The 72,089-nt window shown below is 40.0% G+C and overlaps 2 protein-coding genes and 2 pseudogenes across 2 annotated transcripts in view; 2 read left to right on the top strand and 2 right to left on the bottom strand.

The window, feature by feature from the left end:
• ACTA2 (actin alpha 2, smooth muscle) overlaps positions 1-805 on the top strand; it is a 15,944-nt gene extending 15,139 nt beyond the window's left edge. The window contains exon 9 of the mRNA XM_063103366.1: positions 554-805. Within this exon, the coding sequence (XP_062959436.1) occupies positions 554-697 (144 nt within the window). The 3' untranslated portion in view covers positions 698-805. The remainder of the gene's footprint in view (positions 1-553) is intronic.
• A 16,215-nt stretch (positions 806-17,020) lies between these two features.
• STAMBPL1 (STAM binding protein like 1) lies at positions 17,021-63,874 on the bottom strand. The gene is made up of 11 exons (XM_063103311.1): positions 63,809-63,874; positions 39,262-39,344; positions 34,279-34,496; positions 32,593-32,668; positions 30,772-30,867; positions 28,327-28,684; positions 27,003-27,127; positions 24,832-24,969; positions 19,398-19,510; positions 18,004-18,103; positions 17,021-17,160 (listed from the first exon to the last, which is right to left on the bottom strand). The coding sequence occupies exons 2-11, from the start codon at positions 39,289-39,291 to the stop codon at positions 17,104-17,106; spliced, it is 1,311 nt and encodes a 436-aa protein (XP_062959381.1). The 5' UTR covers positions 39,292-39,344; positions 63,809-63,874; the 3' UTR covers positions 17,021-17,103.
• Positions 41,187-48,841, top strand: LOC134381727 (maleylacetoacetate isomerase-like; annotated as a pseudogene).
• A 4,253-nt stretch (positions 63,875-68,127) lies between the features above and the next one.
• On the bottom strand, positions 68,128-69,311 carry LOC134382712 (large ribosomal subunit protein uL3-like; annotated as a pseudogene).
• Between the last annotated feature and the right edge of the window lie 2,778 nt (positions 69,312-72,089).

Below are 72,089 nucleotides of genomic sequence, written 5' to 3'. Positions count from 1 at the left end.
GGGGAACGTTCATCCCTACAGGGACCCTGTGTCTCTGGATGTTAAGCAGTGCATCTGGGTGGCCTTTCAAAGAGTGACAGTTGACTTAAGCTGGTGGAAAAATACTCATATAGAAATTTCTGGCACAATTAAAACTTCTCCTTTGAAGAATGCTGGTGTTTGTTTCTATAGAGGGTGTGTGTGGTGCTCAGTTCCGAGGCAGAGCTTACGGAAATCAGAGGCATTGTCAGAGCTCCTAAATGGAGGCCATGGTAGGATTCAGGGCCAACTTTCAGTTTGCTCAGTAATGTGGTAGAGGAGTTAGGGATGGTCGGGAATAGACTGCATGAGGGAAGGCAGAAAAACAAAGGTATTCACTGCAGAATCTCTGAATCGGCGGCCTCTCCACACCTCCTTGTCCTGTAACAGCCCAGAGTGTCCCTGCTGCTGCTCAAGAAACCACAGCGGAAATGTGGCCCATGGCAGAACACCCAGGAGCTGTCCTGTGCTACTGCCACTGCACTAATGACCTTTCTTTCTCTACCCCCCCCCCCCCCCCCCCCCCCCCCGGCAGATCATCGCCCCTCCAGAGCGCAAGTACTCGGTGTGGATCGGAGGCTCCATCCTGGCCTCGCTGTCCACCTTCCAGCAGATGTGGATCAGCAAGCAGGAGTACGACGAGGCCGGGCCCTCCATCGTGCACCGCAAGTGCTTCTGAGACGCTCGCCCGCTCTGTTGTCTCCTGCACACGACTGTGAATGTTTTGTGGAGTAATGCCTTCAGTTTCTTTCCAAATCATTCCTGGCCAAAGCTCTGATCGTTACCTATGTGTGTTTTAATAAATCTTAAATGTGCTCCCGGTAACGTCTGGCATTGGCTGATCGTTTCTGCAAGGTTGACCTCACTCCTTGCTCGGTGGCTCCTTCTAGTGGTCCAGCCGAGAACGCGACGCACTTGGCACCGATGTTTCCCAGGCAAAGAAAGGGTAGAATCCCAGCAGGAACACGGGAAGCTCCACTTACGTTCTGTAAATGGAAGGAATTGAGACTACACGGGAGAATAAAAGAACGAACACAGATTAAAGTGTATCAGTGGGATATCTACAATGACTCCCCAACGTGTGGAGTGATTATATTACTTTACATTCATAACTCCAGTACTGGTAGCCTGATTGATGAAAACAAAAATAACAATTATCATATATATACACACACGTACATATATATACATATATATATACTCATTATATATATTAAAATTCATACCTTGTACATTAAGTCTCACACATTTCCCACATGTATATATGTATATATGTGTGACTGTTCATATACAATTTATGACTTTTAATATATATGTACTATATATTTAACTCTATATATCTATATAAAGTATAACTTTTAAGTTTATTGGGGGAAACATAGATTTTTTTAAAAAACACTGAGAAACACTGCTTTAAAACCTCACTACACACTTGGACCATCCGTCTCCTTTCTGATCAATACCTGTGTTAGAAAAGGATACTATGGATATATTCACACCAGAAGGGATGAGACAATAACAATACTTTCCAAGGACCACTAGCATCCATACAAAGGATTTTACACATACCGTCTCTCATTTATTCTTCGAAACTATGTGGGGAAAGTAGTATTATCAGCCCATTTCACGGATGAGACAGAGGTTGCTCCAGAAGCAGAGTTACTTAGGGGAGCTACCAACTTCAACTGTTCCTTTGCCCATTTGACCTGGGAGGTACAAAATGTTAAAAACAAACAAACAAACAACAACAACAAAAAAAAACCCACCAAAACCCTCCCTTGCCCTTCGGGGTCTTAGTCTCGAAGTGTTTTTCTGCCCAGGCTGTTTAGCATTCTCAGCAGCTCCCTAGCTGGGAGCTGCTGGTCTTTGGTGTATCAACATACCAGAGTGTTCTGCAGTCACTAATCATTCTGAGGAGTGAGGGCTGCTCTGTCTGCCGCAGCACCTCATTGCAGAGACCCCAGGACCCAGGATTTAGGGACTTTATGGTCCAGAAAACTCAAGCTTCCCTAGTCTTCTCTGCCCTGTAACTTACAGATAATTAGGATTAATGCTACAAATAGTGAGAGCTAGGTGCCTATAATATAATAATAATAAAATATACTCATAATAATATAATATATAATATAATAATTTAATACTAATTACTGGCTGCCTGTCTTGACCGGACCCTGTACCAAGCTTTTTATATTAGAACCTCATTTTATCCTTCAACGGACGTATGTATTTGGTGTTGTTACTGCCTCTTTACAGAGGGTAACTGAGGCTAAGAGTGGTTAAGGAACATCATCAGTGCCACATGATTGGCAAAGGTGGTATCAGCTTGCTACTGCACTAGACCAGCATTTCTCAGAGAATAGGCCATGCATGTCAAACTCATCTGGGGCTCATTTTAAATGGACAGATTTCTGGGTCACATCCAATGACTGCTGAAATGGAACATCTGGAACTGAGGCTGGAAACTTGAGATTTATCAGATTTCCTTGGTGATTCTTTCACCCATCAAAATTTGACAACCACTGTAATGTGAGTGAGGGAAATTTTCTAGCTGAAAATTCATACTTACCAGTCAAGGACACTCCATACCCACTAGACTTAAACTTAAGGGTTAGTGTACAGGTACTTGCCACCAGATCACTTTCATAATTTAGAAAAAAATCACCAACCATTGCCATCATCTCTACGGGGTTTACTCGGAATAAGACAGGTCTGTTGTACTGTTGTATTTCATACTTACCACCAGAGGGCGTAAGCTCTCTGGTAAAGGAATGGGTGTTTGGAACGGCCTCAAAAAAAAAAAAAAATCCCGGGCCGAGCCCGTGGCGCACTTGGTAGGGTGCTGCGCTGGGAGCGCGGCGATCCTCCCGCCGCGGGTTCGGATCCTATATAGGACTGACCGGTGCACTCACTGGCTGAGTGCCGGTCACGAAAAAACGACAAAAAAAAAAAAAAAAAAAAAAAAAAAAAAATCCCAAACTGGCATGCCCAGAGGGCAAAAATCAGGAAAACCAGAACCACCCACGAGTGTGCATTAGTGAAATGTTCGTTCTTTGTGAGCAGCTCAGCTGCGTGCCTAAGCACCCTCCTCTCAGTCACAGATATTAATTCCTCCTGTGATTCCACAAGAAGCCCGGTGACTTGAAGGGCTGAGCTTTTCCACAGGTGGCAGAATCCCCTCGAGGAGCTACACGTGGATTTCCAGAGCAGCTAAAACCATCAACACAAAGATTTGACTGTCATCTGAATCCTCTTCTCTCTTCTAATAGCAAACCAGACTCTAAAAGGGGAACACCCTTTTCCTATGACCACCAATTTTCCCATGACAGGCTTTCGCAACTCCCCAGGAAGACATGGGTTTCTAATAACATTAATTCACATCATGCAGCCTTTGAGGTATGCAGATGCATGGGAGGTGACAGTATTTATTTTTTAAAAATCTCTCTATTGTCAGTGTGGTTTCATTTGTGCAACCAGCAATTTCTCTTTGGTACAATTTCCAACACAGAAGGATCTCTGATTGTAGTTAGACAGGAGGCTGTCTGGGACAACACACACTCACAAGCCAACCAGAAGCCATTGCTGCAGCTAAGCTTATTCAAAAAGACACAACAAAAGAAGGGAATGAGACAGCCCAAGACGTGGTTCTTCCATATCAGAATAAGACAACCAGATGTTTAAGTAATGATTATCCCTGGGAGAGCCAAGTCAATTCAAGCAATGTTTGAGGAGCACTTATTAAGAGCTAGGACAGGGCCGAGCCCGTGGCGCACTCGGGAGAGTGCAGCGCTGGGAGCGCGGCGACGCTCCCGCCGCGGGTTCGGATCCTATATGGGAATGGCCGGTGCACTCACTGGTTGAGTGCAGGTCACGAAAAAGACAAAAAAAAAAAAAAAAAAAGAGCTAGGACAGAGAGAAGTGTGAAGGAAACAGAGAATGAAGCGAGGTTCTGCCTGGGTGGAAGATGGACATCAAACCAGTAGCTAGAGCACACGGTAAGGATTACAAAAGAAGGAATATAGCCAAGGACTCTAACCTGAGCCAGGGGCTCAGCAGAGACCTTCCTGAGGATATAGTGCTCAAAGAGTAAGAGTTGAGTGGGCAAAAAAAAAAAAAAATCAAGGGGGTTGAGGTTGGGGATGAGGAAGTAGACCATGCATGGGATGTGTTCCAGGCAGAGGCGCAGACATGGGAGAGTGTGCTGTTGCATCTATGCAAATGGGAAAAGAACCCCAAAGAATTGCACCACACAGCCTTTAGGAGTGTGACTATGACTTTACAGTTTTCCAAAGTAAGATTCATAACATGTTCTCAGTGAAACGTCTGTCTTGAAATCTTACACCTGTTACAAGCAATGAAGCAATTTTGAGTGAGAAATTTGGTATCACTGATTCATTTGCACTTCTTAAGTGTTTTATCTTGCTCGTTAATTAAATTCTTCATCTCACATCTGGGAAATGAACATCTAAACATTCCCACCTCTCACTCAGATTTATTCATGGAGCCTATCGCTATTCTGGAATGTTCCCCTTATAAGCAACTTCATGCCCCTAAAGGGTTGAAGGGAATATAAATGATTACTGTTTGTCTGACCGGGTCTGTAACTCATGCTGTCTTCAAGAAAAACTGATAACAAGGGCCAGCCCCATGGCGCACTCGGGAGAGTGCAGCGCTGGGAGCGCGGCGACGCTCCTGCCGCGGGTTCCTATCCTATATAGGGATGGCCTGTGCGCTCACTGGCTGAGCGCGGTGCGGACCACACCGTGCGGAGGGTTGCGATCCCCTTACCGGTCAGAAAAAAAGAAAAACTGATAACAGAACAGGCTCTTACATAGTGTGGTTTAAATTTTTTTTTTTTTTTTTGTCTTTTTCGTGACCGGCACTCAGCCAGTGAGTGCACCGGCCATTCCTATATAGGATCCGAACCCGCGGCGGGAGCGTCGCAGTGCTCCTAGCGCCGCACTCTACCAAGTGCGCCACGGGCTCGGCCCCATAGTGTGGTTAATGACAGTTTTTCAGAGGCCTAAATCTCAGGTGTCCTTAAGCAGATTTCCTGTTCTTGGAGAAAAATATGTGGTTCTGAAGACACACCTGTATTAGTCCGTTTATGTTGCTTATAACAAAATACCTGAAACTGGGTGATTTATAAAGAAAAATGACATTTATTGCTTACAGTTTCTGAGACTGGGAAGTCCAAAGTCCATCTGGTGGTCACAACAGTGACCCAGGGGTCTCACATTGCAAAGAAGGTGGAAGCAGAGACAGCAAGAGACAAACAGACCCTCCTCTTCTTTTAAAGCCCTCAGAGCCACGCCCCCGACCACCATTCTTAACCCATTCACTACTGCACGGTCCTACAACCCACTCACCTCTTCAAGGCTCCACCTTTCAATTACCATAATAGGATTTCCCACCCTCTTAACAGTCACAGTGGAGGCCAAGTTTCTAATACATAAATGTTGGGGGACACAATTCAAGCTTCAGGGGGTTTTGGGGGGATACAGTTCAATCCACTACAACACCAAATCAAAACATGCTCTTTTCATTCTTCTTAGATCTTGCCTTCTACTTATTCCCACCACATTTAGTTTTGAACTCTATTCTTCTGCCCTTGCATGGATCAATAATTTCCTCCCCGCTATGGATCTCCACACCTATACTACAATCCGAAATTCCCCAAGTAATGACCCAAAACCACTTAACTTCAGGTTTTCCTTTACAAAATGGCATCACCTACTCAGGCAAAAATATGCCAAACATGAGAATTCTATCCTTCAAATTTAAAACCAGCCTTGTTCTTAAAAAAAAAAAATGTGATTTCAGATGGATATTCCAATGTAGTCTGCTCTCTTATGAATACATAAACCATTGAGTTTAATGGAAAGCAAAAATAGTATTTCAAAGTGCTATTACCGGTGGCTCTTATCAGTTGTTCTCTCTTCTGTATTTCTAATCCTACCCAGCTAAAATTAGCTGACAGTCCTTGATAAAATCAAATTCTCTTCCCAAACATAGTGCTAATGAGGTTGACAAAGTCTTGGGACTAGTGTCCCACAACAGCAACAGTGTGATGAGAATGAGTGACTTCTGGAAGCTTCAGATGCTTCATCATCAGTTCTATTTTATTATTAAAATTTGACTTTGAAAGAATTAAGCTAATCATGAATTGCTCTGTCAAAACCACAACGAAATATTACTTCACATCTAATAGGGGGGCTATGATAGAATGTAAAGAAATTAGAACCCTGTGCGTTGCTGGTGGGAATGTGAAATGGTTTCACTGCTATGGAAAACAGTTTAGAGGTCCCTCAAAAAGTTAAACATGTAGTTAGCATATGACCTAGCAATTCCACTCCTATGTATATTCCCAAAAGAAATGAAAACAGGTACTCAAACAAATAAATGTACATGCATGATTATAACAGCACTATCCACAATACTCAGAAAGTAGAAACAGCTCAAATACCCATCAATGCATCCATTGATAAACAAAATGTGGTATATACATACAATGGAATATTAGTTGGCCACAAAAAGGAATGATGTACTTATACATGCTAAAATATGGATGAACCTTCAAAGTGTTATGCTAAGAAGCCAGACACAATAGTTCATATGTGGTGCGATTCTATTTATGTGAAACATCCAGAACACGTAAATCCAGAGATGGAATGCAGATTGGTGGTTGTCAGGGGCTGTGTGGAGGGGAAAGGGGAGAAACTGCTTAATGGGTAAGGTATTTTACTTTGGAGTAATGGAAATGTTTTGGAACTAGATAGATGTGGTGGTTGCACAACAATGTGAATGTACTAAACACCGCTGAACTGTTTACTTGAAAATGGCTAATTTTATGCTATGTAAATTTCACCTCAATAAATTTTTTTTTAATGAAAAAAAAAATAATGTACTGTACTGCTTTGGGAAAAACTTCAATAAGTACAAAATTTTATTGCTGAAAGGAACCTGCTAAATCAGTTAATTTACACACCTCATGTCTGTAGGTAAAGAAACTACATTTCAAAAAAGTATAAGGAACCAACAAACAAAGAAACCAAACAGTAAATCAGAAAGCAAGGAACAAAAGACACCTAAGACAACCAAACAACCAATAAAATGCTAGGAATAAATCAACACCTTTCAATAACAACTCTTAATGTTAAAGGCTTAAATTCCCCAATTAAAAGACACAGACTGGCTGACTGGATCAAAAAGCAGGACCCAACTATATGCTGCCTACAAGAGACCCACCTCACCCATAAAGATTCACACAGACTAAGAGTGAAAGGATGGAAAAAGATTTACCATGCAAACAGAAAAGAAAAACGAGCTGGAGTGGCTATTCTTATATCTGACAAAATAGACTTTAAACTAAAAACCATAAAAAGAGACAATGAGGGACACTACTTAATGATAAAAGGACTGATCCATCAAGAAGACATAACAATCATAAATATGTACGCACCCAATGTTGGAGCAGCCAGATTTATAAAACAAACTCTATTAGACCTAAAGAAGGAAATAGACACTAATACCATAATAGCAGGGGACCTGAACACTCCACTGTCAATATTAGACAGATCATCTAGGCAAAGAATCAGTAGAGAAACACAAGATCTAAACAAGACTCTAGACCAATTGGAATTGGCAGATATCTACAGAACATTCCACCCAACAACCTCAGAATATTCATTCTTCTCATCAGCACATGGATCATTCTCCAAGATAGATCACATATTAGGTCACAAATCAAGTCTCAATAAATTCAAAAAAATTGGAATTATCCCATGTATCTTCTCAGACCACAATGGATTAAAACTAGAAATTAATAACAAACAAAACTCTGGAAACTATACAAACACATGGAAATTAAACAGCATTCTACTTAATGACATATGGGTCCAAGAAGAAATCAAGCAGGAAATCAAAAAGTTTATTGAAACTAATGAAAACAATGATACATCATACCAAAACCTGTGGGATACTGCAAAAGCAGTATTGAGGGGAAAATTTATTGCATTAAATGCTCACTTCAGAAGAATGGAAAGATGGCAAGTGAACAACCTAACACTTCACCTTAAAGAACTAGAAAAACAAGAACAATCCAATCCTAAAGTTAGCAGACGGAAAGAAATCATTAAGATCAGAGCAGAACTGAATGAAATTGAAAACCAAAAAACAATTCAAAAGATCAACGAATCAAAAAGTTGGTTTTTTGAAAAGATAAATAAAATTGACAAACCATTAGCATGGCTAACAAAAAAACGAAGAGAGAAGACTCAAATAACAAAAATTAGAAATGAAAAAGGTGATATTACAACTGATTCATCTGAAATACAAGGAATCATTCGAGACTACTATAAACAACTATACGCCAACAAATTTGAAAATCTGGAGGAAATGGATAAATTTCTGGACACACACAAGCTCCCAAAACTGAACCGTGAAGACGTAGAAAATTTGAACAGACCAATAACAATAAAGGAGATTGAAGCTGTTATCAGAAGGCTCCCAACAAAAAAGCCCAGGACCAGATGGATTCACAGCAGAATTTTACCAAACATTCAAAGAGGAATTGACACCGATTCTTTACAAACTATTCCAAAAGATTGAAATGGACGCAAATCTCCCAAACTCATTCTATGAAGCAAACATCATCCTGATACCAAAACCAGGTAAAGATATAACCAAAAAAGAAAACTACAGGCCGATATCCTTGATGAATATAGATGCAAAAATCCTCACTAAAATACTAGCAAACAGAATACAGCAACACATACGAAAAATTATTCATCACGATCAAGTGGGATTCATCCCAGGGATGCAAGGTTGGTTCAACATACGCAAATCAATAAATGTGATACACCATATTAATAAACTCAAACACAAGGACCATATGATCATCTCTATAGATGCTGAAAAAGCATTTGATAAAGTTCAGCACTCATTCATGACAAAGACCCTCTATAAGTTAGGTATAGAGGGAAAGTATCTCAACATAATTAAAGCCATATATGACAAACCCACTGCCAATATCATCCTGAATGGGGAAAAGCTGAAAGCTTTTCCTTTAAGAACAGGCACCAGACAAGGATGCCCACTCTCACCACTCCTATTCAACATAGTGTTGGAAGTACTAGCCAGAGCAATCAGAGAAGAGAAGGAAATAAAGGGCATCCAGATTGGAAAAGATGAAGTCAAACTGTCCCTGTTTGCAGATGACATGATCCTATATATCGAACAGCCTAAAACCTCTACAAAAAAACTTTTGGAATTGATAAATGATTTCAGCACAGTAGCAGGATACAAAATCAACACACAAAGATCAGTAGCATTTCTTTTCTCCAATAGTGAACATGCAGAAGGAGAAATCAAGAAAGCCTGCCCATTTACAATAGCCACCAAAAAAATAAAATACTTAGGAATTGAGTTAACCAAGGAGGTGAAAAATCTCTATAATGAGAACTACAAACCACTGCTGAGAGAAATTAGAGAGGATACAAGAAGATGGAAAGATATTCCATGCTCTTGGATTGGAAGAATCAACATAGTGAAAATGTCCATACTACCCAAAGTGATATACAAATTCAATGCAATCCCCATCAAAATTCCAAAGACATTTTTCTCAGAAATGGAAAAAACTATTCAGACATTTATATGGAACAATAAAAGACCACGAATAGCCAAAGCAATGCTGAGCAAAAAAAATAAAGCTGGAGGCATAACACTACCTGACTTTAAGCTATACTACAAAGCTATAATAACCAAAACAGTATGGTACTGGCATAAAAACAGACACACTGACCAATGGAATAGAATAGAGAATCCAGAAATCAACCCACACACTTACTGCCATCTGATCTTTGACAAAGGCACCAAGCCTATTCACTGGGGAAGGGACTGCCTCTTCAGCAAGTGGTGCTGGGATAACTGGATATCGATATGCAGGAGAATGAAACTAGATCCATACCTCTCACCGTATACTAAAATCAACTCAAAATGGATTAAGGATTTAAATATACACCCTGAGACAATAAAACTTCTTAAAGAAAACATAGGGGAAACACTTCAGGAAATAGGACTGGGCACAGACTTCATGAATACGACCCCAAAAGCACGGGCAACCAAAGGAAAAATAAACAAATGGGATTATATCAAACTAAAAAGCTTCTGCACAGCAAAAGAAACAATTAAAAGAGTTAAAAGACAACCAACAGAGTGGGAGAAAATATTTGCAAAATATACATCTGACAAAGGATTAATATCCAGAATATATAAGGAACTCAAACAACTTTACAAGAAGAAAACAAGCAACCCAATTAAAAAATGGGCAAAAGAGCTAAGTAGGCATTTCTCTAAGGAAGATATACAAATGGCCAACAGACATATGAAAAAATGCTCAACATCACTCAGCATCCGGGAAATGCAAATCAAAACCACATTGAGATACCATCTAACCCCAGTTAGGATGGCTAAAATCCAAAAGACTCTGAACGATAAATGCTGGCGAGGCTGCGGAGAAAAAGGAACTCTCATACATTGTTGGTGGGACTGCAAAATGGTGCAGCCTCTATGGAAAATGGTATGGAGGTTCCTTAAACAATTGCAAATAGATCTACCATACGACCCAGCCATCCCAGTATTGGGAATATACCCAGAGGAATGGAAATCATCAAGTCGAAGGTATACCTGTTCCCCAATGTTCATCGCAGCACTCTTTACAATAGCCAAGAGTTGGAACCAGCCCAAATGCCCATCATCAGATGAGTGGATACGGAAAATGTGGTACATCTACACAATGGAATACTACTCAGCTATAAAAACGAATGAAATACTGCCATTTGCAACAACATGGATGGACCTCGAGAGAATTATATTAAGTGAAACAAGTCAGGCACAGAAAGAGAAATACCACATGTTCTCACTTATTGGTGGGAGCTAAAAATTAATATATAAATTCACACACACACATACACACATACACACACAAACCGGGGGGGGGGGGGGGAAGAAGATATAACAACCACAATTATTTGAAGTTGATACAACAAACAAACAGAAAGGACATGGTTGGGGGGGAGGGGGGGAGGGAGAAGGGAGGGAGGTTTTGGTGATGGGGAGCATTAATCAGCTACAATGTATATCGACAAAATAAAATTTAAAAAAAAAAAAAAAAAGTAATACAATTCACCCATGGCCTTTCCCAAAGTCAAGAATAAAGCAGATGTCTTCTAGTTGTTTGCTTTGCATTCCTTGTTCATTAGTTTCTGTATTAGAGGGAAACATAATTGAGCTTATTTTTTGAACAACCATAAGTACTTTTTCTCCTTGAAAAGGTACAGAAAGGAATTTTTAACATCCTCTTCAGAATCAAGAATGTGGATTTTAAACTCATTCCATTGGTACATCCAGGACCCACTTAGACAATGACTGATTTGGGTAAACAATTTTAAGTTTTCACCATCAATTCTTGCTTATCTGATACAGAAGTACAGACAATCCTCCCTAATAGAGGGGAAAAAAATCAATTTTTCTCCCATTTGGTTTTAGAATGTCTTGTGGTCTAGATAATGCCAAGGCATTTACTTGAAATAAACAAATTAAATAAAGCCAGCCTGCAATACTCTGATTCTACCTTCCTTCCCCCGGTGTCTATCTCTGGTTTTTTCTCTGTCATCCTCTGCATCTCCCACCCCGCCCTGAATTCTGGCAAAGCACCTTAAGAGTGTAATAAGCTTCCTTTCTAAATAATACTTCCTGCCCTAGATTTTCTTCATCTTTTCCATTTCTGTACCTCTTCTTTGGTTATTCGAGTATACACATGAATTTGGATTTATTAAGTTCTTTTAATTACAAAAACATTACAAAATTAAAAACAGTATAATTTCTAAACATTACCAATATAAAATATACTGCTTTAATTTAAAATGAAAAACTTTATCTTCAAGATTTGTTCTTCCATAAATTACAATCTAATACCTAGTGTGACAATCAATCGGCAATTGCTTTTGAAAACTATTCTTAAAATGAATAATTCCTTAAATCTGTTTGAAGGCATTTTAATACCAGATGAGAGGTAATATAGTAACAGCCATTCATATTCTCATCTGGATGGTACTTCTTAATATAATAACTATGGGATCTAAGGAAATGAACAACAGAACCTCCATATGGCACTGCAAACAGACAAAAAATTCACTTTTTGGCAGTCGCCTTGCCATGAACTCAGTGTTAGTGTTCCCCCAAAATTCATGTTAGAGCCTAATCCCCAGAGCCTTTGGGAGGTAACCAGGCAGACGGTGGAGCCCTCACAATGGAATTAGTGCTGTTATAGGAAGTGGCACAAAAGACATGACCCTTCTGTCCACCATGTGAGTACACAGCAAGAAGGCAGCCGTCTGCAAACCAGCAAAAGGACCCGCACCAAGAACCTGACCATGTTGCTGGCACCCTGACCTTAAACTTTTAGCTACTAGAACTGCAAGGCGTAAATGTTTTGTTGTTTAAGCCACCCAGTTTATGTTATTTTTGTTATAACAGCCTGAACTAAGACATGACTTTTGATAATTAAAAAAAGGAAAAAAAAAAAGTATTCTTAGACATCAGTATGATGAATTCCTAAGAGCCACTAAAATATGCTTCTGTCCCCGAGGAAAACATATTCTTGCATCAAGAAAAGCCAAGATACTAGAAAAGAAAACAGGTTTCTTAAAGAAACAGAGAAGCATTCCTTGTATATTTGTTGTCTCCCCAATAAATAACAAGAATTCCTCTAAGAACAAGGAGCATAAAGTTTACCTTTCTTCCTTAATCATTGCCAAATATATGACATTTCTCAAGCATCATCTTCACAGAAGACATTCTCTTGCCAGATAATTCTACAAGACATGCCAGAAGAGAAACATCTCCTTTCCACATGTGGGACCACTTCAACTGGTTTTGCAACAGAAACCTCAATCTAAGGTCGAACTGTTGTAACAATGTTGGACTGAGTAGGACTGAAAACCATGTTAGGATCTAAAACCACATGGGCTCTAACAGATTTTAAAAGGACACAGTTTTTTTCTTGGCATGAATTTTTCTGAGTTCCCTCTTTTCCCATGGTCATTTGGTATTTTGAACCTTGGTTACGGGGCAAGATGACATTATTTACATGAATGCGAAGTTGTTTTCCAGCCAGCCTGAAGCTGCAAACCTACAGACTTGCGTGTACTATCCAGACCCTGGGAAACCAAAGAATACATCAATAAAGCTATGCTGATTCCACCCCTCCAGCAGGACCCTGAGATAACAGCAAGGACAGGAGCAGACACCTGACAGTCTTGGCAAGACCTTGCACCTGGCTCCTTGAACAGAGCCCACATGGCTCACGTCGCCCTCCCTCCTGCTTTTCATTTCCTGTGTGCCATTCCTTCAGCCCCCTCTTAAAAAACCCTTCAGTAAACCTGAGTCTTTGAGATGGCTTTAGTCTGGCCATTCTCTTCAGGTTTACCAGAGACATAAGTGAGCCTATGAATAAAGTGGACTTCCATTTTCACCAACATTTGACTTTTGAGTGGTTTGATTTTGAAAGGGGGCAGGCAGCCAGACCTGCACCTGGTAACAATAATGCCATCTCCAGCACTTGATGCGGCTGCAATATGAAATGAATTGGGAGAAAAAAAAAAAGCTGAGCTAATTCTAGAATGTGTCCTCAAATAAAATGCTAATTTTTCACAAGCAAAATCCTACTAAAGAGAAACCAGGAATAATTTCAGTAGCTGAGAATCACCCACAGACATTCTGCTTTGCTCTTCTACAGTTGATGAGATCTATGGAGAAGAGGATGATTTCAGCCTCTCATGACAACAAAGAAAGCCATTTCCAACACATCCGTGAGAAAAAAGAAAACAATCTCAGTAAATATTTATTGAGCACTGTATTAGTTTGCTAGGGGTGCCATAACAAAATACCATGGTCTAAATGGCTCAACAACAGAAATTTATTTTCTCACAGTTCTAGAGGCCAGAAGTCCGAGATCAAGGCATCTGCGGGGCTGGTTTCTTCTGAGGCCTCTCTCCTAGGCTCGTAGATGGCTGTCTGGCTCCCTGTATCTTCACATGGTTCCCTCTGTGTGTGTCTGTCCTAATCTCTTACTAGAAGGAAACTAGTCATACTGGATTGAGGCCCACTCTAGTGGCCTCATTTTAACTTACTTACCTCTTTAAAGACCCTATCTCCTCATACAGTCACATTCTGAGGTCCTGGGGGTTAAGGATCTCAGCATATGAATTTTGGGGTGACACAATTCAGCCCATAACAAGGACATACTAGATACCAGGCACTGCATACACACAGACAAGCATTAAAAACCAAAGGTAGCTCAGGCTGAACTGGTTCATTTTCCTACAGAAACATAGATCTGAAAAGAAATGAAGAATTATCTTTGCCTTAGGAGGTAAGGGCGTGGTAAATGGGGCTCTGGAACTGATTCACCTTTTTAAAAGGAAGCTACACTGCCCTCTGTGAATGAGATTTTCCAAAGGAAGCTCAACTAAGAACACTGGCGGCCACGCCTCATGCACACACGGATGCTTGGGCAGCCCTCCAGGCTGGCTTGCACGGGTTCTACTTCCTGCCCAGTCCATTCCTCAGTTGTGTGGCTGCATTTTTGTTGGTTCTCCTTTCAGACCCAGCCTCAGGGACTCATTCTGCCAGGCAAAGTCAGGTCACTAGTTTGCTGTCTGCAAGAGCCCAGCTCTGTTCTTCTGGGAAGTCTGCTTAATTGGGTTTGTACTTGGCGATGAGAAAACCACATGCCCTTCAAAAAAACAACCTTTCAAACTTCACCTCAGACCTACGATTTTGACTCCCCTTGCAAAAAATTTTTTAAAAAGCAAGTGACAAGAATGCCTCCCTGGTTTAGGGGATATATCCTTTTAGTAAAAAGTGAGTACTCTTCTAATTTGCTACTCAGAAGGGACATAACTGGTTTGGCATCTCACAGCTTCTCCTATTCTCTCTGGAAATCTAAGAAGCTAAATGTTCTTACTTTCAGTAAATCCTTTCTATCTCTAGGCACCATTCAATATCCATAGTTTTTTCATCGGACACCTCTCAGTTTACATGCTCTTGGTCTATTAATGTATCTTTGAATTCAACAGAGGATGTCACTCATTTCTCAGCTATCCCTTGTCCCGACAGCTATTTTTACTTGAGTAAATTACATAATCTTTTTCTTTGATCAAGTGTACAAGAATATCACAATGTCCTTAAGTTCGAAGAAACAGAGTACAGCTCCATTCAGGGAAAAGTGGGTTGTCTGTGGAGCCCCCCTTGCAGAATTAATCTGCCCTTAGCTAGTGGTGGCTGTAGACTCAGGTCCCCCTGCATAGGGCAAGCCAAGCTTGGCTTCTGAAGTCTGAGACCTGAACTTTCCAAGGTTACTAGTTGTCATAAAACAAAAATACGCCACTAAGGTGCCCATAGTGGGTTCTTTATGAATGAGAACTGGAGCAGAATTTGAGTGGCATGACACCAATACTGGACAAGAGACAGGAGGGCAGGATTGTTAACCCATCCAAGCACAGAGTACAGGAAATACCCTTCTTTGGAATACAGAAATCATTGAACTAAGAAGCGTGTGCTAGTACATGCAAACATGAGTTGTTCAGGTGACTCAGATACAATGTCAGGAGGGAAACAAAGTCTGGGAAAGCTGGGGCTGGCATATAAGACATGGGAAGAAAGAAGGTTAGATAGGATTAGTTTGGCCCTGTCAGGAAAAAGCTGAAGATCTGGGAGAGACGGCTAAAGATGGAGACTTACAAGTTGGAAAGAAACGAGAAGAAGGCTATACTAGAGCAAGGTAGGAGCCTAACAGGTGGTGAGAATGCTGTTGATCAAGGGAAGGGCAGCCAGCTTAGGATTTCCCGAGCCGCCTGGGAGCAATCTCAGCCAAGATAAAGGTCGTGCCTGGAAAATCTGTCTTCAGTGTCCACATGAATATGTATATATTCTCAAAATATTCAACAATAACACTTCCATTCTTCCCTCCTTATATTTGCAGCTAAATTTTCTCCATAATGTTTCCACTCTCAGGTTTTTTCTACCAATTCAACTTGCTAACAGAGTACGTTAAGTCTCCCGTTCCGTCTATTTAATCTGTGTCTTCTGATCCAGATAGATGCTTTTATTATCTAGGTGACCAGTCACAAATGCCATTCCAAGCCTTAGTAATACCATAACATTGTATTTACATCACTCTATTCAGTTTCAAACTTATTTCATTCCTACATTCTGTACATTAACTTATAGAGAGATACTTTAATTACAAGCCATCTTTCCCATGTATTTATTTATTCTTTTTGGCTAAGAATTACCAGTTATTTCCTATGTGTCATTTCATCTCCCTGTCACCTCTGTTGACTTTGACAGTAACAGGCTTTATACTGTTTATCTGAGACTTTTTTTATCCTTCTCTTGAGCTTCTCCTAAATCATATTAATGAACTGTCTGCTATCCCAGGCTCTCTGATACCTGATCCCTGAGTAGAAGCCTGTTGTTCTGTTATCCTACACTGTGATTCACTGCAGACATCTCTCTCTGAGCCTGGGATTTGATGATACTGAAAATGCAGTGTCTGTGGACTGCAGCCTTATTTCTTCTCACATGTGGAAGCTGCTCACCTGCTATCACAGGAAAAGGCTGCAGAAATAGACAGCCTACCTTGGAGGCTACCTATACTCAAAATTTCTTGTTTGAAATTACATTTTACGTGAATAAAAAAAATAGAGAAACATTAAAGCTCTGAAAACATAAACGGAGACCTCTATAAATACCAGACACATTGTTTGCAGCACAATTTATTATGTGGTCATAGTATTGGGGTACATTAATAGGCATTGATTTAACACCTTGTGACCTCTCAAGACAGAGCAACCCCCCCAAAAAAACCTTCAAAATATGCAAAAGCAATAAATATCAAACTTTCTGATCTAAAATGTATAAATATAAAATATCAGTCATTTCTGGAAACATCTTAAGAAAATCCAGCAACCACATGTCCATGGGCAGGTGTCTGGTGTTGACGGTGTTTATATTCGGGACATATCACCTCAGATCCAACACAACTACTTTTATGTCTTTTACCAACACATGTCTGCATATCTAGAAAAGAAAATATTGGTTTTACATTATAACATTTAACACATACTTCCCTTTTGGATGGGAGTGGGAATTCATTAAAAAATTTTCCTAATTTTAAAAATATTTCCAACTGGAACAAATAGACCATGTTTATTCATTCTGAACAACAAGAAATATTTATAGAGGCTGCCAAGTAATTTTCATTTAAAATAAATTCTAACTTCAAAATAATGTTTCTCTCAAGTTACACCCTCCAAGCAAATAGAAAAGATGTAGTCAAATAATGTTTCTTTTGGGCTATACAAAACTAATCAAGAAATGTGGTTACAGTTTTCATTGAATTGCTATGAAAAAACTAGTTTGGCCATATCAAGCATAAAGAATTCATGAAATATTTAATACCATTTTTTCTAATAACTGTTTGCTTACTTAGACTCTGAAGAAAACTTTAAGTATCACACAAATACGTAATGGAAAGGAAGCTTTGTGCATCAGCAACTCTGCTACAGAAATACTCACATTTCCTTGTAAATAACATCACATTAAGAAGAAATCAGAAATTAAGTACAAAGATTAATGAATTTTCTCCTAAGCAGAACAGTGTTTTTACTCCATATTAGAATGCTACTATTTCAGGGCCGAGCCCGTGGCGCACTCGGGAGAGTGCTGCGCTGGGAGTGCGGCGACGCTCCCGCCGCGGGTTCGGATCCTACATAGGAATGGCTAGTGCACTCACTGGCTGAGTGCCGGTCACGAAAAAGACCAAAAAAAAAAAAAAAAAGAATGCTACTATTTCTCTTCTTAAAAAAAAGGTGGGGGTGGATGGTGAAAAATAAACACCTGCAAACATAGCTATGTACTCACACTGAACAGCCTGGGGTCCTTGGTGTGTGGATGAAAGCCCTTCTTCTTACAAGCAGAAACCTCAAGCATGCCAGCATTGGTGAGCCTGAAGATGCCAGTGCTAAATTTCAGGGTGAAAAAAAGATATAAAAATTAAGAATCACTGGGGTTTCCAGATGCTTTATTTTGATTGGCACAAGCATACATGTTCCTCAAATGCAATGGAAAAAATAACCACAAACTAGGAATCCCACAGTAACTTTTTTAACCAATCTTTTGAGGACTGGCATAGAGGAGAGAAACCAGGAGGAGGGAATACCCTGGGGGGGCCTTGGCCTTTCCTCTTTGGTCTCACACCACATCTCAGCCGCCTCCTCTGCATTACAATCCTGCAGGCGCTTGGAGATAGCACTGCCTCTTCCTCGGGATCAATCATTCTAATTTTTCTAATAATATGAATACTGTTTATAGCAGCAGCAAATATTTACTGAGCTTGCTGTGGTGCCCAGCACTAACTATGCTAAGCATTTCACATAGACTATCATCTAATTTCATCTTCACAGCAATCCATGGGGAGCAGTACAGGAATCCCTGGTTATCTGCAGTTCTGCTTCCACAAGCTTCAGTGACCCATGGTCAAACGCAGCCCGAAAATATTAAATGAAACATTCCAGAAATAAACAATTCACACTTTAAACTGTGCACCTTTCTGAGTAGTGTAATGATATCTTGTGCCATCCTGTCCCACCCTGTGAATCATCCCTTTGTTCAGCATATCCACGCTGTATACACTGCCTGTTAGTCACTTCATAGCTATCTCAGTTATCAGATCAAAAAACACAGTATATATAAGGTTCAATAATATCCGTGATTTCAGGCATCCACCAGGGATCTCGGAAGGTATCCCCCACGGATAAGGAGGGATGCCTGTATTAGAGATAAAGAATGTGAGGCTCACAGTGGTCAGGTATCCTGCTAAACACACCACCTGAGGGCGCAGCCAGAACTCCAATATATTTCTTATGCTCATAACTACTCTACAGTAATCATGGTCTCCCAAAACTAGAAAGGTTTTGGAAGCAATTAAACTAAGGCTGAAAAATTTCTTTCAATAGGACATAAGACAATAGAACTCATATCTCAAAAGACAAAGTAGGATAACATTCTCTTAAATATTATCTGCTTCAAGGTCACATTAACTAAAGAAAGAACCAGTCACTCTACCACTGAAAGGAGCTTAAAAAGCAAAAGACTGCAAAGCTTCAGGTATGCGGAGCTGGCTGCCACCCATTTCTTTTTCCCAAGGGCACCTAGAGCCTGTCAGTCTAAGTGCCACAACCTGGTGTGGGGATACCCATGAACCCAGCAGCCCCAGACGAAGCTCCCCTCGGGCTCCCCTCAGAAGTCACACTCACTCCTTATGCTTTGGTGAGCAGACGATGGCAACAGCCTCTGGCAACATGAGCTGGTAGGAACAGTGAGTGTGCAGATCCACGCTAGACAAGAATGCAGTTTGGGTGGGATGTGTCTATGAAAAGAAAAGAGGACAGTTTTACCAGGGTAGTTGAGTCTTAGCCAAAGCCACAGCCCATTCTCATAGAAAATTCTATATATTTGTTTGTTTCTTTTCTACCACCATTAATCACGTAAGAATTTTAAAAAGTGTTTTGCTGACATAACCCTTCCCTTTATACATTCCTATTATTTGCTTCTTTGGAGTCGCTACAACTTTGAGAAGAGGCTCCTAGGAGCGTTAATGTCCTTTCTTGTTGTTGGGACAGAAAGAGCTGGAAATTCATTTGCCAGAGGCTTTAAATAGATACTCATTGAATTATTACAACTCATCTATGAGATATTTATTTTATTGTCTCACTTTTTACTTATGGAGAGCCTGAGGTTCAGGAAGGTTAAGTGGGCTGCCTGGGTCGCACAGGAGCAGTGCTGTGATTGAAACCCTGGATCAGAGATATTTATATTCAAAACCATATATACGAAAAGAAAGTTTTCACTAAATACACCAAATGTTGCTCGGTCTCCTTTTGTGGATTGCCATTCCCTACAAAGGGGAGAACAGGAGTCTCCAAGTTTTTGAAGGGGTTTGGAACTCATCTTGCTCAGCAACTAAATACCTATATGACATGAAAGAAGGGGAGATTATAAATTAAAAGAAATCTTCCAAGTTTCTGGCAATTTACAAACTTGTGTTTGTGTGAGGTAAATCAGAGGTTCATATTTGCGTATGAAAAATACATACATACATTAATAATTTAAAAATTCATTTTTAATCCTAATTACCCTTGAAAAAGGAATGTGACCATCTTAATCATGAAACAAAGGTCCTTGGCACACACTGAATCCTGGCCCCATTACTCACCAGCTATATGACACTGCAAAGATTACTCAACCAGCTCTTGCTCATTTCACCATTTGAAAAGTAGGGATAATAATTATTTTCTTCATGAGATTGTTATGAAGATTAAATGGAACAAGTCAGTGTAAAATTCATAGAGCAACACATAAAAAGGAATCAAAGTCCTTAGCTGTACTTATGGCTGTTGTTATTTTAATGTTGTCGTCATTAACTCAAGGGCATAGGCCCATAGTAATAGCTAAATGCCTTTACATACACTATGGTCTGTTAAAGAAATACAAGATTTTAAAACTCCTTTCTACTTTATTTAGGTGAATGAGGGTAAAATCAACTGATTATTTGCAGAAAGATACATATTCTGCAAGGTAACTTCTGCAAAGTAACTCTTGCTCTATAAAATTATCAGATCAACAGAGGAATGGAAATTATCCTAGTAAAACCCAAATCTTTAGTAGGGGTGTAAGTGGGAGCGTCTGACAGCTTGATATTTGACAGGGAATATTTTTTCTTAGTGAAATACAGCCTTCCATGTATTGAAAGACAAGAAGTGAAAAAGTAAGTAGTCTGTAAAGGAACTATAGTGCCTCTGGATGCAGTAAGCAGGCTGTCCAATAGACAAATCACTCTGCCTGTCAATTTATTTCCAGACTGAATGCACACCACATGGCCTTCTAAGCCCTTTGTTTCTGCCCAGAGAAATTACTTCTATTCCGATGAGGACAGCTCTCCCATGGGAAGATGCTGCTCCCATCCTCTCACTCTGCGGAAATAAAAATCACGATGATGAAGATGATGATAACAGCAGCAGGTGCAATTTATTGCAACTGAGTAGTGTGCCAAGCACTGCACTAACCACTTTCCATGCATGAAATCATTGAATCCTCATAACAACAAGCTGAGATCAGTGTTATTAATGACCCCCATTTTACAGATGAAGAAAGTGGGGTCATCAGGAGAGTGAGCAGGCTGCTGAAGCTCATCAGCCAATTAAGCCAAGAGGTCTAAATTCAATTCCAGGTCTGTCTATTCTGATTCAGACCTTCTTTCTATGACTAATTTAAGCCTGAAAAAAAATCAGCTCTGGGATTTGTTGCGACTATTATGCTCAATAAAAACCATCACTGCGGCCAGTCCAAAGGTACTGAGTTATCTCAATTGATTGTCACAGTGAGTTACAGATTGAAATCCTTGTTCTACTCTTTTCCCCTCTTCTCACTATTTGCACTTGACTAGTCTTAAAAAAATTTTTTTTTTAAAAATTAAAAACCATCACAAAAACTCATTACAACCATTGAGTTTTCGAAATGTATTGTTTTTATGCTTTCATTGAACTACAATTTGATACAGTGAGATAAATCACACAAAAACCTAAGTCCCAGGAGGCTGGCCGGTTAGCTCATTTGGTGAGAGCACGGCCTTATAACACCAAGGTCAAGGGTTCAGGTCTCTGTACTGACCTCCCACAAAAAGAAATAAAAAACCAAAACGCTAAAACCTGGAATTCTAGAATTATGCCAAATTTATTAAACAACTTAACTTCATTATTGCATAAATTATATACACAGAAAGTTACAAGGGAAAAGCTTTTGCTTCTAATTTGGGAAATGTTTTGTAGGTAAAGTAACACTGACTTGACAATGTAGGCATGTGATTTAATGAACTGTCATTCTTAGTTTATGTTACAGTTTCTTTGCTATAACTTGTTTTGCTTTAAAATGCTTTCTTGTTACAGAAATCATGTTAAGCTAAACGCCTTTTAAATACAGCAATTACCAAGCAAACAGTAAGGCATATTATTTACTGTTAAGTAAAGCAAATAGATAAATGGAACACATTGCAAACTCTTCGTTATAAGTAATTTCTTGCATTTGAAAGGCAGTTTATACTTTTCAAAGTGCTTTTACACCTGGTATCCTGTTTACTGCTCACACAAACACAGTGAAGGCCAGAAGGCATCCATCAGCCTCACTCAATCAATGAGAGAACCTGGAAACAAGGAGGTCAGGAGCCCTGACTCAGAGCACACAGTATTTACAGGTAGAACTGGGACTGAAGTCTCCTCTACCCTCCTAAATTACATAACACCAAATGTGTGGCAAGTATGTTTGTGTGCATGTGCGTGTGCACGCACATCTGTGCTGCCCCTACTCAGTGCTTCTCTAAAAAGAAAGTAAAATACAAAATGATCACTTATCATTCTTCAAGGGCTCTCAGAATTCCCTTGGATGTGCCCTGAAAATCTTCTTGGCTAGCATCCCATGCCAGTGAGATGGATGACTTGTCTCTAACTTAGTATGGTTTGAATGATGGTGTCCTCTCAAAAATTCATGTCGAAACTTAATCCCCAATGCAACAGTACTAAGAAGTTTGACCTTTGGGAGGTTATTAAGTCATGAGTGGAATTAGCATCCTCATAAACGGGCTCAAGGTGGAAGGGAATGCTCTCTTGCCCTCTGCCTTCCACCACGTGAGGACACAGCCTCCAGAATGATAAATAATTTTCTGTTCTTTATAAATTACCCAGTCTCAGATATTTTGCTATAGCAGAACAAACAGACTAAGACACTACCCCAGGTCCAGCTCTGTGGGATTGAGTGGAAAAAATGTCCCCCAGAGGAACTGAACTATAAATTTAAAAAGTAGTGTATCATCACCAATAACAACAGCTACAATTTTCTGAATTTCTAGAAAAATGCGCTAAGAAATTCACTAACATCTCATTTAATACTCAACATAATATGAATTCAATTATTACATGCAGTGGATTGAATTATGTTCCCCCCCCAAACTCACTGAAGCTTGAATTGTGTCCCCCAAGTTTTATGTTTTAGAAACTTGGCCCCCACTGTGACTGTTAAAAGAGGGTGGGAAATCCTATTATGGTAATTGAAAGGTGGAGCCTTGAAGAGGTGATTGGATTGTAGGACCACTCCCTAATGAAGGGATTAAAAATAGTGGTAAGGGGAGTGGTACTGAAGGCTTTAAAAGAAGAGAGAGAAGAGTCTGTCTCTCTCTCTGCTCCACCATTTTCACAGTGTGATACCCTCCATCACTGTTGCCACCAACAAGACCTTCACCGGCTGTGTTCCCTGGACTTTTTGGACTTCCTAGCCTCAGGAACTGTAAACAATAAATTTCATTTTCTTATAAATCATCCAGTTCCGTGTATTTTGTTATAAGGAACAGAAACAGACTAATACATTATAATTCCCTTTTTATAAGTGATAAAGCTGATGTTCAGATTGCTTAAATAACTTGCCAATGTTCCTGTAGCGAATTCTTAGCAGAGCTGAGATGTAAACTCATGTCTGTTTGATTTGTAAGCCTTCTCCCACTCTGTGATGGCCTGGTGGTTGGTTACTGGAAACCAATATTCTTGGCCCTACCCCCTGGCCTTACTCTGTGGCTGTTTATAGAGAGACAGATACATCCTTGGCCTATTGGGGAGATTCAGTGAAGTATATGAACCTTACCTGATGTACACAAACACCTGTTTAAAAGAAACACTTTCAGAAATTTTCTTAAAATAATCTAATTTAGACCCACAGGAAAAGGAAAGAAAACATTAATTGTTTAGCCTAATCAGTTAAAAATCTGTCTAAGCCTCCAAAAGACTGTAAAATCATCAGAAAAAAATCACCTAATTTTCATATATTACTCACTTTCTCTCTTTCCCTTTTAACTTTGGATGGTACAAAAAAGCATAAGATACCCCTCTCCAAATTGAGACTTGACAGATTTACACTCAGTCTAACACTGAAGAAAATGCTTTAATATTGTCAACCTAAATAACAAACAGAGAGAGGCTCTCTAAATAGAAAATTATGTGTATTGAGGAATAGGACATTGCAATGGTAACATGTGTGCCATAGTAGACTATGAGTGTATTCGGGGAGGTAAGGGGAGACAAAGATTTTTAAAGGAATAATGAGGAGGATTACATAATTATTTTGAGATAATTATCCTTGGCTACAAGGATCAATAACAAGGGTGGTGCCAATTCGAGGTTGGACAGGACTTTGCTGGGCAGAAGCCCTTGCAGATGTATTTTTTTGTGTGTAAGGGTGTGATGGCCTTTGTGCAAAGTTGTGGTTTTTATAGTCTTTTGTGATAGTTCTTGTTATCAGGCATTTATGCATGAGAACCCTCCCTTCATGGCCCTCCCTGGCTCTATCTGTCACAGTTTTTTGTAACATAAGTGAATGCATTTTGATTTTGACAATTTTCACAGTGTTATGGCATTTATTACACTTGAAAAAATTAAAAATAAAAAACTTTTAAATTATGCTAAATTTCTTTATTATTATTATTTTTTTTTTGGCAGCTAGACAGTTCAAGGATCAAACCCTGGGCCCTTGGTGTTATCGGCACCATGCTTTAACCAGCTGAGCTAACCAGCCAGTCTAAGCTAGATTTCTCTAAGGAGGAAAATAACACACCTTACAAAAATAAACAGAAATCCAAAAGGTCAAACATACATGGATCCATCCCAGAGTGAGGAGATTGTATTGATCCTGAACACTGAATAATTCTTCTACATTCTCCATGTCGCAATAGTCTGGTCCCGCAGACTGCTTTGGCACGATGACATGGGTAATAGTAAATTCATTATGCGTCTAAAAAAACAATTAGCAAAACGAATAACAAGTCTCTGACAGAAAAAAACTCTACCCGAACAGCAAGTGCAATGTTTTGCTACAAGACTAGAGAGCACCCCCACTGCATGCATCCTCACCCCCCACACCCCCCACAACAATCCAAAACCAAAGTCCCAAGTGTAAAAATGGACTCTTCACCAAAAGCTTGAGAGTCAGTTGTTTAGAGCTCAAAACCCATTTTCCCAACAGAAAACATATCATAAATAAGAATGAGCTTCCCAGGCTGGTGCATGGAAGTTTAGTTAATAAACAATGTCTTGATATATTACACCTACAATGAAAAAGTCAGAACAAAACAAGGGCAGGTTTATTGGGAGGAGGAGATACTAGTGAAGTGATTTTGCAATTCTACTGAAGGGCATTCCTATGGGCTATGGAGTTGATGGTCCTGCTTTTATTTTACTAATTATATTTAATTTCACTTCAAGACTTAAGACTTTCTTCTAATATTGGGAGGACACATTACGATCTTCTATGATTAAGATACTGTTTTGGATTAGCAATCAGATAAAGAGAAAGGAAAAACAAATTACCTCCCTGAGTACAGATAATGGTTGAAAGGAAGAGGGCTGTGAAGGCTGGTGGCATCTTCAGGTAAGAGGTGCTTGTGCTGGGAGGAGCTGTCTGTCCCAGGCAGGCTGGCCTCTCTATCTCTCCACAGCACCGGCTTCTCTCTAGCCTCAGGGCCTTCCTGCAAACTGGGCACTATTCCTTTGGCCTTGATTGCAACTCTCCCCTCCACCCCACCTCTCCTATCACGGCTATGTTATGTATTCTTCAGGTCTCGCTTAAACATCACATCTCAGAAAAGCCCTTCTCGACCACCCTGCCTTCCAGACAAGGTTAGAATTCCCAGTTACACATTCCCAGGATGCCCTGTCCTTCCACTGGGAGTGCTCAACCCACTTATAATTAGTCATCTGTCTGGTTCTTCACAAGTATTGTCTAAACATCACGTGTCAGGGACTGTAGCTGATGCACACTGCTGAATATCAATACCTAGCACAGTGCCAGGCACACAGGGGTACTCAGTAAATGTTTGTCAAAGAGTGAGTTAATGAATCAATCAGTCAATGAATCCATCAGTCAAACGAAATACAACACGTGGTGAGGGGGAGCACACTGCTCCTGAAGGACAATGAAGGTGGCTGTGTGGGAGACAGTGGATCATTTGCCTATGCTTGTCACCAGTGGCTTTCTCTCTCTTGGAGGAAGTGATGACAAAACACTGGAATACAGCAGAAGAATGTGTCTTGAACAAAACACAGTATTCAATTAAACAGCAATTCTCAAGCTAAATGTTGAAGACTGAGAAGGAGCCTGGACCCAGAAATATAATCTGATACTCAAAAGAGACTAAGAAAGGACACTTCCAAAGAAATATTATTCATCTCTGTTACAGGTAGAAAATTAAATATGTCTTCTCTCTTTTACCTCTTATTTTGACATTGTCTTTCATCACATACTACTGCTAACATCTTCCATAATTAAATTCGACCTGTGCTTATTATGGATTTTAGTTTGCTGAAACTACTGCCTTAAACTAAAGAAAGCAACAAAATCCTAGTTTATTCCACTTGTATCTGAAAAAGGATGGCATGGTGATACCTGCCACAGGTAAAAACGGGTAGAAAGTTAATTACATAAATGTATGTGAAACTAACAATTGCAATGGAATTGTTATTAAATGAAATTTGACTTGGCAAACTAGATGGATTTGGAAATCTTAAGACATGTAATCTACTATTTTCCTAAACAGATTTAATTTATAGTTCAATTGATTCTTTAAAATAAGCTTTTACAGTGCCCCTGAAGTTCTATAATCCATTTTTAGAGGATAATTTCATTGATAATGACAGTGGTTTTGTGAAATTAATCTATGTAAATTTCATAATATTTACACCTCAACAGGCTTTTATTCTGTTCTGCTTATCACAAGAAAGCTAGTACTATTAATGTATCCTGTGCAAAGAGATGAAAAAAGACCATACCAGTTTTCCACAGAGTATTCCACAGGTTTCTATTCCTCTCACTGTGTTAGATTCTGCCAGCAGCAGAAATCTGTGGCAAAGATCTTTTGGCAAAACTACACATCGCAATTTTTCAACCACTAAATCTAAGAAAGAGAAAAAAGAGAAAAAGCTAAAAAACAAGTCTTACATCCCATCCTTTAAAATTGTTTTTGGCAAGCAATTGCAGTTAAATCTAAATTTCAGAAATGAAATTATCCAGTGCTCCACTTTCCATATTTTATTTAAAAACTCTTAAAAGTAAACATTGACTAAAAAGAAGGTAAAATTATACTTTGTATGTAAATTATTTTATGAACACAATGGGAAGGTGCAAGTATGTTTACACGTTTGTGCGCTACATCAACTATCTACATATATGTACATAGTACCTTTTGGCATGAGGTCAATATACCGTTAAATGTACAGGCTGCATAGAATGCATCTCATATTCTATAAGATATTGGATAATTATTCTTTATTGTATTTACCATATGTTACTTATATCAATATGACAGCTGGTTATCAGTAAGCAAAAGAACATTTTTAGAAATAATTAGCAGTAAAGTAACTTATAAAACGGTTGCCTGTCATAACTCTTAAAATAAATGGGGGGCTGGCCGGTTAGAGCGCAGCCTTGTAATACCAAAGTCACAGGTTTGGATCCCCGAACTGGCCAGCCACCAAAAAACAATTAAGAAATGAAAAATAAAATAAAATAAATGAGAACACAAGCTCTGTCTGACAGTGTCTGCCAGGAAGAATTCCCTATTTGATCTTGGAAACTTGCCAGCACTGATCTAGCATTACTAAGCAGCACTAATTGTTGGCAGAAACACATAATCCATTTGGAGGTTAACTACCTACGTGTATGAGATTCTCTGGGTTCAGGAATAATGCTGAACATACTGAACATAAACCTTTTACTGCTGAACGAAGGTCTGGACAAACAAGTTTCTCAACATCTTTCCTTTCCAGTATTAGCATTTAACTTCATGACTAAAATACATGGAAGAAAAAAAATGCTTGGAATTCTATTCATGTGAAATCTTTTCAAGGACAAAATACAATTCTATGTATTACAGGGTCTCTGCTCGATCAGTGGGCAAATCATGTTTCCTGAATTTTAAGGTTATACATAGTAAAAGACAGAGAGTACTGGGTCATATGATTCACACCATATATACCATATAACGTAGGGGTCCTACCACAATGACTAAAGAAATGAGAACTCTCCCAGATGCTACAGAAATATGGCAACACCAGATGAGCCTCGATGTCTTGCAGGGTGCATTTCATCACTTACTTTGAACAGCACTTAGAGCAGCAGCTGGCTTCAAGGCCCTGTCCACGGGAGGTGAGTGGCTAGCATAATTGGTTGCATCACTTTTATTAGGTTGATCTGCAAATACATTCAGCAAGGAATTGTTCTGGTGTGTGGAAAAGCAGGACAAAGCACTCCCATCGATCTGCTCCGACAGGGCGGGGGTTTCCTGACTTCGCATTTGACCCCGGGCTAATTCTTGCTTCTTGAGCTGATCTTCAAAAAACAGAAACTGCTCCGATTCTAGCTGCTGCTGGCGCATCTGAGCAATCCGCTTCCTTTCTGCCTCTATCAATCTCTGATGCTCCAGTTGTTTGAGAATTTCGGCTTTATATTTGTTCTTTAAAAAATGCGGTTGCCAGAAGAGAAGGTTAGTTTCCAAGGCAAAAACATAAAACTGGGATTAGACACTTTAAATCTTCTAGCAGACAGAGAGACAGCTTGATTGCAATATGCCCCACAGAGACACTCAGGGGACAATGAGGAAAATACACAACATCACAGCAAAATCTCCTTAATCTGATGAAGACTGCAGTTCTAAATCCATTCATATTTTACCAGAGACAAGTCATGAGAACCATTCCCTCCACTTGTTCTCTCCATTCCTGTATACCTCTAAATACTGAAAAATCAAGGTCAGTGTTGTCTACTCAGCCTCATTGACCAGATCACATGGAACAAAATATCTCACTCCTAGACTGCACTGTCCAATACAGTAGCTACCAGCCACATGTGGCTATTTAAACTTAAATTAATTAAAATTAAATAAAATTAGAAATTCAGTTCCTCAGTTGCACTAGTCACATTTTAAGCACCCAATAGCCATGCGTGGCTGATGGCTACCATACTGAAGAATGCCAAGTGGAACATTTCCATCATCATAGGAAGTTCTGTTGGACAGTGCAACCCTAGAACCTTTGCATTTGACTCCAGAACTAATATTCTAGGGAGAACGGGCAATCACTAAGAAATGGTTCTCAAAATGTACAGCAATCGTCCCTCTCAGAACCAACCAGTTTTGTTAAACATGAAAGGCCCCAAGCTCCCCAGTCCTAACAAAATATCTGGGTATTATTAGGTCAGAGAATATAAAATTTTAATAAGTTCCCCAAATGATTTTGATAGAAACTAGATCTTGTGAGCTACTGGAAGGTGGGGGTAGTTTACAGAAGCACTTTCACGTACACATGCATCACCCTGGGTCTTGTTAGAATTGCAAATTCTGATTCAGCTGATCTGGGGTGGAGGCCTGAGCTTCTGCATTTCTAATAAGCTTCTGGGTGATGCTGGTGCTGCCTCCTGCTAGGGTTTACGGGCATGTCTGTTCCTCTCCCCTAGGCATACATGCTACCACTCTGACCCTTGGAGACTTCTACATGGGATACTATTGTGGACTGTGAGGTCACTGGCATCACCAAAGGCAGAACCTGGAACAGTTGCTGAGGCTGCTCCTCCCAGGGGTATCTGGGAAGATCATGCACATTGCTGAGCATGGATGGGAGACCTGAACTGGGCTTTTCTCTCTCTTGCTGTTGTTTTGCCTTAGCCTCCAAGATCATTTTTATCTCTCATATTTCAAATCAAATCATTAATATCCACACTAGAGGGAAACTTCTGGTTTCAACATTCCCTCTACCAGTTAGATAAAACACCTCACTCAAAACCAGCCTTCTGGCCATGCCCATAGAAAGTCAAAAAAGCTACATGACCATTTTCAGAACTGATGAGATTGAACTGAAGTGAGAGTCAGAGAAGGCAGCAAACTCCAAAGCAAATAAACACTGAAATAAAGCAAAACAACATTTATAATAATGCTATAAAAATTAAGAATTCACATTTAAACTTGAGTATTCCATAGACTGGTCAATTTCTTCCTTCAACATCTTTCTGCCTGTTGACATCATTATCACTTTCACTCTTTATTTAATAACAATCCAGAAGCCACCACCCCTTGGTGATAAAATTACTTTTCACCCATATGGTTAGCTGTTCTTCCATCTCAATGTACTATTGACTATAATAGTTAAAAATCAAATTCACATTTCCAAGGTCTACATAATTAGACACATCAGAAACCATATATTATTCTCCTTACCTCCTAATGCCCCTGCTCATCTGGCAAAGAGCAGCCATGTGGCTCAAGGTTACATTCACAAGAGTTGGTCAAAAAGCTCTATCTAAATCACCATAGGAAATCTGTTTTCTAATGCACTGCATTATTAGAAGTTGTAGGGAAATATAAATACCACATCTTTGGTGCAAGTGCTTAACCTGGGCATCCACATGAATTTTTTATTGGTTTCATTTCACTGTATCATTAATTTTTAATTTGAATGCATATGACATTTGAAAAACTCATATAAAAGAAAATTCAAAAAATATTTGCACAGAAAACAGTCATGAAATAAATGTACCAATTGAACTTACTTTGCTTTGCAAATATTCTTGGTATTCTATGTTATATTTCTTTAAAAGGTCCTTCTTCAATTCATCTGTCCTTGGGAATGCAATCTCCTTCAGTTTCTTTTAAAAATATATACACATATCGATTAGTGGGATTTTCAGTATGCTCTTTCAAATCATCAGTTGAGAAAGAAAAACAGCTGGTATGTATATTAGAAATTAAGTCACAAGTAACCAAAGATGATGGCAGAAAAATAAACATCTCTTTTCTGGGGGTCCAAAATATCTTTTCAACAGGGAAGGAAAAAAAAAATACCTTTTGTAAGAACTTTATTGACTTCAATGGTTGGATAAGCATTTTGTTTAGGCAGGTACCTGATTTTAGGTAGTGGGTTTGTAATTGTACATTCCACAGTATGTAAATCATGTAGCATCAGAGTCAGAAGAGACATTGGGTAGGCTATAAAAAGCAGCTGAGGCACTTTTCACAAAAATATGGATTTCCCAGATCTGCTGAACTAACATTTCTAGAGAAGGGGTTGGGAAATCTGGATCTCAAACAACTTCCCCAGTGATTTTTAATGGCAGGAAAATCTGGGAAACCTGATATAGTCCGACCACCACCCTTTTTAGAGATGAGGAAACAAAGGTCTAGAGAAATTGAAAGGTTTGTCCAGTATCATACAACTAGCTAGTGGCCAGGTTAGGACTAGAACCCAAGTCTCCTGACTCTAGCCAGGCTCTTCAACCAAAATGCCTGTTCTCTTAATCCTTTGTTATCCGTTCATTCATTCATCTATCCATATATTCAACAAGCATAAACAAGGGAAATGTACATGCTTTTAGAAAATTTTTCTCCTATAAGTAAAAATAAGAACTCTAAATTACAGTAGAAGAGTCACCTTGGCAGCCTGCGACCTTTGGTTTCCATACAGACCTCTTTGAGGTTGAATAAGTGAGATAATTGAGGAAAAATGCTACACAAAGACATGATAATGAATGATACTTCAGGTAAGTGAGCATAGACATTAAAAAAATATAGATGACCATTTGACAAAATCTGAGTTCTCTTTCCAGGCGGCCTCAAGCCTGACTCAACTGGTTGGAATGCCTTTATCCATTGTATGATAAAATACTTTTTAAAATTATTTAAAATTTCATGCTGAGATTGGCTTTATATGCACTGTTTTATCTTCCTTCATATAAAATCAACACAAACTAAGACGAATAAATGGGAAACATCTTAAATGTTTATCTTAAAGGATATATTCTCAGCAAGAGATATTTGAAACTATATATTGTGGCAAAAGTTGATGATAAATAAATGCATTGCAAGTCTTTCTTTTACTTGAGAGTATTTCAGGCCACCCTTCAACACTTTATTATCTAGAAGCCCAGTTCTATAAGACATAAATAGCTAGAACTTTAAATCTGCCTTAATAATCAACACTGATTTTCAAATAGTTATTGTTTCAGGGCTGTAAGAAATAATTAAAACCAACCAAAGTGGCCATCACAGACAAGTACAGGAAAATATACAATCATTCTCTCAACATCTAGGAACAGTTGTAAAATAATTACTTTTTCATACCATAAGGTGATTGAGCACATTCTTGGATCTTTTTCTTTCTTTTTTTCTCACCAGGATCAATTAGACACCCCACACCGGCTGAGTAATGATCATTAAATGCATGAGAAGAAATCAAAACATCGTGGCTAATGGAATGAATTTCTGTGTTCAAACTCTCAAGAGGATGAAATAGAGGAGGAAAGGAAGGGGAGCAAATCAATAATGGATACTTATGGAGCATTTGATCCCCCTGCGGAGAATCAACTCTACAGTACCTTCATAATATCCTGCTTTTCGGGTACTGCACACTGCTCGTAATCTCGATGGCTAGGAAGCTTTTCTACAAACAAGCTAGAGAAAAAGAAAACACGTCCTAAGCATCTTATGACAGCAAAAGCTCAATGACAGTTTCTAAGATGAGAACCAGCACCCTTTTCAAAAATGTCATGTTTAAGAACCTGCCTTTTCACTAAAGTTTGGCACAAGTATTATTTTGGAATTTCAGGGTAGTTAAACTCAACAAACTAAGCACTGAAGCTTACAGGGTAAAAGTCAGAATACTCCCTAAATAGACCAAGTCTCTTTGTTCTTTCTCAGGTCTGGGTGCTCACCTACAGAGACCACCTTACTTACATGCGTGCTGCTGGCAACAGAGAGGACCACATAAAGACGTAAGAGTTTGCAAAGATCAATGGAAATCCCTTCTTGCTCTTGAAAAAGGCTCAAATGACCACTAATGAATCAGTGGCTCCATCTTGTATATATAAAAAACTTAACTGAAAATTCCTAACTAAGAGAAATGGCAACCAGAATCCCTAGTGGATTAAGTGGTGTGAATTAGGAGTTAATTATTTTTCATCACCTTTTTGAGGAACAAGAGACCGCAGAAGTGAAGGGAAATCCCTACAGCAAACCAGGTGCATCCCTTCCAGATAAAGTGAACTTACTGCTTCCACAAGGGCAGGGAATTCTCTTTTTATTCACTGATATATCCCCAGCCTGAAGAACAATGTCCAGTTCATAATAAGTACTCAATAAATATTTGTAAAATGAATAATGTAATTGTAAGTAATAATGAATAATGTAATAATAAAATGAATAATGTAATAAGTACTCGATAAATATTTGTAAAATGGATGAATACCCTTTCCTTTATAGATCAGAATGGTCTGTCAATGCTATTTCTAATAGCTAATATGCGATACCTGTAATTACTGATTTTGCTGTTTACAAATCACACACATACATTTATATATTTTTATCATCTCGTTTCACCTGACAACAAGGTTACAGGGTAGAGAGAAATGGCAGTATAACTCCCATTTCTCAAATGAGAAAATTAAGGTTTAAAGAGGCTACATAAAAGTAGACAGCTGCCCAATGCTTTATAAATAGAATAAAATCACAGATATTTAGAGATAAAGAGACTTCAGAGATTTTCTCCCATAAGTCTTTTATTTATTGATGAGGAATTGAGGCCCAGGGAGAATAAGTGAATTACAAATTATCATACCACTAATGACACAGAGAATTCAGGTATTCTGATTACTCAGTAACTCAAGAGGGTAGAGTGGCCTTTCCCCTTCACCACACTTATGATTCCATAGGGGTGTGTACAAAACAGTGGAAGGTGAAAAAAAAAAAAATTAACACTTAGTAACCTCCAATTTCATATTTGTTGCTTAACTTTCTAAAAACAAGTGATTTTCCCAGGTAGGGATAAGGTTGCCAACCATTCTCTAAACACAAGACTTGGGCCGAGCCTGTGGCGCACTTGGGAGAGTGCTGCACTGGGAGCACGGCGACGCTCCGAACGCTCCCACCGCAGGTTCGGATCCTATATAGGAATGGCCGGTGCACTCACTGGCTGAGTGCCGGTCATGAAAAAGACAAAAAAATAAAAAAATAAATAAAAAAGTCAAAAAAATAAAAAAATAAAAAAAAATAAACACAAGACTTACGTTATAAATTTGTTATAAAGAACAAAGGCATTTTCCAAGTTTCCTTCTTCTAAATACACAGATGCCATTCTCTCCATTTCTACTCCAGATCTAAAGTAGCGGCGTGGAGTGATGTCTTCACTGATGGTGATATTACAACCAAGCTTGCTTAGGGCACGGACTCGCTCTTCTGGGCTTAGGGAAACATCTGTGTGGTCAGGCATAGCAGCTAGCTTTTTCTGCAAAGCAAAATTTAAATCTCTGATTATAAGAAGAAAAGAATATGACTGATATTCTGGATGTATTTTCTGTACTAAAAACCTGACACCAATATCTATCTAAGGAAACATTTCCATAAGAGTGAATGACATGATCAAAGTAAAGTCGTTTTGCTTAAACACATGGTCTATGCACCAAAAAGACACACATCCAGGATAAATATCCATTATTATTGGAGTAGGAGTAGGATCTCCTTTTAGGTTTCAGGTTCAATTATGTGGCAGTGCCAGAGTATACAAATATTTTAGGTCATTTTAGGTAAAATATCCTTGACCATCACATCCCTGTGAATGTTTCTTATGTGAAGCAAACAAGATGAATCTCTGCCATGGTAGGTGCCTGTCATTCTACTCTGAAGGGTCTCCAGGAAGTAGCTTGAATTCAAAACTAATCTAATGATTCAATTCTATTCCAGAATATACCTAGTTTATAAGACATTTCAGGGTCTCCCTCTATCTTCAGTGAGTGAAAAAAAACAAAAAAACCCAACAACAAACCACCTGAAGTCCTGAAGAAGACTTTTCGAGCATAAGAACCCTTGTCACCTTTTTTTTAAACATGAAAAGACTCTTAGTAGAGAGTAGAACTGTGGTCATTAGAGGCTGGGAAGAGGAGGGAGAAGGGGGATAGAGAAAGGATGGTTAATGGGTGCAAAATCACAGCTAGATGGGAAAAATAAGTTCTAGTGGTGTAGAGTAGCGCTAGGCATCTATAACTAACAATAATTTATTATATGTTCTCCATGGCTAAAAGAGAAAAGCTCAAATGTTCTCATCACAAAGAAATGGTAAATTTTTTACAAAAGTATACTCCTAAGAGAAAAAAAAAGAAATAGTAAATTTTTGCAATGAATATGCTGATTACCCTGACTTGATCATCACAAATAGTATACATGCATAGAAATATAACTCTGTACCCCATAAAGATGCACAATTAGTACATGTTAATTTAAAAAATTAAATGAAAAAAGACTCTTAGGCCTCCACATAATAGTAATTACATGTTAATTAGTTCTTGACTGAGAAAATGTTACTAGAAAAAAAGCCAGTGATATTAATTAATACATTTGAATTTTATTAATAAAAACAGCATCTATACATATTCGGAAAATCAGAGAGCATATGCATTCAGAATAATTATTCAATTATTCAATAAAAAGTCAGTGTTTTAGAATGGCAAAAAATTCAGGGAATTTTTTCTGTTAGGAGCCAGATAGCAAATATCTTAGGCTTTCCTAACCATATGGTCTCTGTAGCAACTTGAATTTGGCTCTCCCTGTGTGAAAGCAGCCATAAACAATATGGAAACAAATAAGCCTGGCTGTGTTTCAAAAATTTTCATTTACAAAAAAACAAGCAGGTAAATTTGGCCCCGTAGACCATAGTTCGCTGACCCCTGCTTTAGACCAGTGTGTCTCAAAGTACGGTCCGTGCGCCAGCAGCATCAGCATCAACTGGGAGTTGCTTAAAAATGCAAATTCCTAACAGGCCCCACCTCAGATCTATAGACTCAGGATCTCTGGAAGTGGGCTAGAGAATCGACATTTTAGGGCTGGCCAGTTAGCTCATTTGGTTAGACCATGGTGCTGGTAACCCCAAGGTCCAGGGTTTGATCTTTGTATCAGCCAGCTGCCAAAAAATAAAATTAAATCAAAAAAAGAATCAATATTTTAACTACTGTTCCCAGAGGTACTACTTAGGCATGCTACAGCTTGAGAAGCACTGCTTCAGACCACTCTACCATCATTTGATGCTCCAAGAATGGAGTTGGCCCAGAGAAAATTTAGCTTCCCAAGGCCTCTGACTACAGTGTGGGCAGAGCACTTGATTAAGGTCTGCAGAAAGCAATGGAAGAAATCAAGGTAGACATAAGTTTTGGTCTGGCCCTGTGTTACTTAACCAACCCTCAGGGGCAGAGTGCAATGAATTAGATATTTGGAGTTTTTCCAAGGTCTACATTGGTAATAATTTTATAGCAGATAGAAGCCCAGAGAGCTGAAAGATTCTGCTCCTAAAGGTTTAATATACAACCAGAGAGCCATAAACTTGTTTCTCAAGGCTCCGTTAAGTCAGAAGCAGGTCATGCCTCTTGCACCTGCCATTACTCTCTTGACCTGGCCTAGAACAGTGTGGGTGAGTCATCCTCCTTGTTTTTTCTTCCTCAAGGAAGCTCTCAGGGATTCCAGCTGTCCCTCCTGTGACTGGACAGGTAAGCCAGATCAATGCAGAGCAGAAGAGATTTATCAGTCTCCCACCTTTCCCAGGTCCAAGTCACCAGGAATAAAGGGCACACTCAATTTTTATCCTCACTTGACATCTTTTTTATCTGTTCTCACTTGGTCCACAGTTCTGAGAGCAGAGAAGTATGACCACTAGCAATGCCAATGCTCAGGCCCTTCCTAAGTGACTTCATCTCAAATTAAAACACATTCTCTTTGATCCAAACCCTGTTGTGCTGATCTTCTGATTCTCTGAAAGACTCTGACTTCAGAGGAGCTGTTGGCAGCTTCACCACATCAGAGACAGGAATCTGAGCTTGTGAATTCTGAGCCTCGGGACTGAGTATTCACAGTCTTTTCCAACTGAGATGTCTCAGATAACACAGCAATCCACCCACTTTCCCCGCACTCACCTGTAGAACTAGGCAGCACTAAATGAAAATATTATTTAAACACAGATAATTGCTTCAGTGATATCATAAAATGACTGGAAAAACATCTACAGAAATTAGGGCATTTTCAAGAGGGGCTTTTAGCCTCCCACATGTACAAAAGTAATTTGTCCATATTTTATTACTGTACAGTCCATGCTAAATTATAATTATTTGTGCACAAACCCTTATGAATCCTTGGGAGAAAGAAATCATTTTCCATTCTCTATTCTCTATATCTCTATTCTCTAGGATGTAGCATATTCCCTGCAATACAAGTGATGATAAATGTATCAAATAAAAGAGAGAAATAAGGAAGGAAGAGAGAAAGGGGAGCAACATGACTGAAATTAGATTATCTTTTTTCCTGAAGATAAAAATAAGATTTATTTTTCCTTTACTGAAGGGGTGCTCTCCTTACCAAATTTAAAATTGATTTCAGAGATAAGCCTGGGACATGACCTTAAGTCTTCATCAAACCATAATATTTCATTTTCTTGTGAGCTTCCAAGAACAAAACACAAATTTTCCAGATAAAAAATCCTTAGTGTTTATCTTTACAGTGTCATGTACCTTAAAAATGTAATTATTCCTATATAATGTTCTAGAAAAACACATTAGAAACTCCATAAGGATGATTACTTCCTCTGCAGAGATGGAAATGGGACAGTCTTTATTTTCCCACTGGATCAGTTTGTCACTGTTGCTTATAACAGAAATATCTGAAACTGGGTAATTTATAAAAAACAATATTTACTGCTTACAGTTTCAGAGGCTGGGAAGTTCAAAGTCCAGGGAACGCATCTGGTGAGGTGACTCTACAGCAATGCAGGGTGTCACATGGTGAGAAGGGTGGGGCACAAAGAGCTAATAATTCCTCATTCCTTCCCCTTTCAAAGCCCCCAGAACCTTGCCCAGGACCACTATTAAACCATCAACTGATTAATCCATTTGCTAGGGTAGGGTCCTCACAATCCAATCACCTCTTAAGGTCTCCCCTTTCAATGATCATAATACGATTTCCCACCCCCAACAATTACAGTGGAGATTAAGCTTCAGTGAGTTTGGGGAGCCATTCAATCCACTGCAACCACAGTGGACTGACAACATGGGGTGAGAAGGCAAAAAAGTCCTCAGAATTCTCTACTTCTCAAACATACTCTGAAAACAACCACGCTCCTGTGAAGGGCATCTATGGTTGAGAGAAAACACTAGGTCACAAGCTATTTCAGAGAAAGGAGCAGGGCCTCTATTTCTTTATGTCTTGGAACCAGGCTTTGTGTGGATAGGGTATTCAGCACACTGCTGCTCATGGGGCTGCCCCTACAGGGAAGCCGGGAGTGGGTTGGTCGTCAGGACGAGGGGAATGCTAATAACCACTTCTATTTATCAAGCCCCCGTAATGGGCTGAGAACACGAGAAATATTGTTTTAATTGTTATAAGGCACAAAGTACAAAATCAGGGCCGTGGAGATTACATAATGTTCCTCTATCCACACTCAGAGACTGATCTGGGATGCAGAATAAGCCCATGTGATCTCAAGGCCCCTGTTATTTCTTCTCCAGCACACGTTTCTTCTAAGATATAGCTAGAGAAAGTGTGCACAGCGTTGGACAGTGAGGGGAAAAGTGAGAAGAACAAGTTTGGAGTAGGCAGACATTTACACAAGGATGCCAAAGTAATACCTAGGTGTTAAATGTATGTCTCCCTCAGTCATTGCCACACAAGGTAAGCCTCCAGTTTTTATCTGTAAAGAAGCTAAGGTACAAAGAGGTTTCAACTTGCTATGATGTCGACTCTGAAATTCTCTCCATCGTTTTACCAAAAGACTACCCTGGAAACTTGCCAGGCAAATTAAAATTTCACACTTTCATGGGAAAAAAAATTATTTTTAAGTCTAGTGAAGATAGTGTTATTAGTCACTTCCTCAAAGGAGACAACCACACAGATGGATGAAAAACTATTAAGTGCTAAACTCCTTAAAGCAATTGAGATTCACTTCACATTTAGTATGTTACTATTCCCCTTTTGGGGGCCTTCCAACCCTAAGTACAATATCAGTTGGTACAACTTACCAGAGAATTCACAGTAAATGGCTGATCCATGTTGTCCTGTCTACAAAATAAAGATGTTCACTGTTTCTTCTCAATCACTTCATCTGTTTCAAAGACAAAAAACAGAGCTAAGTGTATTTTTTGAGAACCCAAGTCTCAAATCCAAAGCCCAGGGTTATTTCTGCCTCAAAGAACATGAACACAGTAAAATAATTTATATAACCTGAGTATTCAGAGAGACTGCTGGAAATCTGTTCCTGAAAAACCAAACTGAGCTGTGTAGTTAGCTCGTTTGGTTAGAGCGCACCAAGGTGAAGGGTTCGGTTCCCCGAATCAGCCAGCCACCAAAAAAAAAAAAAAAAGAAAAGAAAAAGAAAAAGAATACCAAACTGCAGGGTATTTATGGGTCCTTGAAGCAGATCTTTAAAGCGCAGGTGTGAAGGGAGTTAAAATTTGACTAGCACCCAGTATTCATCTGCTGGGTGTTATCTTACTTAGAAAGCTATGAAAGCTTACAAAGTAGGTTGCCTTTCTTCAAAGGGAAAAAGATCATAGTGGTTAACAGCATGAACTCTGGGATGATGGATGTTTAAACCTGGAGCCAGTATGCATTTACACTCAGCCTTAGAGCTGTGGTAGGCAGAATCCTAAAATGGCTCTGTGATTCCTGCCCTGTGGTATCCATGGGTTTGCATAATCCGAGTCCCTTGAGTGTGAACGAGAACTGTAATTGACTTCTAACCAATAGAACATGGCAAAGGTGGTACTCCCACGATTACCTTATGTGACATGGCAAAGATGAAGAGATATTGTAAATATATTAAAGCCTCTAATCAGTTGATGTCAAGCTAATCACAAGGGAGATTGTCCTTGGGGGACCTGACCTAACCAGAGGAGACCTTTAAAAGAAGGAGACACTCCCTACTGATCTTGATGACTCAGGTACCACAACCTTCACAACTGCAAGGAAATTAATTCTATCAATAACCACGTGAGCTTGGAAGGGGACCCTGAGCCTCCGATGAGAACCCGAGCCTCCGATGAGACCAACACCTTGACTGCTGCCTTGAGAGACCATGAGCAGAGGACTAAGTCAAGCTGTGCTCAGACTCCTGACCCATAAAACTGTTCATGGAAATTTATCAAGCACTAATAAAAAACTATGCTAGCAGTGTGTCTGCAGGCAAGTTATATGGTGTTTCCACGCATCTGAAAAGCGAGAGTAGTAGTAATACCTGTGGTTGTGGTAAGGATTAAATTAGTTAGCACATGAAGTCCTTTTAATAGTCCCTAGCATATAGTCAATATTTCATAAATTTTAGTTACTACTAGAATCTTTATCTTGAAGTTGAGAAAACTGAGGCTCCGAGATATTAAGTGAATGTACCCAAGTTCAAACACTAACTCAATAAATATAAATCCCCTTCCTTTTTATGCTAGTTTAGGTCAAACTCTGCATCACTTTCCACTTCTAAATTTATTTTGTCCTTTATATCCCATTAATCACTTAGGTGACTTTGGGCATGTATCTTCTCAGTTCTTCATTTAGGAAACAAGGGGTTAAGCTACATTCTCTCAAGTTGTAACATTCTGTGACTAGAAATCTCAGAAGTAGGTCCAGCAACCCTTCCATGCTATTTTCTGGCCTGAATCCCTTCAAGGAAAATCACTGTCTGTTCCAGTCTTTCCCCTTAACTGCCCCCGGTGATCCCTGGAGTAAACATTCAGCTCTAAACCTGCAGATTACAAAAATGTCTGAGAAAGAAACAACTGAAGAGAGCCACAGTCACAGTGTCAATTAAAATTCTAGTTAACAATTCCAAGCACCACTGAATGTAGGCAATCCCAAGTGGGGAATTACAGCTTCTCAGTGAGAAGAAAAACCAGAAAAAAAAAAAAAAACCATTAAAAGAGTTAAAGAGACAGAACAAAGGGTTATGGGGAACATGGAGTGGGGACAGAGGGGAACAAAAAATACTGTCAAGACATTGATTAGGGCCTTGTAAAAAGAGCAGAATTATTTCTTCTAAAAGCTACTCAACAGAGAGCCTACCCAGAGCAAATAATTTAAAATGTTGGAAACATTAGGACAGTGGTTCTTAAATTTTACTGTACCTAAAATCCTATAAACCCGAGACTTGTTTGAAATGCAGATTGTTGGGACCCACCCACAAGGATTCTGAATCCATCAGTTTTAATCCCATGAATTCGTAGGATATGGCCCAGGTGATTTCGATACATTAAGTTTCCAAACGTTACTTTGAGAGACACTGCACTTGAGAATGTATCAAGCAGGATTCTTAGTTGCAGGCAAAGGCATTGACTTTTTTTCTTTTTTTTTTTTTTTAGAGTTTATTATTCATTCATTCATTCATTCATTCATTTTTATTTATCAAGAATATTCATGATACAAAGCTGATTGTCACCCCTCCTGCCCAAGATGTGAGGGCCAGATTCACACTGGGGGCATACCCACCACCAGAAATTACCCTTGCACCCCCTGTCCCTACCCAATTACCCCCCAACCTCCCTCCCCCTCCCCCTCTTTCCCCCACTCCACTTTGTAGCCCCAGGAATGTTCCCTCCCTCTGTTAGACCACGGCACTACTGTGGTCTTTCTTTCCTTCCTTCCTTTCTCTCTTAGCTCCCACATATGAATGAGCACATCAGGTATTTATCCCTCTGTGCTTTGCTTATTTCACTCAATGTAAGTTTGTCCAGGCTCATCCATGTTGTTGCAAATGGGAGTATTTCATTCTTTTTTATGGCAGAGTAGTAGTTCATGGTGTACATACACCACAGTTTCCTTATCCAATCATCCACTGATGGACTCAGGCGTATAGCCATCTGATATTAGACAAAGGCAACAAAAATCTACATTGGGAAAAAGATTGCCTCTTCAACAAGTGGTGCTGGGGAAATTGGATATCCATATGCAGAAGAATGAAGCTAGATATGCATCTCTCACCATACACTAAATCAACTCAAAATGGATTAAAGACCTAGGTATAAGACCTGAAACTGTAAAATTACTAAGGGAAAACATAGGTGAAACACTTCAGCAATTAGGACAGGGCACAGGATTTATGAACATGAGCCCGAAAGCACAAGGAGCAAAAGAAAAAATAAACAAATGGGACTATATCAAACTAAAAAGTTTCTGCACAGCAAAGGAAACAATCAACAGAGTGAAAAGACAACCTACAGAGTGGGAGAAAATTTTTGCTAACTATGCATCCGACAAGGGATTAATAACCAGAATATACATAGAACTCAAGCAATTATACAGTAAAAAAAAAAAAAAAAATGACCCCATTAAAAAATGGGCAAAGGAGCTGAATAGACATTTTTCAAAGGAAGATATACAAATAACCAACAGATACATGAAAAAATGCTCAACATCACTAGTCATCAGGGAAATGCAAATTAAAACCACATTGAGATACCACCTCACCCCAGTTAGACTGGCTATTATCAAAAAGACGGTGAATAACAAATGCTGGCGAGGGTGTGGAGAGAAGGGAACACTACTGCACTGTTGGTGGGACTGCAAATTAGTACAACCACTATGGAAAACAATATGGAGGTTTCTCAAACAACTACAGATAGACCTTCCATATGATCCAGCAATCCCTCTTCTGGGTATATATCCAGAGGAACGGAAATCATCATGCAGAAGAGATACCTGCACCCCCATGTTCAGGTATTGACTCTTGAATTCACAGAAGGATATGGAAAGATCACAAATTTCCAGAAGGGCCACAGAATTCGGGCTCGGAGCCTACATATCCAGAAACATCACCCAAAATTACTCAGCAGCATTGGTTTGGTGAAAATACCACTGCTGTCTCTGCCACTGACCAAGAGGAGTGTCTGCAGCTTCCACCACCAACCCCAGCAACTCTAGCAACTACCTGCTGCCCTGGAAACTGTGTAGCTGCCATGTATTTCTGCATGTCCCTAGTTTCTATTTCAAAGCATGAGATGGAGATGTCTGGTAAAGCCTAGGTCACATGCCTGCAGTCTGCCTGCAAAGGGGGTTGAAAATGCAAATATCTAGCACTTTACACTTCTATAGGAGGCAGTGGGATGTGACAAATGAGAAAAGGTGAATTCAGGGGTGGTGGTCAAAAAAAAAAAAAAAAAGGTAAGTATGCACAAAAAAAACAAACAAAACTTCTCTGTAATAAGCTTCTGTATGCAAATACTATTCAATTAAACCTATCTTAAACATCATAAGTTAGCAAATTACTACAGATAAAAACAATCACTATTAACTCTCACATATAAATTTCTTTAAAATTTGGTAATGAAAATCAACTCCCTCCAAATCTAAGATGAAAGTTCACAGACTGGTAAACCAACTTATTTTTAGAAACATTAATCACTTAATGGCAGTGGTCCTATCTTAATTCCTTTACTTTTAAATTCCCAGTGCTAGTACGTATCAGTTGCAGCATAAATGAACCAAAGTCAGTATAAACAGGTATGTAGATTAGTGGCTATTGAGGTGAGGTCCAGGTTCTCCAAGGTCCTTTCAGAGGGTCTGCGAGATCAATATTATTTTCATGATATTACTAAAACATAATTTGTTTTTTTAACATCAATCTCTCACAGTTGTATAGTAGAGATTTCCAGAGGGTACAGTTAATGGGAACGTTTACATGCATACTCTTGTAAATGTCTATTTTAATTTTTAATACAGTAAATAAATAAAACCCACATCAATAAAGCTTCTTAGTGTCCTTAGTAATTTTTAATAGTGCAAAGGGATCTTAAGACCAAAAAGTTTAAAAACTGCTGCTCTAAATCAACTATGTAAAACAAACAAAACAAAAAAACTCACCATGTTTTTGTGGACCTGAACCCCTTCCCCCACCCTTGAATATTAACTGACTAGCTTTTCTGCTTCTGTAATTAGCTTGCGCAAGGTTTTACAAAAGCCCCTGCGGGTGGGACTTTCCCAAACCGCCCAAAGTTCACCCAGTTCTGGGAAGAGCCTAACCACACAAGGGGTGGGCTATTGGGCAATTCCCCAGTTCCTCGTCTGTATACCACCCCACTGAAGGCCACCAATGAATTTAAAAGTCACCTAAGGTGACCAATAAGCTGTATACAACTCATCCTGTTGCCAAAGTCAGCTCGTGTTAAGAGCTTGGGGCCGTTTCTGTCCTGAAGACGGAGTGACCCCAGCATGCTGGAAATAAAAAACCTCTTGCTTGATTGCAGCGATCTCTGTCTCCTGGTCTTTGAGAGATGAGCCTTCCCAACAAGTAAGATTCGTGCTTTTGGGCCAGTCTTACATTATATCACTCTAACCAGAAATAAAGTGGGCCATAAGAATCTAAAGAAGGAAAAATTCATGGCAAGTATCACCTCCCATTTGTGTTTCTAGGGTCTTGTTAAAATAATTAGGAAATTTAAACTGAGGGTACAGTATGAGGCATCCCATATCACAGAACCTGAGACCTGCAAGCGCAAAAGCAGAGGACTGCTAAATATTCTGCAATACCCATTCTCTCTTTTCTGATATGTAATTTTTCGCTAATACAGGTGTGGCCATGTCACAAGGTCTGGCCAACAGTGTGGATAGAAGTGATGGGATCAGAGTCTTGATCCTACCCTTTAAAGGAAGGGACATGCATGGCCTTCCCACCCGTGCCAGCTGGAATGCTGACAGGAAGGTGAGACACTTGGGTCATGAGGATGAGTCATGGCAAAGCAAGAAGAGAAAAGGAGCACTCTAGTTCGTTTACACTAAGACCATTATGAGACAGACAAATTTCTACCTTGTTTAATACTTTGTTTAGGCAGCTGGACCTGTATCCTGACAATGGCAGCAAATTTAACCTAGAAAGGATGATTCAGCATAGCCCAGGGGGAGCTATTGCCAGTGCTGATAATGAAATACACATCTTTTGTCACACTGCCCTCCCCCAGCCTCAGCATCCGGTTTGTCCTGCCTCAATACCTTTGCCCCGGGGACAGGAAGTAGCAGAAAGACACTCCCTCCGTCCCTCCCTCAGCTCACCTAAATCCTGCCCAGCCTGGAAGATTTCACTTTAGAAGTTGTAGACTTCTTCAGAATGGATATTAAACAATCCCTCAGACTGGTGGATATTATAAGCTAAAACCCCAAAGGCAATTTGGTTGTCATAAATGTTTAATTGGAGGGTTACAGTCAACTTTAACTTTTAAGTTAGTTATCAACATTTAGAAATTGGGAGATATCATATAAATATTCAGATTTCCGGCTTTCTTAAAAAAAAAAAAAAAAAAATCAGAGTATCTAGCACCACTGGGCCCAATGCCCAGCACCTGGAACATTTATTTACTCCAGCAGTTAGTGGATCAGGCGAATAGAGTGTTCAGTCTCTGATGAGGAAATTGACACCATTCTCATCTACCTTCTCCATTTCCAACAGGAGGAAAGGCAAACACAGTTTGAGTGCCATTATTTACAAGCAAATGGTACTTCAGGGAAGGAAGCAATCCATGTAACATTAACTGCCCAGGAGAGCTGGTGTGAAGCTGGCAGGACCATCTTCTCTAATTCCTCACACTTCAGCAATTAACATGGGAAGATGGGTTGACTTCAAGTGCTAGAGATAAAGTAATCATTGCAATTTGGAGGATCAGAAATATACCGAAGCAGGACACCCAGAGAAAGCCAAAGGTAAATGGGAAGTACCCAGCAGCATAGAAGAATAAAATGCAGTTGACTCTTGAACAACATGGGTTTGAACTGCACAGGTCCACTTGTATGCAGATTTTTTTCGATAAATATATAGGAAAATGTTTGGCTCAGTATGTCATGAATGCATAACTCATTGAACCAAAGAGTGAAGTAGCCTACCTAACCTCAGCTATTAGTGGAAGTAGTTACTTAAATAGTAATTAAATTTTGGCAGAGTCAAAGGTTACATACAGATTTTCAACTGTAAGAGGTTGGCGCTCCTAACCCCTGCATCATTCAAGGATCAAATGCATAAATTCATTTTTCAAAAGGAGGTCCAATGTGCCTGAAGTGCAGTGCAAACACTGCCTTTGGAGTCGCAGAAGCCTGGGTGTAAGTCTGGGCTCTATCATCTACCTCGGTGGCGCTTACTGAGTCCCTCAGACGCTCACTTTCCTCATGCACAATGGGGCTTATTACTGTCCCACTTTATAGCTCTCAGAGTGGCTTATAACAAATTGAAAACATTAACTAGGAATGCCTGATTTAATCTTAGCCTGTCTCCTAACCTCCAAGCCCACATTCTTGTGGTTTGATAACATCTAAACTATAGCCTTGTGATATATCTAACCTGTCCAAGACCTCCTGAGAGTTCTTTTGGCTTCAGAGCTCCTACTTTCCTGCCTTTATCGCTAGCCCCTTTTCCTCACTGTAGACTCCAAAGACACAACCATTGTCTTTAAACTGACCTTCTAAAGAGCAGTAGTGGAGTGACTGCTTTCTGCTCATTCTGACACCCAAGGGCTTGGGGAACTGGGATTTCAGAACCATACTCATTCACAATAAGCACCAGGAGGCTAACCCCTGCCCCAGGGGGTCAGCTAATGAGCAGGTGACTGTGCCCAGGGGGATGTGGCAAAAATGAAATCTCATCCATAACTGGCCTGCAAAGTGGCAGGAACCCTCTCCAGACTGACATTTCACAGCTCTAAGCTTACATGAGTTTACTCTCCCTACACCCAATAGAAGAATACTCTCAGCTTTGGGATCCCAGGTTCAATGTCTCCAAGTCTCAACTCCCCCAAGGAAATGTGAAAGAAGCTCTATGATTCAGGCTTTTAAAACCAGCAGCAAATAATGCCAAGAATGAACAGAGGAAAATACGTGATCTAGCACAGTGCTTATTTTGTCACTTTTGTCAGCCTTAATTTCCTTAACTTTTCTATTCTTTCTTTCTTTTTCTTTTTAATGCTTTGTGTGTGTTTGTGCGGCTAAGCTCAGAACCCTGACTCACTTTTATACACAGAGATATTTTCCAGAATACAGAAAGGAGACTACCTGGCAAGGAACAGTCTCCTTAGAGTCTAAGCACACAGTAAAGAGCCAGCGACACCACCACTCAATTTCCTTCCTGGCACTTCTTCCAACCTGAGTGCCGGAGAGACCTGGATAAGCAGGTGTGGCCACTGGCAGGTGAGAGAGGCTGGAACACCTCACACCACCTCCTGGGTCTCATTTCTAATTGGCCACACCAGGAGCCTTTGTTTTCCCCACTGGGTTAGAGTTCATGTTTTCTAGGAAGAACATGGTGCAATCTGAAGTTGAGAGGTAAAGGGTCATACATTCCCAGCCTTAAATGACACAAACACAAAGAAGGATCTGAGTCACAGTCTTACAGATTTGGGACCTGCTTCAGCAAAAAAAAAAAAAAAAAAAAAAAAAAAAGATCTAGGCCTACTCTGGCTGTCCCTTCTGAAATATTTAAAAAATTCAGACGTGAAAACCAAAGATTACTTTGATATTTTAACACTCATCTGTAATATCTGCACCTCAAAAATATGTTGTGACCCAAATGATACCTTGTCTGTACTAAAATATTGATGAGATACAAATGAATCTTGATCAGAATATTAGAAATAGCTTTTTGGGGAGATATTTTTTCTTATATTTGTAAGTACTACATATGAGTATCTACTAGGTGCCAGGTGCTTGTCTCCTTTCCCTGGAGGTATATTATTGTGGTTGGTTAAACATACCAACCACAATAGAGTGGTTTAAATTAGATTAATGGGGGGGCGGGCCGAAGACTGTTCTAGCCCAACCTTTGCTTCACCCATGTGAAAGCCGAGGGCCTGGCGCAACGGAGTTTCACTGGGACTTCCAGGAGTCTTGAGTTCCAGGGGCCACGCGAGTCCCAGGGGCAAGGTTTCTTCTGGAAGAGGGGTTGGCCGAAGTGCAAGATGCTCCCATCCTCTATTCCTATTTCCGAAGCTCCTGCTCATGGTGAGTTCGAATCGCTCTGGCCGTGAAAGGCACTGACTATGAGATGGTGCCCATCAACCTCGTAAAGGATGGGAGGCAACAGTTCTCTGAGGAATTCCAGGCCGTGGATCCCATGAAGCAGGTGCCAGCCTTGAAGACTGATGGAATCACCACTGGCCAGTCACTGGCCATCACTGAATACCTGGTAGAGACATGGCCCACTCCGTGACTCCTGCCTCAGGACCCAAAGAAGAGGGTCAGTGTGCGCATGATCTCTGACCTCATCACTGGTGGCATCCAGCCCCTGCAGAACCTGTCTATTCTGAAGCAAGTTGGACAGGAGAACCAGCTGGCCTGGGCCCAGAAGGCTATCAGTCCTGGCTTTAATGCTCTGGAGCAGATCCTGCAGAGCACAGCAGGGAAGTACTGTGTAGGAGACGAGGTGTCCATGGCTGATCTGTGTTTAGTGCCTCAGGTAGCAAATGCTGAAAGGTTCAAGACGGATCTCACCCCCTACCCTACCATCAGCTGCACCAATAGGACGCTGCTGGCATTGGAGGCCTTCCAAGTGTCTCACCCCTGCCTTCCAAGTGTCTCACCCCTGCCTTCCAAGTGTCTCACCCCTGCCGGCAGCCAGATACACCCCCTGAGTTGAGGGCCTAGCTCAGCACCCCATTGGGTGGCTGAGAGGGGTGCAGGAGCAAAAGCTGAGTGGGCTGAGCAGGCCTGGAAATGAGCAAGTCCCTAACAAGGGAGGCAGGAACTCTAGCCCTTGAGCTAGAACTCTAGCCTTTGAACTGGAATTTTAGCCCTGGATCTGCCTTCCTGCTGAACTTCATTCTGCCTCAGTCCTCTCATTTGTCAAATGCAGGCAGGGTGAGGTGGGGGATCCCGGAAGTGGGATGGGCAGAAACATTACCTGCTGTATTTGTCATGGGGCAGTCATAAAATCAAATAAGAATGTGGATTGTGGATTAAAATGCCTGGCAAGTTTATTGTAGCACCTTAAAAAAAAGTTAGATTAATAAGCAAGAATATTGCTGCTACAGGAAAGATGATTAAATAAATCACTCCTGATGCATGCTTTAAATTACTCTGGGGTAAGTCAAGCTACCTTGAGAGTACCAAGTAGCACTTTTGGCCATAAAATAATTATTTTGCCTAATGCAATACAAAAATTTTATTCCGACACCAGAATGAAGTGTTAGTTATCTATCCAACAGTTATTCCCCCTGCCTCACCACACTATCTCTTCCCTGCCAATCCCATGAGAGCTACACCCACTTCACCAGTCTCCCTTGGCAGCCAGGACTTGGCTAGTTGTCAAGTGACCAAATCTTGGATAACAGGGGAAATCTACTGGGAAGATTCTGTGAGAAATTTTTCATCTCTAATACAAAGAAACAACCTAGAGAGTATGGGCCTTTCATCAGCTGGACATGTGACTTCGTGGAAGTCTCAAAATGCAGCAGCCATCTTGCTACCCAGAAGGGTCAAGCATTAGAAGCGCTGATGCGTGGGGGACAGCAGAGACCAAGGGTGGAAGAGCCTGCCTCCTGCTCACACTGCTGAGCTGCTCATCTTCCCCTGAAACTGTTCTCCTCGGAATCGCTGTCATGTAAGGAAACAAATGCCATTATTTAAGGCCCTCGAGATTCTGTAATATGCTGCCTAATTGATATAGAGTTCCTCTGGCACTATAAGGAAATCTTTAGCTATGTGAATCCCATGACATAAGAGATGATGCTGAAAAGCTAAAATTATAATAATAGTAAAAGTTTATGAGATGCAACCATTTTTGAAGGAAATAGTTCTAAGATATAGTACTTCTCCTTTTTTTTTTTTTTTTTTTTGTCTTTTTCGTGACCGGCACTCAGCCAGTGAGTGCACCGGCCATTTCTATTATAGGATCCGAACCCGCGGCCGGAGCGTCGCTGCGCTCCCAGCGCCGCACTCTCCCGAGTGCGCCACGGGCTCGGCCCTAGTACTTCTCCCTTGATGTGAAATAGAAACATTATCTTTTCTTGACAATTCACACTCTTATCTCAATGTACCTGACAATAGCAAAGCTTCCCTCCATTTCTAATTTGCTCCTTTTAATCTGTCATGGGTTTAGGAAAATTGTTTAAAAAGCAACTTCTTTACTAAACTTCTTGACTCCAGTCTTCCCCCTCCTTTAGTCTATTTTATATCACTGATAGAAGTTTATTCATAAAATTAAAGTACAGACTGGGCAAGGATCTGAAGAAATCCCCTGTGAGTGAACGACATGCTGACTACAGTGAATGTGCTACATGATTTCTAATTTTGCTTCTCAAAAAGCATTTTTTTCTTATTTGTTTTTTCTTCACTGTCTTCTAGGTAGGAGAGAGCTGAGTTCTGGGCAGGTGAGGTGCTACTGTAGGACTCTGTGCCATTTTTAATGTAGCAAAAAGGGCTAAAAGCTGCCATAATAATAATAGGTGCCATTAACAGAAAGTTTTCCTTCCCTGGCTAACTGAAATAATGCATTAATCCATTTCATCTCAGGTAGCCCTCACAACAGCCTTTGCAGTAAGGAGGCAGTCGAATCTACAGATTAGACCTGCAACCTCCAGAGTCAGATCATCTAGGTTCAAATTCTGACTCCACCAACCACTTCCCAAGCTGTAAAAGGAGTTGATAACAGTAACTAATGAATAGGGGTGCTGAGTAAGATAATGCCTGTAAAACACACAGCACAAGGCTCGGGTCAGCAACGGTAAGTGATCATTACCATTACCTTCATTTTGCAGACGAGAAAACTAGAGCCTAGAAGAAGCTAAGTAACTTGAGCAAACGATGAAGTGGGAACTCAAAACTAGAGGCATGGGAGTCCAGAGCTCATACTCCTAGTCACACAGCGGTACGGACAATTAGCCTTTAACAGTTAATAGTAAAACGAGGGGAAGGTCAAATCCTTGGGCTTTGGACAAGAATGACAAGATTTACAGCAGAAATAAAGATTTCAGCTTAGCATTACAAATACCTGATTCATAATCCTCTCTTTGCCAAAGAAATAAAAGGCATTCATTCCCTTGACTTTTTTCTTAGGCAGAATGATTTGGTGTCTATGAACTGACCGCCTGGTATATGCAATTAAGAAATTCAAGTGAATAATTATTGTACCAAGGCACAGTTCAATTCAAAATATATGCTGACTTTTAATAAGAATTCTAAATTTTATGTTATTCAAAAGGCATTTCATGTGCTCATAAATGTACTAATTTAGAATTCTGGTTCTCTCACTGTGGTGATTCAATTAACATGCATTATAAAGCACTTGGTAAATTAACTTGAGGTGTTGGGAAGAAATTCATATTTGTACACAATTCTTTATCATAAATCTATATCAGCATGTTAATTTTGCTCTCCTGCTGTTAAAAGACTAAAAATTCTGATAAAATATATTCCAAAGATAAGCCACCCAGAAGTCAATAAACTTTTATGTACATTTTAATATACTTCCCTTTTTATTTCAATTTGCTTTTAAGAAAATACTATCCAAAATATACTTAATTCAATGAAGCATGATGAGTCAAATAAATTTTTAAAACATCATTTTCCTCCCTGCCAGTTGTCTGAAGCTCAAAAATGGGGTCAGTCTTCGGGCATTAATCAATTTTACTTAATTTTCATAAATTTTCTAAGTACAGCAAGATGAATTTAGTCCAATTCTGCTATTCAAAAGCAAATGACAGCTACCCTGAAATAACTTTTCATCCACTGCTTCTCCAATGTTCCCCAACTGCAAGAATCTGAACTGTCCAGCATGTTCCAGTGGACAGGTGCATTCATGTGGTTGGTTTTGCTCTAGACAATCTCTTTAATGCAGTGGACAAAAGCAAAAAAAATAGGCAGTGTCCTTCCATAACTTTCTCTGCCAATCCATTTTAAAACTCTTGAAGAGCTCCTTATATTGGCAAAGTTGTTAGCAAGAGGCTGTCCACTGTTCCTATTTGTTTACCTCTTGCTCCCTCCCTGTCTCCCTTCCCTGTATTTGACATCCCCCTAACTTTGATGTGTTTTCTTTGAATGTGGTTCCTGGACCACCCATACCATAATTACTTGGCAGAGGAGGGGGGGTGCTGGTTACAAAAAGATTTCTAGGCCCCACTGAGTCAGAATTTCTGGGAAAGGTGCCCAGAGATCTCTTTTTTATCAAGCAACCCAAGATATTTTTATGCACAGTAAAACTTGAGACAGGCTGACCGGTTGGTTACCAGCTCAGTTGATTAGAGCATGGTGTTATAACATCAAGGTCAAGGGTTTGGATCCCTGCACTGGCCGACTGCCAAAAACAAAAAACAAAACAAAAAAAAGTTGAGACATGTCATGAAATAAAACTATCTTAAGACAGTTACAAATAACCCCCTAAATTGCCTGGCCTTGATCAACTAAATATTTTCCACTTAAGAACAAACTCCTGCCTTAGCCTCTATAAAGTTGAAGGGTTTCCTTTTCCTCCCTTCTCCCTCATTCTGCATCTCAGATATTAATTTCCCATCTTTCCTCTTGACATATTTTTATTTCGTAGGACACATTATTTTTCATGGTTTCAGCTCAATTTGAGTCTTAGCACTGTACCTTAAAATCCATTTCCACTAGGATATCCCACTGTGATTTTTCACTCACTACGTTCCAAGGCTAAATACATTTTTCCCACAAATAGTTAGCTCCTAATAGACTTATTCATTCATTTATTCAACACTATTTATTAAGCCCCTACTTTGTGCTAGGAGCTGGTGATAACAATGGCGAGGAAGAGACAGACTTATCTGATCTTATGGACCTTACATTCTGCTAGGGGTGAGGGGTGGGGCAGAGAGGAGAAAGATATTAAACTATCTACACAATTATATAATGAAAAATGTGGTAGCTGCTACGAAGATGAAATACAGGCAACAATGAGAGTTAATGCACTTTTTGGCAAAAATACCTCAGAAGTGATGGTGTGTTCTTCTCGACGCATCAGGAGACACCCGTCATCAAGTTGTCTAATTGTTGGTGATGTTAACTTTGATCATTTGTTTAAGTTTTGTCTGTCAGGTTTCTCCCCTGTAAAGACACTAATTTTCCCTTTGTAATTAAGAAGTATCTGGTAGGGAGTTATTTTGAGACTATGCAAATACAAGTGTACTTCAAATAGTTCACAGAAAAATAGACTTAAAAGATAATGCAAATCTTTCCATGAACTTTTTAAAGTACCCTCTTATACTGTTGCCCACTAATTTTAGCATCTAAAGATGTTTTTGCCTGAAACAATTATTACAGTGGTGTTTGAAAATAGTGATTTTTCTATTTTCATCATCCTTTTTACATTTATTAGTTTACTTGGAATTCTTCGTTCAAAGTTGTTTTATTTTTATATAAAATTTAAAATTTTTAAGCTATCAAATAGGATTTACCGTTTTTGTGGTATTTGGGTCTCTCAAACATTCTTAAAGGCCTTCAAACTCACTGATCATTAAAATTCTAAAAATATATCCATCAATCTTTTATTCTGGTACTTTTGGGATAAATGTCTTTGAGCCATGACAAATTTACTTTTATGTAAGGAGTAAGACAGTCTTTTTTTTTTTTTTTAACCACTAAGCAAAATGGCCTTCTTTCCTATTGCCTCAAATTATAACTGGAAATTGGGGTTTAGCCAGTTATAGCTCAGATGGCTAGAGCTCCACCTTGTAACCACAAAGCCAAGTGTTCAGATCCCCCTACTGGCCAGCCACCAAATAAATAAATAAATAAATTGGGAACTGACCCCTTAGTCTCCTCAGATATGTTTAACTTATTTAATTCTCAGCTCTTCCCAACAAGGCGATCTACCCAATCTAGGCATTTAGTACATATCTATTAAGGTGAAATAGTCTGGCAGTGATAAAGCAACAGAGACAAGAGGAACTGGCGGCCCAGAGAAGAGGGAAGCATGCAACTGTTGAATGAGTAGCTAGCCCAGGTCTGAAATGAAAAGCAACAAAACAAATGGAGGACAGACAGTTACTGGAGGAGATTCTGGGGAAAAATCATAGAGCTTGGAAGCTAAGTGGATATAATGGGATATAGGAGCACGAATAAGTAAAATATCTAAGGGAACTGCAGAGGCTGATACATTTCTGACTTTACCATCAGAAGGTGAAGAAAACATCTCTCCCTTCTCAATGAATGGTACCAATATACAATCAATTACACAAAACCCTGCAAACCCTGGAAATAGCAACCCTACATCTGCTTCCTCTCTCAACCCCACATTCAATCTACTATCTACATTTATAGTTTCAGATTCACTCCCCAAAACACCTCTCAAATCTGCATCTTCCCACCATCTTTTTGGGAGGCCTATGCCACCCTTTTCTCTATCTGTATTGCTAGAATAGTCTTCTTCTAGTTGTCTATTTGTTTTCTATCTTGCTCCCCTTCATTCTACATACAACAGTATAGTGACCTTTTAAAAATCTAAACCAGATATTGTCATTCCTTTACTAAAAGCCCTTGAATGGCTTTCCACTGTTGTTAATATATGTATCCGTAAAAGTCTCATAAAGCTGGGTTACCCAGCTGCCTCCACACCAGCCTTCTTTAGCACCCCCTCCTCCAAACACTGGCATCGTTCACTTGCTGAGATGCACTATGCAAAATCAGTGCAAATGTACCCCACCCTCAGTTCACCCTTCTACTTCCTGCCCATCTTTCCAGTATTAGCTTAAGCATCTCTTCTTCGGGCAAGATATTTTTGATCCCCACCAGACTATGATCATATACTCATGAAGAAATGTCAGATAAACATAAGTTAAGGGATTTTCTACAAAACCACCAGCCAATGCTCAAAAGTGTCAAGATTTTCAATCAGAGAAGCAGAACCAAAAAAAAAAAAAAGTGTCAAAATCATGAAAGACAGAAAGACTGAGGAACCGCTCCAGACTAAAAGAGACTAAGGACACATGACCACTAAATGCAATGTATGACCCTGGATTGGATCCAGCACTGTATCAGTGTTAATTTCCTGATTTTGGTAACAACTGTGATTATGTAAGCTGTTAATATTTGGGGAATCTGAGTAAAAGATGTATAGAAATTCTGGGTACTATTTCTACAATTTTTGGAAGTGTTAAATTATTTTAAAACACAATATTTTTTAAATGCTCAAACAATACCTTAAAAAAAATTTTTAACAAGTAAAAAGACAATAAAGGAAAATAATGTTTGCATCACTTGAGACAGCTATAATATCTCTTATCTCTAAACTATAGGAAGCATTTGCATAACAGTAAGAAAGATAAAGAGTTGAATAAAAATGGGAAAAAGTCATAAGAGGAATATAAACAGTTAAGTAACACGAAAAAATTCTTAAACTCATTAGAAATTGAAAACCTGGGCCTGGCCAGTTCGTTCAGATGGTTAGAGTGCAGTGTCCATAACACCAAGGTCAAGGGTTTGGATCCCTATACCAGCCAGCTACCAATAAATAAATAAATAAATAAAGTAATAAAGTAGTAAAAAATAAATAAATAAATAACTGTGAATTTAAGCAAGGTATTTTCATTTATTTAACTGATAAAATTTACATGATTGTTCATACTCAATATTGATGAGGATTAAAAGAAAAATTGGCAAAATTTTAAAAAATATACATTCCTGTTGACCAAACAATTCCACTTCAAAGATTTCCTCATAGAATGTCCTGCCCAAATAACACACACACAAACACACACACTCCAGCATGGTTTAGACATATTAAAATTTTGGAAATAAAAATAAATAGCCACCAGAAAAGGATTATTTTAAATAAAGAATCTCCATAGCAGATGAAGCCATTAGGATTTACATCTACATGCACTGAATCAAGATATTGTCCAAGTCAGAGCATTAAGTGAAAGGAGCAAGTTGTGGAATAACATAAATACATACACATTTAGTGTATATTGGCAATTGCAAGAAAAAGGTGTGGAACAACATACACTCAATTTTTCTCACCTGTTTTCTCAGGGGTGGGATCTTGAGGTACTTTCACTTTCAATTAATTCATTTCTGTACAACTTGTTGTAAGTATGTATCACTTTATAATCAAATTATTATTTTTTTTTAAACCTAGAAATTTTGAGTAGATTGCCCCAGATTTTAATTCTAGCCCTGCCAATTTCCACAAGTGTGATTTTTTGATAAATTAGTTCACTCTCTGAGTGTGATTCTTTGGTCTGAGTGAGAATAATTGTGCCCTCCTTGCCTCACAATGTTATTAAAGTAGTGGAAGTCGTAGTAGTTATTCAAGGGCTCCCTAAATCCAGAGAAGCTGGTCTGGCCCAATGGCTGAGCTGAGGTGGCCTTAGTGTTGCGTGCATGCAATTGCTAGAAAGAGCAATTTATCAGCTACAGACTTTTAGGAACACAAGTTCTCACCCTTGCTCCTTTCCCCCTTACTAGTGACAAATCAGTCTGTTGCCCACCTGTTCCTTGATCTGTTTCTGGACCAGGTACTGTGTGTCCCTAGCTCAGGTGTACCCGTGTTTGCTTAAGGTTAATGCACGGTGGTAACCTAGTGCCTAGCAGAAGAGTTCAAACACCTTCACCAACCATTCGGTGCCCTCGGTGATCTGATCCCCTTCCCTTCCTGTGCGTGTTAGACTGCTTTTTCCACTGCTCCCTGACATTTCTTCCCTACTGCCTTTGATGAAACCCATCTCTGCTCTGTTCAAACATCTGCCATTCAGAAGAATGTATGACATTATCTCAAAAAAATCCCACCAACCCTGTGGTTTTCTGATTTTGTCCACCAAAAACAGGTATAATATGAAATACAGGACATCGTATGAACTTGAAGGCAGCATTGACGTAGATGTTATTACATGAAAATGTATATGGAATTCAGGAGAAATAAATGCTCAAAACATAATTAGAAGCAAGAATTTGAACACAAAATTAGATTTAGCTCTTAAGCAGATTTTTCTCAAAATGTGGTTTACTGACGACCTTAGTCAGACTCTTCCTGGAAAGACTGTTGAAAGCAAGCAGTCAGGCTCAACCCAAACCTTCTGAATAAAAACCTATGGGAGGGGTATGGAGGACATTTTATTTATTTTTTTTTTTGAGATTAATTTGAGAATCAGTGCCCTACTTATCTTTTTAAATCTCTCAATAATATACCCGACAAAAGAAAAATGTCTATATATGACATAAGATGGTTGGTTATATTTCTTTCAAGATCCACATTCTAATTTCTTGAATTTTCCATTAATTGGAAAAACAAAGTTCCATATCCACCAATGACTGCAAGTGATTCTAATTTTTTTTACTAATTTATTTTGCTTAAGTAGTGTATCAATTCAGTAAACAGTTTCTCTGCCCTCTCAAAAAGAAACATTAACATATGAAGGGCTTATTCCAGGCCTTTCTTTTCTAATCTCATTCCATCCACCCTGTCCATTTGTTCCAACTGTTAAAGAAAACTTATCTTGTGGAGCAATTTATAAACCAACCTTTCAAGGACAAAACAGATTGGAAAAAGAACTAGAGTCAATTCACCAGAATAATGAAGCATGAACCCATGGGCATAAAGGCCTCTCTACAGTTCTTCTCAGTTGCTGAAATGCACATTTCTATTGTTAAAAGATACAGCTCCAGTGACAAGATAAATAAAATCACAGGGGCCTTAGATGAATTGAATTTAACCATCATCACCAGAACTGGTTGTAGTTTTTTTTTCTGCTTTAAATTAAAGGTGCACAGTTGATTATTTACCCAGCCATTGAGTTTGAAATGTAGCAGTCTGAAAAGAAACCCACCCTAGAGCTTCTCTTTTAACACAAGCAGATGCAAAGCAGGCAGGCGGTGTTCACACGGAGCCAGAAAGGGTTAAAAATAAGTTATCACGTGTTTCCACACCAACCCAGGGAATCGTCAACACAAACAATTAAAATGAATTATTCGTGATGGGCCCTTTAACTGTTATCTCTTGTATGAGCTTTTGCTTAATGTTTGGTTCAGTCACTGTGATGCCATGGAAACATAACAAGAGCGTAAAAAAGAAAACGCCAAACTCACCAAACCTCAAATTCTGTCATTTAAAATTTAAAAACAGTGTCTTTAAAAGAAATTGACCTTTATTTAAATAACTTTATCCAAGACCAAGAAAAATTTGCATCTACTTAGGAAAAAAATACTAGTTACAGATTTCTGAATGATATTTGTGAGAACAAAGAATTATAGGGATTGCTATAATAATGTCAAAATATTGAAATCAGGGATGGCAGATTCCATCCTAAAGACACTCTGGACGAATTAAGAATTTTTTATTCTTCACTGTCACAGCAGTCTTCCCACCTATAATTAAAATCTGGCCTCTTACAATTAGTCGTAATTACTTCAACAAGTCAAAGTACAGCAAAATTTTACTTTGCCATTACCCTATAAAATATTCTGAATATGCTGAAAAAAAAAATCATCACTCCATCCTAGCTTATGAATGGGGGATATATGAGAGTCTGGGAGAGTGATGCGTAGAGAGCGGTGGATGGCATAGAATCCTGACATCTGCCCCAGAATCCGATATACCATATTAGGGAGGCATATCCTCTCTGCCTCCAACAAAGAGTCATTGAATATAAGGAGAGACGTAGGTATTGTAAATGTCAACTGTGTTAGGCAAAAAATTAATTAACTGAAGAACTGGAACACTAGAACTTAATAAAAAACAATGTTTACAAAATGCCAAAGCATCAAGAAAAAGATAGCAAAAATGTGTAATAATCTGGGTACCATATTGGAAGAGGCAAATCTACACTGGAGATGATTGGAGTCCTAAAGCTCCATGAGGCACACTTTTCTTGCTCCAGTCAATATCCCTAGCACCTAGAATGGCACACAGTAGAGAAGACAGGGACATATACAAGTTAGAAAAGCAGGCATTGGAGTCAGATTGTCTGGCTTTGATTCTCAGCTCTATCACTTACCAGCCTACGATGCTGAGCAATTCACCTACCCTCTCTGTACCTCAATTTTTTAATCTGCAAAATGATATCTATTGTATAAGGTTGTTTTTATGAATTAACAATAAGAATAACAAACACAACACTTAACTTTGTGCCAGACACTGTTCTAAGAACTTTTCATTTACACCTCATTTAATCCTCCCCCAAGTCTTATGAGATAAAAACTAATATCCTAATTGAATGGATATTTTCTGAGGCTCAGAAAATTAGTAACTTACCCAAGGACAAACAACTAGTAAGTGGCAAAAAAGCTGGCCAGTTAGCTCAGTTGGTTAGAGCACAGTGTTACGACTTAAGATCAAGGATTCATATCCCCATACCGGGAAGACAACACCAACAACAAATTCATATTCCTAATCACTCCATGATCCTGGAGATAACATGTATTAAGGCATTAACATAATGCCTTGCATACAGCACATGTTTAATAACTAACATTTAATAATAAATATCTGTCAAATGTTTGCAAGACTCTAAGGTTACACTAGGGCTTGGAGGGATGGAAATAACCCTGTGACCAACTGGTGATGCTGCTGTGGGTGTGGAATGTGTTGGTGATCAGGTTTGCAATCCCACTTCCATAAAAAAGTATTCTGATGTCTGACTGCCTAAAGTTTTTCCTTCTCCATCTCAGTGTCCCTGGAATCTGATATCAGGCTGTCATCATATGACACCAAATTATGGCCTCTACTCTCTCTTTCTACTAATCCACTCACCACCCTGCTGTCAAAATGCTCTTCTGAAAAGATGTTTTCATTACTTCCTTTCAAGGAACCTACGATTGACTACCACATCAAATCAAAATTCCACCCCTGGCTTCCAGGGGCCTTAATAAGACATGGAGGGAACATACCTTTAACTCTCATTCAAGTGCTCAAGTGCCTACTTATCAAATCAGTACTTGGTATGAATGGCCATGTTTCATAGAGAATAGCAGTGTTTGTGTTACTTCAGAATGATGATAAGCGATTTTTTATTTTACATTTTTTTTTTGGACAAAGTCCAACAGAAAAAAATCTGAGGATTTCATTTTATTTTTATTCAGAATGAAACAAACTAGATCAGAGAAGGACATAAAGGGAAGAATACATAAGAGAAAATCTGCATTACTATTACACACTGAGATGTTAATATCCAGCTAAATTGTAAATAGCTTTCTAGTCTTTCATCCTGAAATCAGAATCAAAGGCAGAACCTCAATGATTGGAGATGGAAAGTCAACACTAAAACGAAAAAAGGGGCCGAGCCCGTGGCGCACTCGGGAGAGAGCGGCGCCGGGAGTGCACTCCCGCCGCGGGTTCGGATCCTATACAGGAATGGCCGGTGCACTCACTGGCTGAGTGCCGGTCATGAAAAAAGACAAAAAAAAAAAAAAAAAAAAAAGAAGAAGAAGAAGGCATAACACCCTTAATATTCAAGACCAAACAATGCACCCATTTCCAAAAGAGTACACTGAAAGACTAACCAGAACAAATCAAAACATAGGAATTACTGGTGCTCATATCACGAGGCTGCTTTTAATAAACACAAGTTAGTAAGTAACTACCAGTCTGAATGAATATCTCTAATTCAACCCTACTAATGGACCTAAATAAATGAATAAATTTAATTTAAAATTTAGAAATAAATCAAACAATATGTGCTTTGAAGACTTAGCTATTTGCCAGTTGTTTAATAGGCCTCTCCGCTTGACATGAAGAGATGCAGGATTATACTAGAAGTTCATTTGATTTGCTTAGAAATGCAAATAATTTCTGACAAAAGCCACATCCAGATTATTCCTGAACTGAACATTCTGATGTCAACTCAGGACTTCTGAATGTACACTCACACATCCAACTGGATGGTTCACATGTTCAGACAGCTGGAATAAGCGAGTTAACAGGTACCAATACAATGTTTTTGTCTGCTTTTGTTTTTTGTTTTAGAGGGATTGTTACCTTTCCTTCAGTTGAGGAAGTGCATCTTCATAATTAAATATATCAAACGGGGGCCGACCCCGTGGCGCACTCGGGAGAGTGCGGCGCTGGGAGCGCAACAGCACTGCTGCCGCGGGTTCGGATCCTATATAGGGATGGCCGGTGCTGAGCGCGGTGCGGCCGGTCACCAAAAAGACAAATATATATATATATATATATATATATATCTCAAATGGGCTTCAGTTTGATGAAATGTTTGGTGATCCATATAAAGTTACACCTAAAAAATTCAATACCAGAAGAGGCAATGTAGTTAGGTTAGAAAGCTAAAGACATTCTAGAATTTGTAATTCATTTAACAAATATTTATTGAACAGCTGCAACCCATCAGCCCTAAGGGATGGAAATCTGGCACTAATATTTTCAGGGATAACTATGAAACCATAGTTTCAGTTGAAGCCACCTACAAGTCTTACACAGGGTCAAGATAAAATACTAGTATGAGAATCACAAATCCAGTAGATCAATGAAAATGTCTCTAATTGATAAATGCATCTGCCAGGAAGGCATTTGGCACTTTCTGGGCAGCATCTACATTATTTCCTTTCACATTTCTTTTTACCCCTCGTATTTTTGAGCAAGAATTATCAGGCTTTTAGTCTCTGTAAAATGCAATCTCATTTCCCGTATTACAGCTGTAACTAGGCCTGGGAAGGGTCCTTAAAAGAGGCAAATGGCCAAGCTGAGTTAATTAAATCCTATGTGCTGAAAGAGGTAACTATTATTAACAATTCTTTATTTTTGTATCAGTATGTCTCCGGAACCAAGCCCAGAGACACCCTCCCTTCCAGAAGCAATCTCTTTTATGACACCGTTGTAACTCAGAAGTCTTCTCTATTCCCTCCAAACCTCCCATGGGCAATAAGAATCCTATGAAACACGGCAAAAGTAGACAAGAAACTGGCCTTGAAGACTGAGATAGGGTAAGGGACTTCAGATTCTCTGCCTTACAATTTACAACGTGCTTACTTAACATAAGAGTAAGAACCATCTGATACATAAATGGCAGCCAAAGTGTATTCAAAAGCAGATTTCCAAGTGGTATACTTGAACAGAAAACAAGCAGCCAATTCATTTTCCAGGTAGATTCCAGTAACATTTCATGCCTTTGAATGAAGAAGTTCTAATGGAGTGAATAGCAAACAAGACCCTACTGCTCCAAGACATTAACTTTGGCAAAAATAAACACATATTTACAGTCTGGCTACAAAATGGCCACTATAATCCAGTTGCAGAGTATATTTTTGAAATTCAATTTAGCATCCATCCTGAAAACGTAAAATTGCCTATTGAAACAAGGTCTGGGGGCCAAGCCCGTGGCGCACTTGGTAGAGTGCTGCGCTGGGAGCGTGGCAACGCTCCGGCCGCGGGTTCAGATCCTATATAGGACTGACCAGTGCACTCACTGGCTGAGTGCCGGTCACGAAAAAACGACAAAAAAAAAAAAAAGAAAAAAAAGAAACAAGGTCTGGGAACGAACGAACACACACACACACACACACACACACACACACACGAACACACACACACACACACACACACACACACACACACACACACACACACACACACACACGGCTTAACCTCTGTGTAGAACATCCCTCAAAAAAAATAAACAGGAAATCAAACATTTAGGTGTAATTCATCTGCTGAACCAAATTTGCATTATTGACCTTGACAATCATGAGACCATAAATCAGCGTCCTGGGGATATCCGCTGTATTTTTGGAAACACTTTAAAACCTAGGACTTCCTTGCATTCTCAGCAATTAGAAGGATGTTTGGAAAGCGGTGTGTTCACTGGGACTTACTGTTAAAGATGTCTGTTTTACTTACTACCAAACACTGATTTCCAGAAAACAAGCCACCCCACCCTCACCCCCCAACACTCGAGATTTTTTCAATCCTCTAGATCAGGTTCCTGAATTATTTATTTCTTATGAAGTGTTCTTTAAAATTTCAGTAATTATACCACGTAGGCTCTTGGGTATCAGTAGTGTAGGTTGTTGCAAAGAAAGTTCTGGAAAATTATGTTTTGGTGACATTCCATTTCTTTGTGTATCTCATTGAGGCTTTCAATGAAGAGTTAAATTATTCAGGTGAAGAAAAATATCTCAAGAGTTCCTCACAAACGGCACAGAGGTAACATCATCTGGAAAGTCGGGTCACACCGCCCCGCAGGGGTAAAGTTCTATTTTCCCAACTCTCCCTCGTGCACACCAGGCACCGCCAAAGCCAGTGCGGCGGTCTCCCTGAATGTCGACATCATCTCCAAGGCTGCATCCCAAGTCTGAGCCAGAAACACGCGCGACCCACGTACAGGTCACGGCCAGAGTCCCGCCCCGCCACCAGGAGTCACAGCTTCCTGCCTCCCGCATCAAGGTGAAACTAACCCCCAGGGACAGGCTGAGGGGCGCACGGAGGCGGCGGGGCGCAGGCACGACAGGCAGGACTGGCAGGAAGGAAGCGACCGGCGGGCCAAGCGCACTTTCTTCCCCCACAGCAAGCCCGGGACCGGACGCCACCAGCAGAAGAGGGGCCGGCGCGCGCCAGGCCGCCGGGCACACTCCCCGGGCACGCGCACCCGGCGTGCACGCTCGCCTGGGCCGGTGCGCGCTTACACTAGCGCGCGCGGGGGCGCCACTACTCACCAGCAACCCTTGAGGTCCGGAGCCCGCGTGGGCCGGCGACTGCGGCGGATGCCCCCGCGCCTGCCGTGTGGCCTTGGCATCCGTCTGGCCGCTGCAGCCCGGGCCGCGGTGGCTTTTGCTGGAAGGCACTACAGCGGCGCGATACCGGCACCCAGCGAGGAGGCGCCCGCTCGCTGGCCTCGGCCGCGCCTCCGCCGCTTCTCCTCTGCGCACCGATGGAGCTCCGCTGCTTCCACTCGCTCGCGCTCCGTGCGTGGCTCCCCTCCTCCCCTTCCTCCTCCTCGCTGCCGGACACCCCAGCGTTGGGGCCAACCGCGCCCTCGCAAAGCCACGCGCAGGCCGGCCGACCCCGAACCTGCCGCAGCCGTCCCTGCCGCCGCCGGAAAAGAAATTGTCACTGCGATGGTCCCGGCCTCCCCTGCCCCGGCCCCTGGGTGCCGCCTCCGCCTCTGCCTCCGCCCCCTCCTCCGCCGCGGCGGCCTCCCGCATTCTGCAGAGAAAGCTCTCAGGTGGAAGCAGGTCCCTGCGGAGGGACCAGAGCCAGAGTGAAAGGGCTGGGGGCAAAACTTAACCGTCTCAAACCCGCCACGTCTCCTCCCCAGCCCGGAAACACCTGGACCCGCTATCCTCCACCATCGATTTCACCGAGATGCTCGGGAGTGGTGCCCCTGAAGACGGCAGAGGACGCAAGCCGTGATGCAGCTGGATCTGACCGTAAAACTGGCACTGGAGTCGGGGGGGAAGAAGGGGAACCTCGGACTCAGAATTCCGTTTAGAGCTTTCTGCAAAGTGGATACGCCCACCGTGAAACACTTAGCTGTCCCTTCCCCTTCCTTCTCCGTGTGCTTGGGAAATGCAAACGATTATGATATATCCCGGATATTATTATAATTATCACATACGATGTTTTACTATGGTCCTGGCACTGTGCCAGGCGCTCAACACACGTAATCTTATTTCATTCGCTACAGCCCTATATATAAAAAACACAGAAGTAATTTCTCCTAGCTTACCCACCTATGAAATAGTACAAGCTAAGATTTAAACTCTGATCCGACGCCAAAAGCTGTTTCTATTGGCTAGACAGATTCTATTAATTTATAAACATTTTATGAACATTGCTGCTGTTGGATGCGATACAGGCATTTTTCTGGAGCTTGGTTGGGAGGCTACCTCCAAGTGAGAAAAGTGACTGCAGTGGAGTGGTGGAACATTGGCTTTTCTTAGTTGGCTAGTTAGTAGGCCAAACTTCTAGCCCTGGCTCTGCCACCAATGGAGCTATTTGGTCTAAGGCATTTCATTTTCTTAGGCCTCATCTTCCTGCATTGGTTTTTAAAATGAGTTTTGATTGTTGGAGGCAGACTGCAGACTTGATTTTTAAGAAGAAATAGTGTAGTTGTTTTTCTAATTTTGAATTTGGTACCAAATTTTAAAATGAGAACATTTCACGAAATTCAGACTTTTGGCATTTTCTGAATAATTTTAAGATCGGGCAGCATTTTGTCTGTGGTAGGTTCTAGCATCCATCAGCTGGAGCTGAGTAGCATCTATCCCCTCTAGATGGGGAAGATGCTCTTCCATTTTCCATAGGCCCCAGCACTTCCATACACACCCACCTCGCTGACATTCAAGGACATGGTAGACATTTGAACTTGCAGTTCTGGACTGGATAATCTCACGACATACTAAACAACACAAAATTCAGTGATAATGAAGAAGGTTAACCAATGTCTAAAAAGTATTATGAAACAAAAATTCTACGTACATATTTAGAGTGGTCATTGATCATGGTCTCTTGCTACCGAGCATCCAAATTCTCATAAAAGCCAAAATGGTCCAATGCTCACTGTCCATACCCTCTGGCAGCCAAGGCACCATCATGTGACCTAAGTTCAGCCAATCAGAAACTTCTACCCAGGTCTTTGAATCTGGATTCTGTGATTCAAATAAGAGACATTTTTTTTTTTTTTTTTTAAATAGGACTCATGAGTGGTTCAGGGGCTTGCATGAGGGGGTGTGTGTGAGAGTATTTTATTTATTTATTTATTTATTTTTGTCTTTTTCATGACCGGCACTCAGCCAGTGAGCCATTCCTATATAGGATCCGAACCCACGGCGGGAGTGTCGCTGCACTTCCAGCGCCGCACTCTCCCGAGTGCGCCACGGGCTCGGCCCAAATAAGAGACATTTTGGAAATAATTCCCTCACCTGTGAAGTACGTTTTGTGTCTAGGGACAGTAGTGCTAGAGGTGACAGGTAGTAGTGTCCACCATGGCAGTGACAGTGGTGTCCTAAGTGGACCATTTGAGTGGTTGGGCCTTTTCTGATTCCAGCTGTCAAGTGTTCCTGCCTGTTTGATGAGCCTTATTCTCCATTCTTCCTGTCTCTTTGATATGCCACCTGATGGCTTTCCAATACATTTCTCATCTCTTTAAGTTAGCCAGAAGTGGTTTCAGTGTTTGCCACAAAGAACTCTGATACTTTAGGGGTGATTCAAGCTTCCTTCATTAACTGAGTTAATAAAAAGAGTGGGCACAAGTGTATTTATACGACTTTCCTCTTAGAGAATTTTAAAACATTCTGTAGCTTTACTTGCATTTTTAAAGATTCAATCTCAACAGTAATCCAAAAATGCAAAAATTTTTAAAGGTAGGATTTCTTCCCCCTTACCACTCATATTAGCAAAGATTGCTTATCAACAGACATTGCTTCGTTCCTGGTGTGGGTGCAGTGAAATGAGTCCTCTCATCTGGTGGGGTGATTTTAATACACTGCTGAGAGAGGAATTTGTCAGTATGTTAACAAGTATGTTAACAAGTGTGGTAAAATGGATATTACCTACCCCCCACCCCCCCATAATTCCACTTCTAAGAAGAAATTTACCCTAAGAAAATCTGAAATGGGGATGAAATTTCTCCATTGAGACATTTATCATTAACTTTGGGCATTAAATTATGTTTATGATGGATTTTTAATGATACTGAAACTTTATGATACAATGTTAAGCAAACAAGGATACGTAATTGCATACACATATAATCTCAAGTAGGTAAAAATACAGGAAAAACTATAGGAGAATTTATTAAAATTGTCCTTTAGAAATTAGTTTGGGCAGGGCCGAGCCCGTGGCGCACTCGGTAGAGTGCTGCGCTGGGAGCGCAGCAACGCTCCCGCCGCGGGTTCGGATCCTATATAGGAATGACCGGTGCACTCACTGGCTGAGTGCCGGTCATGGGAAAAAAAAAAAAAAAAAGAAATTAGTTTGGGCAATTATAATCCCTTTCTTTATTCTTTGCTATAATTTTCATTTTTCTATAAAGGGCATGCTTTCCTTTTATTTAGAAAAAGGAAATATTTAATAATTAAAAATAAACAGAATTGGCAGCCAGATAAATATGAGGTACCTATCACGATGTCTCATCCATAATAGGTACATCATAAATATTTGAGAAAGAAACAAAGGTAAGAATAAAGAAGGGGAAAAGGAAGGGAAGACAAACTATTTCACAAAGAAGATTGATGAATTAAGGGATTGTAACTTGCCTATCCTTTGCTTAGTTGATAGCATACAGAGAAATAAGGCATTACATTCTAAATTGCTTTATTAAGTAATGCTGCATTTGATTATTTCCCAACTAGTGACAAGTGACAAAACAATACCTTTCTCCCTGGATGAGTAATATGGAGCCAGCACTAAGATTTTTTTCCTGTCCCACAACTTCAGAGAGAGATCTGTTCTGAGAAGCTGGAATGCCCTATCTGTTCACTTCTTAATTGTATCTTACTTCTTGGAACTGACGGTACAAAGAGAAAGTACGCAGGGTTGAATTTACATTAACCAGGAAGCTGGAGCACTCCTTTGTTTGGTGCATGCACATAGAGTGGAGGTCCCTGGGGTAATAGTTCTCACTGAGCATTCTTGCTGACAACAGTTGGGCTAAAGTTCTGTTTTGTTTCAGATCTAGCATTTCCTGACTCTAGATTATCTTTAAAGTCAAAGTCTCCAGCCAAAGACAAGAACCAAAGTACCCAACTGATCCTATAGGAAGAAATATTTATCTCAGTGATTATTATGCACTTAAAAGTATGTGCCTCAGAAATTCTTATATTCTTAAAAGCACATGTTTTTAAAATTTTGGTTTTGCTATTGTTTATACCAATAGTTCTCACACTTTAGCCCAGGGGCCCCTGAAATCCTTTCAGACAATCTGAAAGGTGAAAACTATTTTCAAAAAAACGCAAATACGTTGACCTTTTCCCCCCCACTGGAAAATCCCTTTTATTGAGATACCAACCAGCTGTACAGTCTGTTCCTGTCATTAAGCTCCTGATTCCTTTGCAATTCATTCTTTCTTGAGTGGTCTCATGAATGCTTTCTTCTCCTCCATAGTCTGGAAGTGGCCATGGCCAAACTCTGAGGTGGTGTTGATGAACTTGAGGTCAGTGCTCTTCAGAGCTCACCATTTGGTCTGCACCAGCAAGGACTTGCAAAGGGTGAGCACTTGCTTCTTGGTTCCCACCACATAGCCTTTCAGCATGACAAAGTCACTGGTCAATTCACCATAGAGAATAAAGCTACCCAGAGGTTTGATGCTTTTGTCAGACAGGTCATAATCAGGGGAGGCTCTGTTCTTGATCAGTTTGTTGTTCTTGATAAGATAGTCCTGGCCAGTCTTGTAGGTTTTCTTGTTGATCTCAGTGTGGTGAAAGTAGCCTTTCCACCCAGCCTGTGCTGCAGAAAAGGCCACACGGGCAGTGTGCCATGCCCCAATACAGGTAAGCTTGCACAGCAGCCTCTTGGTGTGCCAGCAACAGGTGACCCCTTTGTAGCCTTTGCCTTTGGTCCCGTGATGACGTCAATCATCTCATTTTGCCCAAACACTTGCTTCACTTGAGATCTGCTCTAACCTCTCCAGGCCCAGTCCAGTTTCTCGGCCACACTGACTGAGTTCACCTGGATCTCCATCAGGTGGGCCTTCTTCTGGCACAGAGGTAGCAGGCACATCTGGGTGTGGGCAACGATGCAGGTGACCTGGCGATACTTCTTGATGCTGTTAAAATCCTTCTCCAGCTGCTTCTTGCCATCCTCATCCTGCCATTTCTTACAGTATTAGGTGAAGGCCTTCTTAGATTTATGCCAGCTCTTACAGATACGACTTTTGCACTTATGGCTTATATGATCAGCCAAGATGGTCTTGAAGGTCCAGAGGCCTCGAGGGGTTTCTAGGCAGCCCACAGTGCCTACAGCAACCACGGGTGGCATCTCCACAAGGGTCATGGCCTCCACAACTTCCTTCTTGTTCAACTTGGATCCTGGCCTGTCAACTTCCCGCACAATGTGGGTCATGCCAGCCATGTAGTGCAGGAAGGCTGTGAGGTGGACAGGCTTGGAAGATTCACCCTTGGGGAAGCTCTTCACCTTCCTGCAATGCCTGCTGCTGTGCTTCCAAGGCAAGAAGCCCAGGGACCCAAGTCTGGGAGCAGAGAACTTCCTGTGAGACATCACGCCATCAAATCACGCTGGTAGAAAGACTTGTTAAGTCTCATTCTCTCATGTTTCAGTGGAGTGTTCCAGAGCCATGTGCATGATTCTGCTACGGTTAGAACGCAGATGCAGATAGGAGAAGCCAGTCATCTATTAAGCCAGAGGTGAAAAAGATATGTTAAAATCGAAAACACTGCCAGTTTTCTCACTAATTTTTGTTTTGTTTAAGAAAATATGGTTAAATTGCAATAAAAATTTGATATTTAAAGAACATGGTTATATTGTAATATTGTATGTAGCTTTATTATTTTTTAATGATAAAATATTTTTTTCTTTCTTTTTTTATTTTCTAATATAGTAAAAATGGATAGCTATAACTCACAAAAACAAAAGCTCTCTGGAATCCTTGATAATTTTTAAGATAGCTTTTAAAATCATAAAGAAGCCCTAAGGCCAAAAAGTTTCAGAAACACTAGGCTACGCTATTAAGGAGTTAATAAGTTTTGAATAACCAATTTTTTATTTGAGGAATTATATCATAACTATGGTAATTTAGCCTGTGTCACTAAACGCAGGCAGTAACCACTTCAAAATTGGAAACTATAGGCACATTCGGTTTTTTCCATTCATATGATTTATTTTGGTCCTCTCTTCCTGTTAGTCACTTTAAATTTAGACAATTTTACATCCATTGTGTTGCCATATCCAGTATACTGGATGAGGTTTGGGAATACCTGAAACCTTGTCCTCTGCTGCCATTTACAATCTGTCCAGGGTCTCATCTACTGGAGCCTAGTTTTTCCCATTGAAAACACAGGAATTATGAATCTAGATAGCTCTTAAAGCAATTATGAAGCTAATGAATATTAAAGCATTTTGAAAATTATAATGTGCTTTACAGATAAAGGTCTTACTACTGCTAAACATTTTAATATACAAGCAGACATTTGATGAAAAATACAAATTCTTTAGGCTGGCTGGTTGGCTCAGTTGGTTAGGACATAGCCTTGTAACACCAAGGTCAAGGGTTCAGATCCCCACACTGGCCAGCCACTGAAAAAGAGAAAAAGAAAAAGAAAAATTCTCTCTTCAGCTGATATTATTTGATCCCTTGGATTTAGGTACATAAGATGTTGTTAAATATAGACAAAATATAAGGGCATTTCAAAAAGTTCATGGAAAAATGAAATTGAAAGATAATACAAATCTTTTCATGAACTTTTTGAAGACCTTGTGTATTAATAGTGTTCGGGATGTTAATTTTTTTCTAAAGACTTTTTTATTGCAGGCTGATTTATTTATCTATTTATTTATTTTTGTCTTTTTCATGACCGGCACTCAGCCAGTGAGTGCACCGGCCATTCCTATATAGGATCCAAACCCGTGGCGGGAGCGTCGCTGCACTCCCAGTGCCGCACTCTCCCGAGTGCGCCACGGGGTCGGCCCTGCAGGCTGATTTAAAGACACAAAATACATGTGTGGAAAGACAGAAAGGTGGAGGGAGAGTGGGAGGAAGGTGGTGGGTCAGCATCTGAGCCTCACACTCAAAACATATCCTGTAACAGTCACATTTTCCCTGGGGCTGCCCAGTGCAATAGAAGTCCTTTCATCGTAGGCTTTTGCTATCATTTAACAGCCATTCAGTAGGTTTAAGCAGCTTCTTTTTAAAAGAAAAAGTGCTATATATACAAGATGTCATTGTACTTGTTATTTAACTTAAAAATTTCTTTGTTCAGCAGCAAGAGAATGTCTTCTGTTCACGGAAAAATGGGACCACTGGAGATTTTACTGAAGTAAATAATACCATCTTAAAATACAACTCTTTACTGGAGTAAATAATACTATCTTAAAATCCAACTCTTAAATTTACCTATGCCTGTGTAAGCAAAGACATGACCTTTTCCAAGGACAAATATTAAAAATAACAGATCTCTAAATACGCATTTAGGCATGTGCTTCTGAGCTTAATACGTAGGCTTATAACATTGATAACACCTATGTCTTAGTCTGCTCAGGCTGTCATAAAAAAATATCACACACTGGGTGGTTTAGGCAATGGAAATTTATTTCTCACAGCTCTGGAAGGAAGTCTGAGATCAATGTGCCAGTTGCTTTAGTCCTGTTGAAGGTCCCCTTCCTGGCTTTCAGACTGCTGCCTCTTTGCTATTTCCACAAGTGGCAAAAAGAGAGAGAGAATATGAGAGAGAGATAGAGAGATCTCTGTAAGGCCACCAATCCTGTCAGATTAGGACCCTCCCTGTATGATCTTATTCAACCTTGATTACCTCCTAAAAGCCCTATCTCCGAATACAGTTACATTGGGGGTTAGAGTTTCAATATATGGATGCAGGGGAATACAATTAAATCCAGAGCAACTTATTTGCTATTTGAAGTAAGCATAAAATAAACTTCAAATGAAACCACATAGTTTCATACCTGTCTTTTAGAAATTACAGGACTCTTCATACTCCAAAGGACAAAATAATCATGAATCTGCCATTTTATACATTGACTTATTCAGTTTCTCTGAGTAAATGTTAAACTTTGCCATCATAATTCACTCTGTTGTAATATATTGCTTATGATTTCAGAGACTTGAGTAAACACAAAGAAACACCCTCCCCCCAAAAGAGAGGAGGGGAGATTCTAAGAGGTTGTTAATACTGTCTTTCTTTGACTCAATAGCTTTTTTTTTTTTTTTAACTGGTGGAATCTTTATCATTCCTTGAGGCAGAAAACAGGATGTGTTTTGTGTTTTGAACAAGCACGATATTCAAGTTTTATGATCAGAAGGCA

The sequence above is a fragment of the Cynocephalus volans genome, chromosome 7, assembly GCF_027409185.1.
Source record: "Cynocephalus volans isolate mCynVol1 chromosome 7, mCynVol1.pri, whole genome shotgun sequence".
Taxonomy (NCBI): domain Eukaryota; kingdom Metazoa; phylum Chordata; class Mammalia; order Dermoptera; family Cynocephalidae; genus Cynocephalus; species Cynocephalus volans.
The sequence above is the reverse complement of the archived record's forward strand: the minus strand, read 5'-3'. Positions and strand labels throughout refer to the sequence as shown.

What these genes read in the sequence shown, in the direction of transcription:
- STAMBPL1 (XM_063103311.1), bottom strand. Translation starts at nt 39,291, where the DNA reads ATGGATCAGCCATTTACTGTGAATTCTCTG. An exon ending in CTTTATAACAAATTTATAAC is followed by an intron (nt 32,669 to 34,278) that starts GTAAGTCTTGTG and finishes CTTTTTCTCTAG; the next exon opens with CTTGTTTGTAGAAAAGCTTC. An exon ending in TCACTCTGGGATGGATCCAT is followed by an intron (nt 19,511 to 24,831) that starts GTATGTTTGACC and finishes TTCTTTTCATAG; the next exon opens with ACACATCCCACCCAAACTGC.